Source organism: Melanerpes formicivorus, unplaced genomic scaffold (genome assembly GCF_026170545.1).
Source record: "Melanerpes formicivorus ecotype bairdi unplaced genomic scaffold, bMelFor1.0.p_v2 SCAF_4, whole genome shotgun sequence".
Taxonomy (NCBI): domain Eukaryota; kingdom Metazoa; phylum Chordata; class Aves; order Piciformes; family Picidae; genus Melanerpes; species Melanerpes formicivorus.
Genome location: NW_027142356.1, coordinates 15,793,328 through 15,865,416, shown reverse-complemented (window position 1 = coordinate 15,865,416; position 72,089 = coordinate 15,793,328). Strand labels below are relative to the sequence as shown.

At 37.2% G+C, this 72,089-nt stretch overlaps 1 protein-coding gene across 2 annotated transcripts; it reads right to left on the bottom strand.

The window, feature by feature from the left end:
• Window positions 1-42,127: 42,127 nt before the first annotated feature.
• On the bottom strand, window positions 42,128-65,941 carry HPGD (15-hydroxyprostaglandin dehydrogenase). 2 transcript variants are annotated; one of them, XM_068137057.1, is made up of 7 exons: window positions 65,697-65,936; window positions 65,410-65,533; window positions 61,265-61,371; window positions 51,256-51,352; window positions 45,935-46,011; window positions 44,233-44,396; window positions 42,128-42,934 (listed from the first exon to the last, which is right to left on the bottom strand). In XM_068137057.1, exons 1-7 carry the CDS (start codon window positions 65,787-65,789, stop codon window positions 42,796-42,798), a joined length of 801 nt encoding a protein of 266 aa, XP_067993158.1. In that variant the 5' UTR covers window positions 65,790-65,936; the 3' UTR covers window positions 42,128-42,795. The 2 variants fall into 2 exon arrangements, with proteins under 2 accessions (XP_067993158.1, XP_067993159.1); XM_068137058.1 differs by lacking the exons at window positions 42,128-42,934; window positions 45,935-46,011 and having other exon boundaries at window positions 44,304-44,396; window positions 65,697-65,941.
• Between the last annotated feature and the right edge of the window lie 6,148 nt (window positions 65,942-72,089).

Genomic DNA, 72,089 nt, shown 5'->3' with positions numbered 1-72,089 from the left:
GTTTTTTAAAAAAGAAGGAAGAGGCAATAAATTTAAATATTTGATCTTTAATGAAGGAAATTACTTTTTCTCCCTCTGCAAAAACACCCCAAACCAACAAAACAGTCAATTTTTAAGTCATCTGAGGGACATTATAGTGATATGAACAGTGCTTGCTTGCTTCTTTATTTTCTGTTGATCTGGTATTGAAAATAATGACCTCAAGTCCTCCTTAAAATTATTTCACTGGAATAAATATGTGCAGATTTTAAATCCTCACAGGTTACGTACACCACTCAGAGGTGTGGAAAAATATTTATTTCTCAAAGAATTGAAATATCTCATTCTTATTGAAAGTTATCTTGGTTTTAGCTTTTTATTGTAGCAGAGAGAGTCAGGCCTAGTATGTTGGAAACCTAGGTATCAAGTTACAAGGATTTGAAAACCTCTAACTTAAGTGCTTTTGTATGGTAATGCTATATCAATTGGAAGATTTGTGTCTGCATAAAGGTATTTTGATGTTTAAATCCTTCTCCAGCGATGATGAAAATTACACTCTGTGTGGCCTCAGGCCCTGTAATCTATAGTGTGTAATTCCCTTCTTTAAAGTAGGTAGAACCACTGGTTAGACATTCTTGCAGGTTTCATCAGTCCAGGCCACTTTTCTAAACTAAAATAGTGTAATGATGGCATCTTTTGCATTCTTTATTAAATTTCAATTATCTGGAATTGTTGTTCATCACTGACAGCACTTCATTCAATACCAGTTCACTTGAGTTAGGGTGATTAATCATGCTATGTAATTTCTCTGAAGAATATATAACCATTCCAACACTACATCTGTTAGGAGTATAATACTGGTCTTTCCATGCAGCAGAATGTTAAAGATTGAATCATAATGGCACCACTTATAGGTGTCTGTTCACGTGTTTTGGTACTTTAACTAAGATGAGTTACTTCCTGAGTAAGAAACAAATATGTCTTAGGATAAGCTCTTCCATCCAAGTGATTCTCTTTATGAAATGGCATTTTGATATACACATGTTTAAAATAACTTCAGGGACTTGAAAGCAGCAAGCATTTCTAGTATTTCTACAGCTATTGGAAATGTTTTGCGTACGAAAATGAAGGTGCTCAATTATGGTTTCACAAATAGGCAAGCAAAATCCATTAAGACTCTCAGGAAAAGTTGTTTTTGTAACTTTCCTGATGAGGTAAGCCTTTTTCTGTTTAAAATCTACAAAATAAAATAATGGTGGGTTTTTTGTTTATTTATTTTTATGATGACATTGTGATACATTGGTTTTTTTTTTGTTCTATCTCCCTAAAAAGGTTTTCTGGAGCATTGGAGGAAACTGACAAAAGCTGAAAAGTCTGTCTCTAAATAGAACATACTCTCTTCTGTTGTCTAAATCCCCAGGACTAGTTTCTACATTCTGCTGTCTTTCATCTCTGTATCCTTTTCTCCACTTAGTCTAATTTGTCTTATTCTTTTGCAGCCAGTGCAACGTTAGGTCTCTTTCCGGACTAAAGAACTGGTAATACATGCTAAGGTTTATTCACTGAAGAAATAATTTTTTACATGCTTTTTGTAATATCGAAGTCTTCAAGTACTGTTATGTTTAAAAAGCCCCAAGCCCTCAGTGCTCAGTTTTACCTCCCTCAGGGCATTGATTCAAAGCCAGTTTGAAAGCTTTATTTGGTCACAGTTCAGAGAAGTGTGGGGTTTTTTTCCTACTCAGTTTTTTTCTGTCGTTCTTTCTGAATGTGCAACTGTCACACAGTAGTACTATTTTTATGAATGATTTCATGCTCAATTTTGTATAACTACTGAATGCTGGATTGAAGGATGATAAATGAACGTGTTTTGTAGTGGCTTTTACCTGGTCATTTGGCCTAGAATTGGAACATATAAGATAAGTATAATGAAAAGAGGAGAGCAATTGCCAAGAAAATAAACATCAATGGATTCCTGAAAATATGTTGCAGCAAAAATGAAGTCTTGTGATGAGGGGAAAGACAATTTTTCTAAGGGTATTTCTATCTTGGTAAGCATTTGAGCACCAAGAGACTGTCTTCAAGGTGAAACAATTTGTAATGTGGACTTGGTGTCCCCTGTGGTGTATACTTCACATTTTGATTTGGGGTTTTGGTCTAGCTCCGTAGACTGAATATTCATAAACAGTTTGAATGTTTTAGCTGCCACAACAGTTGGCAAGCCTGTTTTTGTTAAATCTGACTAACTTAAAAGTTCCAGAGGTATCTGTAAATATGCCAAATGTGACAAAAATTGAAAACAATCTAGTTGTTCTTGTGAGGCTAGGATGCAGTTAGTGGCAAATTAATTTCATACGTATGTATATTCCATCATCTTGTCATGGATTGTACTTTTAATTTCACACCATGACTGTGGGTTGGATAAGCATTGGCCTGGTTCTCAAAATTGCAGATTGCTATAGAAGATTTTGGGAAAGAAATATTTTCTGCTGTTTTTCACAATTCTGCATTTGCTCTTTTCTGCTGTTTCTCACAATTCTACACTTGCTTTTCTTGGCATATGTGTTTAGTATTCATATATCTTTCAAGACTTGAACTGTTTTCACTGATTAAATTGTCATGATATGTTCTCTTCCATATGATGATTATTTTTAAGAGAACAGCCACCTACTTTTTTTTAGTAACATCAGATGTGTTTTTCCTTTTTGGCATGTGCCAAATATATTGCCGTATAAATTAGAATAACAGCAGGATTCAAAGCTGTTAAACTAAATGTAAAGAATGCTGTAATCAAATTATGATGCTTAAGTACAAAACTGTCTCTCAAAGGCCACCAGAATTCAAGAGAAACATTAAAAATTCACATGGTCCAGGGCTTCACAGAACTGTTCATCTATTTGCACTCACTCCTAATTAGTTCTGAGAAGCATTTCACCCAATCAGTATCCAAAATTAACTAGCTCATTTACAGTAATTTTCTTGGAGTTTTGTCTGGTAGATGTCTTTGGAGCCCACTTACTGCTCCAATCTGCATGTAGGGTTGTTCACAGGACTTACCTTTTGTATTGTGAATTAGGACATGTATTTTCCTCAGCGGTGGGAATGCAAATATGTGTTTCCACTTTAAGGGATTGTCCTAACTGCCAATCTGTAGAATAGCTCACTTAAGGAGTGTGGGCTCTGGTTTGATGGGATTTTTTTTTTGTGGGTTTTTTGATGGGTAGACCAGAGTTTCATGTTTTTTATGTTATTGTGGCCCAGACAATTTCCTCTGTACTACTTTAAACATCATCACCATGTGTGCTTTAAAAGGGAAAATGTCTCCTGTAATATATAAGTACTTGTAATTTGGAGAGCGTTTTTTTCTGTGAACCCAAATAGGGAGAGGTATCTTACTGTAAGCAAAATACATAAGGCCCAAATATATATTTTTTTCTCCTTCTAAGAGTTTTCTATAGTTGGCTTATTTCAGGGAGTAGCTTAAAGGGATGAAAGAGTGGCTGAGGTCAGGGAAGGAAGGCATGGGAACGTGTTAAACTGGCTTTACTGATGGAACACATGTTTGTATCATGTAACTATGTTTTAATACAGGTACTTGGATTTTTTGTGTTCCTTTAAGGGAGGAGCTGCTCAAGTACTTAAGCATTTCTGCAGCACCTCTAAACTTTCTAGACATGAAATTGTAATTTATTGGAGTTCGTCACAGTTCTTGTCAGAATTAAGTACACTCAGCAGTATAAAAGTAATTAATTTTTATCATTTATTCTAATATTTTTTTGCATATAGCCCTAAGCATAAGGCTGCCTAGTGTCCTAACTAACAATTAAGGTATTAAGATTATATGTAAAAATAAATAAATACAAACCCCCAGACACTTCACATATAATCCAAAAGATTAATTTGTATTTATTTTTTTAATCTCTTTGCTCCAAGAATAGCTTTAAAAGAAAAGCATAAATTCATCACAACTGGCAAAAGAATTTCCATTTGAGAAAGGTGTTTCGTGGGTAATTATCTTGTCTCCCCGCACTTGATTCTCAAGTGCATACCAGGTGCTTTCCTGACTTGGGATCTCCATCAAAAATGCCACAGAGGAAAACAGAAGAGATTATAAAGTGAGTTTTAAATAGTATCTTAAAGTAGAAGAATGGGAAGATAGGGGGAAAGCTGCGTAAGGAAGATATGACAGATACTTGTGTGCTGTGTGTATGTATATTTGCTGTTACCATCTTGGACAGTCTTTGCCAAGGTTATTTGCACTAAACTACGTTCCCCTGATTTAAAATTAAATTGTGTTTATTTATTGTGTCTCCATTCACATGGCATAGACCAAATTAAAATATGGATGCCTTTATTTGCAGAGAGCATGCTTTGTTAATCTGTTAATCTGCTTTTCTCTGAATAGTTTCATGTTTTCTTTTTAGCTTCTCATGTTTTTTTAGTGAGCATGTCTTTTCAACACATGCTCACCTGCTTCAATGGATCCAAAGCTACTAATAAAAACCCTCCTCAATATGTAACAGATGGAGAAGTGAATATAAGTGGAAACAGTTGAATAAAGGAAGCAGACCCAGAGCTGTCATCAAGTTCTTCACAGTCACTAGATTTTTTTTTTTTTGATTTTTTTTTTCACCTGTTCATGGAGTGCTTGCTCAAGATCTGTTGGCAATGACAATGTATTTCATCTCTCACTGTGTTTTTTTCCCCTCTACCTTATGGACTTTTAATGAAAGTTTGCTGCTCTATTAGACTAATATTTAGATTGTGCTTAATATGCTAAACAATATGAAGTGATTGCCATTAAAAAGACAAATGTATGTGTTGCCATTATTTTAACTAGGGCTTCTTTTTAAAGTTTGTCCTTGGAGACTCTCTGGAATCCTCCTAGTTTGTGAGAACTTGGTGTGGAAAGGTCCATGTCAGCTTGGTGAGGAGCGCACTGAAGTGCTAGGAGTTTGTTGGTTTGTTTTTCTATACAAGCAAAAGGCGTTTTTGGAAGAAGGGAGTAAATGCCATCTGGCAAACATTCTCTGCAGCCTTTTGTGCCTGAGAAACACCACTGGAAAATACCATGATCCTATCTGGAAACTTGAGGACAAAATAAATGTCATTTAGCTTTCTTCAAAAATGTTTTTGAAAGCAATTGATGCTTGCTCTTCTCTGACACATTCCATATATGAGGCTTGTGTTCACAGAGATTTTTCTGGATGTTTGAAGACCTCTCTGGTCAAGATGACTGGAAACAGGGTGCAGAGTAGTTTTGATTTTCTTATTTTTTTAAATTTTTTTTTTTAAAGCATTCCATCCAGGAATGTTCTCATATCCTATTAAATGCACCAAGCTTTTTTTGCCTTGTATACTTTGTAGGTACAAAAGAAAAAGAGTGAGTGCTATGAGAACAATCTAACAGGTGATTTGAGATACTAAAATAATTTACATTCTTTTTTCTGATTTTTATCTTCATTTGTTGATTGTAATGGTGTAGCTGGACAATAAACTCATGGTAGAAGGACCATCTAAGTGTTACACCAGCATGATTCTATTAAGTCAAAACACAGCACAAGTGAAACCAAACTGACAAATCTCTTTCAAGTTTTGTCTTTATGTCCTAGAGTGCCTTCCATTACTATGCTGGATAGTGAAATAAGATATAAACACAAGCATCTTTTTAGAAGCTTTTTCAAGGACATGTGATCTTACTGTCTCTGTCAGCAACACAGAGAACAAATTCCCAGTTACCAACCAGAGAGTATAGATAGAAAAATTACTTTGGTCTCTGTTCTTTTTTTTTTCTCTCCACATCTACACAAAGTGAAAACCAGCGCTTCAGACAATACTTCTTCTTTATTTCTTTTCCCCCCCCAGCTAAATTACACAATAGCATTTCTGTAGTTGATTGGTGCGTGTTCAAAGGGGGTTCTGGTGTTGATTGAATTGGTCTATCTGTGTTCAATATGACTGTTTCCTTTTCTTTCTGGACGTGAGCTACAAGGTCCTCTGCTCTTCTCCCAGGCAACCATCAACAGAACGAGAGGACACAGTGTCAAGCTGCACCAGGGAAGGTTTAGGCTGGATGCTAGGAAGAAGTTCTTCACAGAAAGAGTGATTGGCCAGTGGAATGGACTGCCCAGGGAGGTGGTGGAGTCACCATCACTGGAGATGTTTAGGAAGAGACTGGATGAGGCAATTGGTGCTATGGTTTAGTTGATAGATGGTGTTGGGTGATGGGCTGGGTCTCTTCCAACCTGATTAATTCTATTCTATTCTACAGACTTACTGAAGCTACACATCTTTGTTGTCACACAGGCCTAGTGATGGCTTGCCTGTACAGAGACAGAATAGGACAGTGAAAAGTTGACTTGATGGTGGCTTGTGAAACTTACTGTGCCTTTCATTTCCTCCTGGTGAATATATGCCTAGTTCTGGTGCTCTCTGTTGGGAATACAGATAAATTATAAGTAGAACTTTTCTCTCATCTATTTGCAACCTTAATAGTTTTATATGTTTCCAAAGTTTTAAATATACATAGAAATAACTGTGCACTAAAACATATGGATCCAAGTGCTGACCTCCATTACATCACTGTAAATCTGGACAGTAACTGTTATCATTGGGATTTATGCTAGTGCTATTACAATAAAGGGAGTGATTTATTAGTGATGAACAGAGTTTTTATGGCCATGTCAGTCTTGTGCAGGTTTATGAGATTGTTTAAGTACCAATACTCACAAGTTTGACTCTTTCTTTTATTATCTGTAAAGGAGTCCATGGCAGGTCATTCATTGCAAAGTAAGTGGATGCAATATTCCAGGTGAGCACTGGAACAGGCTGCCCATGGAGGTTGTGGAGTGTCCTCCTCTGGAGACTTTCAAGACCCATCTGGATGTGTTCCTGTGCAATCTGTGCTAGGTTCTATGGTCCTGCTCTGGCAGGGGGGTTGGACTTGATGACCTTTGGAGGTCCCTTCCAACCCCTAATATCCTGTGCTCCTGTAAAGTCAAGGCCCTAAAGCAGCCCAGAAATACTTAGATCTTTTGATATCTACAGTTTTTCAGAACAACTACTTTTACTTACCTGAAAGTGGTTATTCTCAACTTGGTACAGATACATAAAACTTTTATGAGTTCCCATGAATCTGTGAGAAATTATGCAAGTATACTGTGGGGCAGAGGGGTGCAAATTCCCCTAAAGGTGGCTAATCCCCTAAGGCTGCCTAGTCTGGTAGAGTCCTCTGATTACTATCCCTTGATAGTTATGCGGGGGGGGGTGGGGTGGGGGTGGGGGGGGGGAAGATGAGGTTGAAACCAGAGGTCCAAAGGCAATCAAAAAGGACTTCAAGGCTCTGGGAAAGCTGGCTGAAGGGTCAGGGGCACAGGTAATGTTTTCATCAATAGTCTTAGTTGCAGGAAGGAATACTGAAAGGAACAGGAAAGCAGGTCTAATTAACAAGTGGCTCAGAGGCTGGTGCCACCAACAGAATTTTGGGTTTTTTCATCTTGGGAAGCTTTCTATGGCACCAGGTTCACTAGCAGCAGATGGAGCATATCTGTCCCAGAGGGGGAGAAAGATCCTAGCACATGAGAATAGCCTATCCCACAGTGGGGAAAAGGTTCTAGGAAGGGAGTTGGCAGGACTCATTGACAGGACTTTAAACTAGATTTGAAGGGGGAAGGGTCTGAAACCAGTACCCCCAGACAGGAGTCTGGGGGTGGTAAGCTGGAGTCAGGGGTGAAACCAGCAGCCCAGCTAAAGTGCATGTACACTAATGCATGCAGTATGGGTAACAAACAAAAAGAGCTGGAAGCCTTGTTACTGCGGGAAAGTTATGATGTAGTTGCCATCACAGAAACGTGTTGGGATGACTCACATGACTGAAGCACTGTAATTGATGGCTACAGGCTCTTCAGGAGAGACAGGTAAGGGTGGAGGGGTGGCCCTGTACATCAGGGAGGGTCTAGAAACCATGGAACTAGAGATTTAGGATGATCAAGTTGAGTGTCTGAGGGTGAGGATTAGAGGGAAGGCCAACTGACATTCTGGTTGGAGTCTGTTGTAGACCACCCAACCAGGATGAAGAGGTTGATGAATTGTTCTATAGGCGGGTAGAGGATCCATCCTAGGGTACTGAGAGAGCTGGCAGATGAGCTCACCAAAGCCACTCTCCATCATTTACCACCACTCCTGGCCCACTGGAGAGGTCCCAGATGACTGGAAGCTGGCCAATGTGATACCCATCCACAAGAAAGGCCAGAAGGAGGACCCAGAGAATTCCAGGCCTGTCAGTCTGACCTCAGTGCCAGACAAGACTATGGAACAGGTCATCTTGAGTGCAATCACACAGCACTTACAGGATGGCCAAGGGATCAGGCCCAGCCAGCATGGATTTAGGAGGGGCAGGTCCTGCCTGACCAACCTGATCTCCTTCTATGATCAGGTGACTACCTGGTGAATGTGGGGAAGGCTGTGGATGTAGTCTACCTGGACTTCAGCAAGGCCTTTGACACTGTCCCCCACCGCAAAATCATGGCTAAGCTGGCAGCCTGTGGCTTGGACAGCAGCACTCTGTGCTGGGTCAGGAACTGGCTGGAGGGCTGAGCCCAGAGAGTGGTGGTGAATGGTGCCACATCCAGCTGGCAGCCAGTCACTAGTCGTGTCCCCCAGGGATCGATGTTGGGCTCAGTCATGTTCAGTGTCTTTACTGATGATCTGGATGAGGGGATTGAGTCCATCACCAGTAAATTTGCAGATGACACCAAGCTGGGGGCAGGTGTTGATCTGTTAGTGGGTAGGAGGGCTCTGCAGAGGGAGCTTGACAGACTGGACAGATGGGCAGAGTCCAATGGCATGTGATTTAACACATCTAAGTGCCAGGTTTTACACATTGGCCACAACAACCCAATGCAGTGCTACAGGCTGGGGACAGAGTGGCTGGAGAGTTGCCAGGCAGAAAGGGACCCAGGGATACTGGTTGACAGCTGGCTGAACATGAGCCAGTAGTGTGCCCAGGTGACCAAGAAGGCCAATGGCACCCTGGCCAGCATAAGCAATAGTGTGGCTAGCAGGAGCAGGGAAGTCATTGTGCCCCTGTACTCAGCACTGGTTAGGCCACACCTTGAGTACTGTGTCCTGTTCTGGGCCCCTCAGTTTAGGAAAAATGCTGAGTTGCTTGAACATGTCCAGAGAAGGGCAGTAAAGCTGGTGAGGGGTTTGGGTCACAAGCCCTATGAGGAGAGGCTGAGGGAGCAGGGAATTCTTCACAGAAAGAGTGATTGGCCATTGGAATGGGCTGCCCAGGGACGTGGTGGAGTCACTGTCAGTGTTTAAGACAAGACTGGATGAGGCACTTAGTGCCATGGTTTAGTTGATGAGATCGTGTTGGTTGATAGGTTGGACTTGATGATCTTGAAGGTCTTTTCTAATCTGGTTAATTTTGTATTCTGTATGTTTAAATGATACAGAGAAATTGTGAACTAGTATTAACTCCTTATAGAGCAGCATATGGCGCCATAATCTTCAAACACATTGAGTTGATAGCTCTAAAATATTAAAGGGATTTCTGGTGTCCAGCGCTAAGGCAATAAAAATAGATCTTCAAAATTTTATGTATGAAAACTGGGCTTAGAGAATAAAAAGGAGGATGCTGCACATTTGCAGACCTGCCATTTCCAGTGCTGATATGCTACCCATATGTTTCTATCTGCAGTTTTGAGGCCACTGAGGCTGCATTAACAAAAGCTTTTGTTCATGCGGTCTCTTAAGTAGCTTCCTTTAGTGCTGAGTTACAAAAATGGCAGCCAGGACTTGTCTTGTGGGATTGCATTGCAATTAGCTGTTGGTATTTGCTCTTTGTGACACAGCAACTTAATTCTGCTCTGGAAAGGAAAGCATTAAAGATGTCCTGAAGTAGTTCTAAACATATAAACCAGAAAGACCAGGTGGCATTATGCTTAGATATTCAGTTCTTGGCTTATACGTCTTTGGAAGAAGGACAGGTAACATAGTAATCTAGATAGAGCTGCTCTTTTAAAAAAGTATTTCTTGAATAATTTGTTCCATGGAATACCTACTGGGTTAACACAGCCCACTCTCTCAAGCCCCTCTGCCCCCCACCCCCAGAGAGGAGGGAAAGTAATATGAAAAAAACAAACCTCTGGGCTGAGATCAAAAGTTTTACTGGAAATGATACAATGTACGAACACATTAGTCTGTTTGCTGAGAAGTGCAGCAAAAAGCAGTAGCAGCAGAAGCTGTTTCCCTGCACCCAAGTGCTTGTAAGTCAGCCCAGTGGAAAAGACCAACACCCTAAACCCTGCAAACCAGAAGCAGCAATTGCAACAGGAAGCCTCTCATGATAAAATCTGAACTTCAGTTTCCGTGATACTTTGGTCCAGCCAGCACTTTCATTTTAAAGCTGGCATGGCAGCAGGTATTGAATATCAGCAGCAGGTTCAACTCAACCTGTGACAAATACCCACGTTGTTCTTATCTCTGCAGGAATGAATGATGAATGAATGAAAAATAGCACGAGAGTGTGGAAGAGTTCTTTGAATCCAAAGCAGTTTTGACAAAATCTTGAAAGGTACAGTTTGGTTTTACTTCTAGCTTGATTTTTCTTTGTTTTTAATTATTTTTTTTCCATCTAAAAAAGACAGGAAAGAAGTCTTGCATTCATTACATGATAGCAGCAAAAGTAGGAACATGGAACCTCTCTCTTTTTCACATTAAATAAATTCTTGTAGGCAACTACAGGGGAGTGCAATCCCTGGAAACCTGTGTTAATTCTGTTCTGTTCTATTCTGTTCTGTTTCTTTGGTTCCAATTCTCTACAGTCAACAAGTCTAAGTTGAAGCTATTCAATACATCACTGTTGATATGGTATTTGTACACAATGGAAAACTTCTAGGGAGAGTTCAGTGCAGTCAATTTCAGTGCTCTAGTCTTGCAGGATGCTGATTTCCTGGAATCTGGGAGTTCCAAATCGAAGCATCTAGGATATTTGGCTTTGGCATGTACAGAAAATTTTTATAAAAGTAAAAGGAAAGGCAAGTCTATCAGCAAATGAGTGATGAGATATGGGATTGTACTAAACAGAAAGGAGTACTCAAAAACAGATAGTCAAGTTTATATACAATATGTGGTCATCTACAGATCAGAGTATCTTTTTCCTAATGACTGCTGGTAATTTGTGTTAAATTAGTGTGGCACCTATAATAATGATTTCTGCAGTACTCTGTAGAGTTATACATACACCCTGAGAAACAGAGATCCAGCAGTAAAACCAATTAATTAGTATACTGGAAAAGACCAGAAAATAATTAATTTGATTATATGTAAGAAAGTTTTAACTGAATTCTGAGAACAAGTTTTGTTATTCTTTGAGCCATTTTCATTGCAACACCTTTCACAGTAGCATTATATAGTTCTAATTTGCTTTCAGCCCAGTTGGTGAGGTACAGTTGGTATTTGGTCTGCTGCCAGGATATGCCAGGTGATAACTACCATGCAGTATATTTACCATCAACACACTGAATTATTTAAAAATATTTCTGTATATTCAACAGCACTGAAAGAAATTGCCAAATGGTCCTAAAGCATATGAAATATCACAAAATCAGACATCCATTACTCTGATTTGATAGGTTCTGAGAATTAATATAAAATGTTTGGCAAGAATATTAATTCCATACATTTATTAGGTATCTATCTCTTCATCACTACAGTAATACAGGCACGCATGGGCATATTTGGCTCTCCTTAGATAATCACATCTTATAAAGAAAATTAATTCAAAGAATGAGTCATTAAGTACAAGTAGTTAAATCTAAGTTTCTTGCTATGAGTCTAGTCTGGTTGAGAATTGAGTTGGTTTCCTTCTATATTTAATAGAGATAATGCATTTTATATTTTGGTTGTTTGTCCTTGAATTGCACCCAAATGGTTCTTGTTGTTCTGAGTACTTTAATCCAGTCCTCCTCATGATAGATACCTGTTTTGCTGACAATTGAAACTGACAAGAATATTTCCACAGTATTTTATAATTTCATCATTAGTTTTTGGGGCACCCTTCAAATGTAATCTATTTTGTGATAACATAATGTGAAAGTATTACATATGACAATGTATATTTGTGTCATTTATATCATAGAAATTAAATTAGTTCATGACATTTTGCAAGTGCCTGAGGTATCCCAGGCTGTCCATACAGGCATGATGTGCTTGCTAGAGTTACTTGACAGGTGAGTGTGTCCAGGAAATAACAGTGTCTATCTTTGTTCCAGCCTCACTTATACTGTGACAAGTTCTGTGCTTGAAACAGAAATGATATTCTGAATATTTATGGCATGAAGATATGAAGGCATGTTATGCATTGGTCAAGGCAGATATAGAGGTAGCTAGCACATTAAGGTAGAGAATGTGTATCTGATCTTAGACCTGCCACCCTTAATGTGTGCATGTGTATATTTGTGCCCGTTTGAAAATATTGAATGTTTTTATTAAGTAATTAATGATTATTATAAATTACTGAAATTTAATCAAGACTTTCTCACAGTTTTGTCTGTATTTATTCTATTTAAAACTCCTCTAAACTCTGTTCCACCTTCTCTTTCCTCTCTTGCACCAAAATTTACAGGCTGTTGTGAGGATTAACCTAACCTGGACAACAGTATATTTTCTATAAGGTCTCTAAGGGGAAAAAAAATCAAGATCTCTTTATCTCCAATAATGTCTCTGTAAATATATTTTATAAACTACTATCTTATGGCAGCTAATTGTTATGTTATGTGCATACTCTTGGATCACCCACATCTAGTTTCTCTATGCTCTTTCAGTGGTAACTGCTACTTACGGTCTGGGGATAGAAATAGTGGTTCTCTCTCTTTCTTACTAGCTCATTATAAATGAAGAGGACCTTATTGTTGCAATTTTCACTCAAATAAAACATTCTACTGTTGGTCTCCCACCTGCCTTTGCCCAGTAATGCCCTCTACTCCATACATGATGGACTAAGTTTGGCTCATTTGTGTTTTGTTGGTCAACAATTCACAAACGGCCGCTTCTGTGGCATTCAGGATCTTACAATCCTGTAGTCAGTAATGTTGTCCTAAGAAAACACTGTATAATCTTTATTGCCTCAAGAATGCTAAAGTATTTCCTGACAGCTGTTTGGGGGATATAGCATGGACCAAGATAGATTTATACTTGTATGCCAAGATATATTTATACTTTACACCTGTGGAAGTGTGGTAGAGAGCGATAAGGGAGAAGAATTAGGGACATAAATGAGAAGACAGAGTAGGTCTAGGTGAAAGTGTGGAACCCTTGATGACATGTTTGCTAAACACATGAAACTGACAGCCTATAAAAGTGGCATTAGGGCATGTTTGCAAAACTGCAGACTTGATCCCAACTGTACTTTTGCTGCAAAGTTTTTCATCCTGCATTGTGGTATTTTGCTTTTTAACTTTTATTGGAAGTTCTTTCAACATTGTCTGTCTCAATATAATGAAAATCAGGTAAACAGAAAATTAGAAAAGTTCCTAGCTTTTTGTAGAGTCTACCTGATAAAACACTAATTATAAATGAGTAATAGTTATCAACCCTGACTGAAAAATACATATGTTCTGATTCTTAGAGCTTATAGTGGGGTGGAAGTGTTCTTTAATGTCAAAAGGGTGATGGAGAGCTTCCTACACAGCTGCTTCCTTCATATTCACTGTGTAGCTGGTCCCAGTCTGGCCATGAAGTCTGCTCAGTGACAGCTCCTCTGAGAATGAGAAATGCTGTACAGGTGTTATTTGGGGCCTTACTGGAGCTGCTGAGCATGTAAAGGTTAAATTGTAAGGGGGAGAATGTGTTTGAAAGGGGAATTTTATCAAGCCAGTTCAGAAAAATGAGAACATTCAACAAGTTGGTCACTGAGGTGCGTTCTGAGCTATGCATTCTGCATAGCTGAGTTTTCTTTAAACTGCAATTTTGGTGCATCCTTTTTATGTTGTAGAGTGGGAAAAAGAGTTCAAATTGAACTGGCACTGTCCTATGAAGAAAATGTTTACATGTGTAATAGGGAAGCCAAATATATTAAAAGAAAAGGAAATTTCCTTTTGAAATAGTATTTGATCCAGCAAAATGCAATCAATGCAAAATGGATATTTTCCAGAAGATGGCGGTGTAGGTGCGTTTTTAAACGTAGAGCTAAATTGTTCTGCAAACCCCACCAAGTGCTATGATAATCTGGCCATGTAGAACTGTGAGATAATTAGTGAGTAAATGTTTAGTTATTGTGGTTAGTCCTATCCTGAGTGATACAGAACTTCAGTAACTTCCATTACCACTGTGTTTTGGAATCCTTTATTCAAAATGTATATAACTGCTTTCTTGCCCTTTGTTTTGTGGTTAGAAGGCATAAGCACCCTAAGTAATGTGGTGCCTGTGTTGATAATGTAAAATAAGAAAACAGCAAAGCTGATGAGCCCAAAGGTAAAATCAGTGCCAAGGTTTGTCATAAAAATGTACAGAGCAGAAGTTTCTGTGAGGAAAAGGTATTTTGGTTTGATGTGAAAAAATAAGACGTCCCCTACCCTAATTAATATTGGCATTAAATTGCCCTACAAGTTTTTAAGATGCGGCTGATAGCTATTTTGCCTCTACTTAATTTTGCAAGATGCCTTTCACTAAGTATTTATATCGCTACAAATTTTGCTGCAGTAGATTTAATTCAGCAGGACTGATCACTTCCTCATCAGGGGCTGGAATTTCATGTGCACCCACAAATATTCTGATTTTTAAAACTCAATCATCAAGACAGAGCACAAGTCTCATAAGGAAATGCTGTATTTCATATAACAGTGTGTCTTGGATAATACCAAAATGACACACCTATATTTTAACACGCCCCCCCTCATCTTTTTGTACCTGTTGTTTCAGAGATTCTCCAGCAGATGTCCCTCGAGAATGTCAAGCTTCATAGCGGCACAACCGCTGCATTGCCAAAGGACTGGAAAGTGTAGCTGGGAGGCTTTCTGAAGATGGCTGTTAGGAGGAGTGCTTTCCGAAAAAGAGTTAGGCAGAATGTCTGCCAGATTCTTTAATCTAGGAATTGTGAAAAGGTGCATTCACAACACGGATAGGTTTTGTTTTCAACAGAGATGAGAGGCATTCAAAGACTATTTTTCAGACCTATCTGCATGTATCCTTTTTGATATTGTAACATGTTACTTTGTGTTCCATGCTGTATTTTTAGGACTATCCAGTAGGATAAATTAGAAATAACCTGGGTTTAAGATAAATAATCTATCTACGGACTTTTTATGTAATAAACACTCTGTAGGTTGACCCTGGCCCAGCTGCCCACCAAAGCTGATCTATCACTCCCCGGCTCAACTGGACAGGGGAAAAAAAAAATACAACAAAAAGTTTGTGGGTCAAGATAAGGGCAGGGAGAAATCGTTCACCAGTTTACCATCACAGACAAAACAGAGTTGACTTGGGGGAATTAGTTTAATTCCATGCATGTTGTTTTGGTATTTTTAAAATAACATTGGTGGAATTAACTTGGTTCTGCCTGTGCTAATTGTATCATTATAAAATAAATAATGAAATTACTTTAAAATAAGGAAGCTGTAGAGGCAAAGAGACTGGAGATTGAACACTTGTTGAGAAATATTTGTAGAATGTGTTTTGGAAGTGGAACTATAAATGCTCTTCTATACACATTAGGGATCAATAAATGGCAGGAAAGATTTCCAAAAGTAAGCTGGATTTGCTGATTTTTTTTTTGTTTGTTTCTCCCAGAAAAGGAGAAAAATGTCATTTCCTTACAGCAATGAGCTCTTGTGACATCTAAGAATTTCTGCATACTGCATTTAGTGATATCTTGCTCTAGTCAGTATAAATGATCTAATCCGTGTAATAAAAATTGTCCACATATATGTGCTCCAGCTGACTTTTGCACACTGTTCTTGAAAGTCTTCTATTAATGTAAGTGATCTTATTTGTAAAATGTGAATGATTTAATAGAATTTTTTTAATGTAATGTGAGTTATTTCTCAGATGGTTAAAATATGATCGCCCCCCTCCCTCATGTTCCCAAGTACCTGAAAAGGCAAGTGCAAAATGAAAATCAATATGCCTTGCCCAGATAGGGCATTAAGAGTATATTGAATCTCTAGTGTATAATTTCTATTGATTTCAGTTTGTAGAATTATTATTGAAGTAGAAGTGATAGAAAGCTTTTTTTTTTTGGTTGGGTTTTTGATGGTTAGTTTTTGTGGTTTGTTTTTTGTTTGTTTTATTTCTCCACTTCCTCCCCCAGGAATGGATGGGAACCAGGTGATGGCTGCAGAACACAATCTGACAGGGGAACAGAAACTCAGCTGTACTTCAAAATTCCATTAATTTGTTTGTAAGCTCTATTGCTCCAGGCTGAATGTAGCTGTAATGAAAATCCAGAATATGAAACACCAAGCTTCCTACAACTTGATTTGACTGCAACCATGGGAAAGTCAAAAACATTGAGGGAAGCTTCAATAAGAAGGACCCATCTATCATCACCATGTAAAATGTGATGGTGTTTATCTGTATGGAATACCTTGTCATGTTGTAGCAGTGCACAATAAGGCTTAACAAGTTTATCTTTGTCCTTTTGACCTCTGTCTTATCTGGTTGGCACAGCCAAACCTGTATGGGTTTCAGGGAAGTGTTGAGACTTTGTGCTTTACACAGGTATTTTACTGATAAGCAATACAGCTGTTTTGTGTGTGATAGTGTGTGATATGTCTCCGTAAGTGTATTGAGATATGATGGAAAGAACTTCTTGCCAGTATATGGAAGACATCCAGCAAAGAATGTGTGTTTGATCCCAACAACCAGTGATTTGGTGCAAGTATGTTTACTATTTTGGTGCCCAGTAGGATTTGTGTTATGTCACTTACATTATCAAACTCTTTCAATATGTTTAAATTTATATCAGCTTCTGAAGCTGCTACAGTGTTCAGAAACTTCCCTAATTGGCTGGCAGTTATTGGTCATCAGTGAAGTCATGGAAACTTACTGTACAGGTTAAGTACTCATGTTTGTTTAGTAGATTTCAGTACTTTGTTGAGGTCTCAGTAACTGCCCTGGGGAATTTATAATCAAAGATACACATAGATAACAAACCCACACTGAGTTTACTTGACTGAAAATTGATAGCCAAGCCAAACATGACACATCAGGCATACAAAATACCATGTACCTTGCATTCCAGTAGTAGTGAGCCTGTGAAAATGATACTAATATTTAAATTAAATACAGGAAGAATTAAATTGGAATTGGAACTAGGGGAATACAGTGGAAAATGAGGTTACTTGTACTGGCCAGTATAACTTTTTAAAGGATGGATTTTTACGTTCAAAAACCATATGAAAGTTGTAGACAGGATTATTTTACCCTTCACAGCAAACTGTTTGCAAAGAAAAGTGGCCTAGAAAAGACTAAGCTTCCATATTGTATATAAAAGACATGGTGCGAAAAATATGATTTAATCCTGGAAAATTTTCAGTTATTTCTCAGCATTATGACGATGACAGGACAAGTATGAACTTTGTGTGAGAAATTACTTATCTGACTGCCTTCAGAATTATTTTTATTTTTTCTCTTGGAAGCAGTCTGTCTCTTTTGGGTCAGTGACAGCTCGGTCTCCAGGCCGAGTCATAAAATGTGTCAATTGCTTGTCAAGTTCAGTGCCAGCCTGCTCTATTCTCAGTCTTCTCTATTTCAAACCCACTACTTCATCATTTTAGTGTCAGGTATTGATGGAGCATTCAAGTGCAAGTCTCACATAGTTGTGTGCTAAAATAGGCCAATGAATTTTAATCAGAGCTGTCCATTCATATCTGTTTTAACAGTGATAGTGATGTGTTTTATCACTTACAAGAGAGTTGCTGTACATAAATTGAATGTCTTGTCAGTAAAACAATAGTTATCTATATTACACAATCATTGTAGATCCATCATCAAGGCCACTACAATTCTTGCTCAATTTTACTGAATAGATTTTTCTTGGCTTTGTGCTGTTAGATGGAAAAGATAAAACATAAGAAATAATTTATTGTTTTAATTTTTAATTTGAAGATGGGTAAGGTGGATTAATTTGCCATATTCAACTTCTGTGTAGTCTGGATTCTCACAACTTTTTTACATCAGCTTTGAGTTTTCTTGCTTAATTTTTCATTTGAACTGTATTGACATTTATGTACTATATTATTGCAAGACTTGTCGGAATTTGCATTATGTTGGCTGTTATTTTGTTGTTGTTGGGTCCTTTTAATTTTTCTTTGACAGCTTTGTATATGTTCTTGTTTTTTTTTCAGATGGCAAAAGCCTCATCAGAAAATAGAGGAAAAAAAATTAAGGGAGAAGCTGTATGCTGTAAGGAGAGAAGCAGTAATTTTCCCAGCCCCAAGACCTTGCAAAAAGAATTTTGGATTAAAAAAAACAGAGTTTTGAAGGTGTGAACTTAGAGGGTGAAAGGAAACAACTTAAAAATTGATAAGAGGAAAGAAGAGCTATCAAAATAGTTAACAGAACTAGGCACTGTAGCAAAATGAGAAGGAAGACTTTGAAAGACTTTTCTGAAAAAAGCAGCTATGTTGTATGGGAAGGGGCAAGGTTAGGACAAAAAGCATGTTAGAACTGTCAGAAAGGTGGATGCATTTATGCATAATTTATAGGAAGTGAAAAGGGTTTAAAAGCTATAAAAAAGTCAAGGTCCTGAGATTTCATGAGCAACACTTCTTTAGAGTACTCTCTGTACTCTGTTTTGAACAGAATTTTATCTTGGTTAATTATTGTGTGGATTACTAACTTGGCAAAGCAACTTAAACCTTCCTATATTGTAGCTTCTCTCTGACATGCTTTCCAAGGTGAAATTTTCTATGCAAGTATGCATAAACAATTCTCCTGGCTGGATTAGCCTTTGACAGGGTGTCAAGAACATTGAAAATAAATGATTATTGAGTGATCCAGAGCATGAGAGGGTATGCATATGGTCTTCAGAGAGCAGGACATCAGACTCAAGATTATTTCTTAGAATATAAAAAAGGCAGATGGCTACTAGTAATTAGCTTTATCACAGAATGTTAGGGGCTGGAAGGGACCTCAAAAAATCATCTAGTCCAACGCCCCTGCCAGAGCAGGATCACCCATACCTATCGGATAACTATATTTGTGACTATGGAGTGTAATAATGCAGGTAATCACACTTTGTGTTAAATCCAGTAGCAGATTTTTGACTTGTCATTTCCTAAAGGGATGTATTAGAATTAGAGAAAAGTATCATTTTTGTAATTAGGAATTAGAAGTTATTTCTTCTGTTATCCAAACATCATGTCCAATAATAATAGAATGAGTTGGTTTGGTTTACTTTTCAGGTTCAGATTTTTTCAGTTAGAATAACATTTCCAAAGGGTCTGTGCATTACAGTCTGAGCAAACGCTGGTGTATGTTTTAATTCTGACTTTCCTAGCTTCTATACTGATGAACCTGTGGATTATTCTCCTGCTCAGTTTTCTAGCAGCAAAATCTAGTGGGAGGAAAAGGAAAGGGAAACATCACCTGAAGAAAAACAAATAACAAATCAGAAAAACAATTCTGCAGGAGTGGGAGGCTGCTTTAGAGTGGAAGCAATAGATCACATATTTGATTTGCTGTTGAACTGCATAGGAGTTGTGGCAGAATTCTATATGATCTGGATGCAAACTTTGTAGCAATGGCAGTCACAGCAGGGTATTTGTAACCTCAGTCTAAATAGTCCATTAAGGGACTGTGCTACTGCCTGATCTCTCTCTGAAGCCTTAACAAATTAGTGCTTAACTAATAGGTTTAGGGAATAGCACCTTTTATTTCATATAATCCTTGTAAGGTAGTTCTGGAGTTGTAAAGGCTATGGTAGACTGATAGCAACATCCTTTAATGGAGAGATCACCAGGTATGCACACATTTACTATAGGTCATTCAAGATCCTGCAGATGCTTGAATACTGAAAATGGTCCCTAGGGGCCAGAGTGCATTTACTATTTTTTTATTTTATTTTTTTTTTTTTTTTTAAGGCAAGAGTGTGACTGAGGAAGCTCCCAGTTGATGATGCACTGCCTGCAAGTCAATTGTTTCCTACTCTGTTTCCTTAGGGCTTCATAGGGCTCTTGTACCTTCTAATTAGATCTGAATCACTAAAGCAGCAATGTGTTGTTGAGAGCTGTCAAGTGCTTTGTTCAGGCTCTGATCCTTTAATGAAAATGTTTCAGATTTCTGATTTTATATTTCTCCTGCCATGTACATCCTGGAATCATACTGTGCTCACTGGCAACATGCAGTTTGGGATGAATCAGATATATGTTATGGCACTAGTAATGTGGACTGGAGTACCTCGTTGGAGTCCTCATAGTAAAAATAATAGTGAGTATGACTCAGTGCAGGAGTGGCTAAGATTAACTCAGAGTTTCAGGGAGCCAAGAAATGATTCACCCTTTGATATGAAAAGAAGCTGCTAATAAACATTAATAGATATTTTCAGTTTTGTTTGCAGCATACCAGCACTTGTGGATATTGAGGAAGCAACAGGAGGAACTGAGAACATCATACTAACAGCAGCTTCGTAAGCAATGACTTAGTAGACGCACGTTGACTTGTCACTGCTGTAGATATTGGCACTCCAGTGCCAAGACACGGCAACAAACTTTACGGGTTTTGTTACTGCAACAGCTGACTTGTTTTCCCAGGCCTTAGTGCAGTTATTTTACACTTGAGATTTACTGGGCATTTCCTTCACTTACTTTAAGTGAATTTTGTCAACAGCAAATATGTTTTATTTATGCTATATAAAGTGGCAAATGATTCAGATAAGAGGAAAGGAGAATGAATTTGCTCTCCACAGAACAGACACATTTGCTCCTCCAACTTGCAGTATTTGCATATCTGCCAAATAATTTTAACTGGGACCTCGTGCTACTCTGCCTGCTATGACAGTCAACCTGAATCCCTGCTGCCTTGAAGCCAATTTTACAATGCAGTGCTGAAATGTACTGGGCTGTTGCCCCACATGCTTCCAGTTCCATGGAGAACTTGCTTGCTTTAGATGCACAACAGTGTGGAGCATATTTTGCTCATCTGTCAGACTGTATCTTGGAGTTCCTTGCTGGTGTGTCCATATGAAAGAGAGTTTTTATGTTTTCTGTTTGCTGCAGATGTTTTTATCTCTTAAAAGAAGATAGAGAGGTCAGAGTCAGAATCACGAGTATCATGATAAATTCCAATTGATATCCGGTGTGATACAATCCAAATGGTATCTGGTGTGATAGAGAGTTTTCTGCCCTGGGGGATTTTGTTCCTCCCTACTCATTGCTCAAAGTGGAAGCTAGCCTGTTGTGTCACAAACTGTCTTCTTTTCCTGGTATATTTAACGCACATACAACTGCTGCTTTTATTGTCTCTGCAGTGCCTCAGACCATGTCAACCATAGCCCTTCCTTTGTTCAGCCAGAATAGTTTAATTTTGTGAATTAATAATTGACATTTTTTTAGAAGCAGAGAAACATTGCCAATGTCTGTTTGTATCCTTGATGTAAAAATATTAGGCGTTTAAGTGAGGCAAGAGCTGCTTCCAAACATTTGCAGAAAAAAAAAGCTGTCAGGCACTTTTCTTAACAGCAATACACTGCTTTCATCTGGGCTACTGTAAAATTAATGTTTCCAATACATGCGCTTAAGCTGTGTTTTTCATTCTTCTTTTTTTTTTTTTTTTATTTTTTTTTATTGAGAAGAAAAAGTGCTACAGCAATTCATCTTCTGTGTTATTGGTTTATGACAGACCTTGTACCTGCTTTGAGGTCACCATTCACACTAGCAACCATCCAACATTTTTGTCAGCTTTCCTATTTCTGTTTTGGAGCAGAATTCTCCTGTACCATGGGGAGAACACCTTTGTATTTGTAGACTTAGAAGAACTTTTGCAATTTGTCACTTCTATCAGTGCTCAAGAATCTCAGATTTAATGTCTGCACCATTAAATGTTCAGTAAATTCCTGCTCTCCCAAAAATGATTGGCTTAAAACTTTCAGACAGTTGTTTGGTTTGTGTCTGTATGTATCTTGTTTTCATAGGAGAAATTAACTTCAGAAGAAAGACCATAAAGTATATACCTTCCCTTAGCATTTGGTAATGTTTTACTTTCTGAAGCGGAAAATGTTGAGTAGATTGTGATTTCAGAGGTACTGCGTCCATCCCTTCTTCCTGAGTATTTTCTCACAACAACCTGTCTTATCAACTGCGGAAAACTGACCCTGATTACATGTTTAACCTATATCTTAAAATACTTTGTTTGCTCTGATTATTTCTCTTCCTCCTCCCCCGTGAGTGTACTCATTTTGGCAGGGATAATTTTCTTCATAGCAGCTGCTATGGTGCTGTGTCGTGTATTTGTGAGTGAAACAGTGTTGATAATGTAGAGGTGTTTTAATTATTGCTGAGCAGTGCTTACACAATATTAAAGGTTTTTCTATTTTTCCCACTGTTCCTCCAGTGAGTAGGTTCTGGGTACACAAAAAATTGGGAGGGGACACAGCTGAGACAGCTGTCCCCAAGGGCAAGGGAAGTGTAAAGGGGAACATTTGGATTTCTGGTGAAATTACAAGTGATGAAGCCCTGCTTTTCTGGAAATAGCTGAACAGCTTCCTGCCAGTAGGAAGCAGTGAATGAATCCCTCTGTTTTGCTTGTGCATGCAGCTTTTGTTTTACCTACTAAACTGTTTTTATCCCAGCTAGTCAGTTTTCTCTATTTTACCCTTCCAGTTTTCTCCCCCATCCCACCAGGACTGGGAGTGAGCAAGTGGCTGCCTTTATTAGAATAAACCTTTATTAGAATAAACCTTTATTAGAATAAACCAAACCAGGTTGGAAGAGACCTTCAGGATCATCGTGTCCAACCCATCAACCAATCCAACCCACCCAAACAGCTAACCCATGGCACCAAGTACCCCATCAAGTCTCCTTCTGAACACCTTCAATGACGGCGACTCCACCACCTCCTCAGGCAACGCATTCCATAGTGCAATCACTTTTTCTGTATAGAACTTCTTCCTAACATCCAACCTGAACCTCCCCTGGAGCAGCCTGAGACTGTGTCCTCTCGTTCTGGTACTGGGTGCCTGGGAGAAGAGACCATCATCCGCCTGTCTACAACCTCCCTTCAGGTAGTTGTAGAGAGTGATAAGGTCACCCCTGAGTCTCCTCTTCTCCAGGCTGAGCAACCCCAGCTCCCTCAGTCTTTCCTCATAGGGCTTGTGTTCCAAACCCCTCACCAACTTTGTTGCTCTTCTCTGGACTCGTTCCAGCAAGTCAACATCCTTCCTAAACTGAGGTGCCCAGAACTGGACACAGTACTTGAGGTGTGGCCTAACCAGTGCTGAGTACAGGGGCAGAATGACCTCCCTGCTCCTGCTGGCCACACTGTTCTTGATGCAGGCCAGGATGCCATTGGCCCTCTTGGCTGCCTGGGCACACTGCAGGCTCATGTTCAGCCTACCATCAACCAGTACCCCCAGGTACCTCTCTGCCTGGCTGCTCTCCAGCCACTCTGACCCCAGCCTGTAGCACTGCATGGGGTTGTTGTGGCCAATGTTGTGGCCTAATGGGGCTAAACCATGACAGTTGTCTAGCTCCAAACTTTTCTTATCCTAATGATCTTGGGAGTATTGCACTGTATGCAGATAGTTTATTGATATGTTCTTCTTACCTATTCAAAAGTGGATAATCCTTGATTTATCCTTGAATAATCTCCTCGTATAAAAAATACTTAGATTATGCTGCATGTGTAGCTACCACATAAAATAGCACAATGGAATTATCTAAACAGCAGCTGTAGTTAAGAGCAAATAACTATTCAGTTTAGAGCAAACATTTTTGTGATCAGTGAAGTGATTACCCTTTTTATATGCATTTGCACTGCAGATTTTAATAAATCAGGCACCTGATTAATTATATCCCATCTAGCAACACTTCTGAGTTGTATTATTGTGAAAAACTGTCTAATCTTAGTGAATTTCTGTATACCACAGGTACCAGGAAGCTGATTACTTTGTACTTTCTATCTCACATTACCCATTTATTACATGCTATTTCGTGGCACTCAAGCAGATTAAGTTACATTTCTTTTCAGATCTGAGTACACACACATAATATTTGTCTCTTTCCAAGGCAGAACTGGTATGCATTATATAAATCAGATTTTTGCTAAAACCAAATGTTACTCAAGAAAACCGTACATGTTCTTCCAAGTTGAGACATCTTTCTCCGTACCTTCTTATGAAAGTTGTGTCAACTTTATTTGACGTGGAATCAACTGATGATTGCACAGGCTGTTCAGAGACATTTGTGTTGCAATGTGATGTTCCTTTTTGTTATGGAATTACCAGATTGCTTTGCAGTACTGGACATAGCGCATCAAAATTTAACCCATTCATATTCTGGATTTGCCAACTAACACTGCACTTCTGTGTAATGCTAGAAATCCTTTGTAGAAAGCTTGCAGCTTGAATAAGCTGGGGAAAAATGTAATCTTTTTAGGGTTCCTGGCTAAGTATTTCTTAGACAATAGTTGGAAACACACACATATATATATATACGTGCATACACACTCATGTAACAAAATTCACCTTGTTGAACATGGAGTGAAAAGAGAAGGAAAAGATAAACAGAAAGGAGATGTAGAAATACGGGTTTTTTTTTATGTCTTTCAGGTTGTTAGTAAGGTCATGAAATAATCTAAAACTTAAAAACCTGTATAATATTCAGGCAAATATCCTAAATAGTAGTAGGGTCTCAAGCAGGTGGAGTCTGTTGTGGTGTTGGTTGATTCAATTAAATTAATGTTTAAGAGATATGCCTGAACAGTTTTGTTCATGTTCCATGTACATAGTCTGCTATTAATATGCATGAATTCTGAATGCATACTGTATATAAAATGATTTTGCTATGTGGAAAGAATGTAAACATCATACTTCCCCTCTTTAAACTGTGTAATAAGTCCTCACATTGTTGTTATTTTGGAAAATTAAAGTAGATTATTCAGTTACTAATTATTTATTAAATAGAATAGTTGGCAGTGTAAGTTATTTTGGAAGTTTGACTCTCTGTGATGGCTCTCGATGTATCTCATACTGACCATGAAGCTCTTTTCTCTTACCTTAAGAGTACATTGTGGCCTCTTTCTTTACTGTCATTCTTATTTCATACTCAGCTGTGACATGGCCTTCATATCTGTTCTAATATTTATTATTAGTTCAGAAAAAAAGCTGTGACAAAAAGAAAAGCAAAAATCAACTTGTAATGTTTGTTTGTTTGTTTGTTTTATTTTCCATATACAGATACAAAGAACGAGAGGAATTATTTAGCCTACTCCACTGAGCTAAAAGCTAATATAACAGGATGATTAATGTTTTGAATATATGGAAGCTTCTTAAGAGTGAAATCTATGAAGAAGGGGTCATTTGATAGAAGTTTTGGAAATACCAACATGGTGGATTTTTATAGAAAAAAACTACACTAAATCCTGTCTGTAAAGAGCAGTCTGTATTGAGGTATGATGGATGATATAATCCAGCAGATCTGTAAGGCTTTTTATTTTTTAATAGCACACAAGGACCAAATGCCAAAGATAAAGGTTGACATTGAAATTCTATTTTAATGTTCTAATTATCTGATGAAATAATACTCAGTAACAACAGGAACAGAAGCTAGCAATAAGGTCAACTGCAAAATAAAAACTCTACTAGGTCACTTATTTTCCACTCAATACAAGAACATATTTTCATTTTAACTTTTATTATCTTCTTTAAAAGTATGATTTTCCACAAGAAATTTGATTTATGTGACCTCAGATATCAGAGGAAAACATTTGTAAAGCATTTGATGGAGAAAGTCAAATGAGTTTACAAAGGACAAAATTATTATAAAGCGCATTCAAGCTTATTTTATGCCATATTTCCTTTGCAGTTTGCCCAGTGGGAACATTCAACGCTCGCATTGAAACACCTCACCTCCTTCTTAAATTTTCTTTTTCAATTCGCTTTTGGGATCACTTTGAAGACGACTTGACATCTTACAGGTAATCAGAATAACAAGGCTTTGGGGGGGAAAAAAGAAATTGCTCTTTTTATTGGTTTTGCAGCATGCCTTAAAATTAAAGATATTTTATGAAAGTTAGGGTGACTTTTCCAAGTTATGTTGTCTGATGCTGAAAAGCAGAAGTAGCTTCACTGAAGGCCTGTAAATAGTCACTGACAAAGTAGAGAATATAAGAAACTACTTTGATATTGTATGTTTTTGTAGGAAGTTGCATAATAATTTCTTCATAATTTTAATGATGACCAAACAATGCATAATCTGAACCTCACTGATGTATCTTGAGGGTGATTGTAGAGTAGAAATTTTGTACAGTTTGTTTCTGTTTACTGCCATTGGCAATCCTGCACTAAAATTGTGTGTGTTTCAGCTGGGATCATTAGGCAATAGAATTGAGCAAGAGATGGGATCTTGTGCTGTGATGGAGAAATGACACGTTCTTTTTGGACATATACCAAAAGGTCAGGAATTTTCACGTAACATCAAACCCAAAGGACTAAAGAACAGGCTGCTTCTTTGTAGGGCTATGAAGGTTATTTGTATTTTTTATAGTTCTTTTGATGAAGGATATCTTCTAGACATTAATCAGTTTCAGATGGTGGAAACAGCTTTCCATGTTGATAGGGATATCTTCTTACTGTTGCCTATTTTTTTCTGACAGTGATAGTGACAGCTATCAGAGGCAGGATATGGAAGTTTGACGATTCCTGTGTACTCTGATACAGAGGGAAATACCTTCACTCCTCATGGCTTTTTGTTTCAATGGAGCAAACAGATCCAAAAAAAGACTAAATGAAAACTCTGTGTGCCAGAGAAGTAGTTCATAAAACATGTAGGAGAAGCTGCATGTATTTCAGATGTAACTTTTCAACTACTTTTTCTTTCCTCGCCTTATAGGTGAAAGGAACAGAAAAGACTGTGCTGTCCCATTTTGGGGGCTTTCATAACAATATTGATTGCTTTTTTTCCTTTTCTGTTCAACCCCCCCCAAACACTGTAAACCAGCTACCTAATATTCCCACTTATGTCATCTGCCTGACTGTAGTCAGTTCTGGTGTTCAGGATGTGTTTTGTCTAAAGTGTCTGAAGGTGATAGATTTTCCTAGTAATTTGATTTGTTTCTTACAGTGTAAATTGGTTATCCTGTATGACAATCCAATTTTATTTTGATGTGGAAGTGTTTTAGGAAAAAGAACGAGATTAGAATAATTACTATACAAAGTGTTCTCAAAAAGCACAGCCAACACAGGGAAGCCAAGATTGCCATAGATAAGGAATATCATTATGAACATAGCTCAGGGCTATTGTGCCTTGTAGCCATAAACGCAGGAAGTAATTTTCCTCCTGGATCCTTTTAAAATATAGGAACAAAAATAGGAGCCTGATGATTTCAGATATGGTGCTTAAGAGAGACTGAAAGGCCATATAAATGTCTGAGCAGTAGGATGGAGGTATCCCTATATTTGTGCAGAACAGAACCTTTTGAAAGGATGAATGATTTTTGTTTGTGTGTACATGAATTCATAACTTCTCCTCACTGTTAATTATTCTTTTTCTTTAAAGATGTTACCACTGAAACACCAGCATCTGAGACAGAATTGCATAACTTTGTAACAGCACTTCCTTTCTTAACAGTCAAGTAATGTGGTAGGATGTCCTTGTTCTTATGCTCTGAACAGTATGTTCACAGAATTGCTTAGAAAAAAATCTTCACTTCTGTTTTCATTATGTCAGCTATGAGAAGTACATGCAGAAGCTTTAGGCATTTTAATATTTGCTAGAGAACTATCTAGATTGATTAAAAAACCCAGACAAACACCATATATAAGAAACAAATTAGCCCCGCTGAGATAAGTAAATAAAAACAATTTCATCTCAAGTTTACCACTTTCTTCAGTACAGCTCAAATGGTGTAAATGTTTATCTGCGATGTTTTATATGTTTAATAGGTAATTTTCTGCTTTTATTTACAGTTCAGCCAACAGTACTTTCACTGCTTGCTCAGAAGAGTTTATTAACATTTATATTTGTGTATCATGCACATGCTTTTTAATCCATCGGTAAGTATGTTCTTTGTAAGTACATTTTTGATGCTAAAGTTTAGCTAAAGTATCTTGCTATTGGGTTTTTAACTTCACAACATGTTATTCTTGTTATATTTCACAGTGAATTCTTGTAAATTCAAACCGGTATTGTGTTCAGAAATGTTTAGTGGTTATCTGGCCATCTTATTTTCCAGTTCCATATTTTCTGCAGTTCACTGACTTTTCCTAAATGTTTTAAAAAATGAAATTTTAGCTGTAAATATTCTTCATTTATCAATTATTCTGCATTGCAATAAATTCTTCCCTAACTCATTATTTTTCCTGAGCCCTGAGGGCAAAGCAATTGCTTTCATTTTAGATTCAGAACATCCGCCTCCTGAACAAACAGAAAAGACATTTTGGTGAGGCAAACAGTGTTTGCACATTACAGGAACTCTTTAAAATGAAATCTGCAAAGCAAAGCTCCTAGCATATTAAATTGCAACACTTGGAGTGAAATTTTCTTCTGTATGGTGGTAATCTTTGCTTTATTTCCAAGTGTTTTGCTTTCCTCCACTAGTTAATTCTTATTAGATGCAAATGGCAGCATTGGTTTGCATAAAGAGAATAGTTCAAGTGGTTAAGTAACTACTCAGAAGATTTTTTTTAGTGCTCCATGGCTGTCTAGTGTCCATATGAATTTTGTCATATGTAATAAAGAAAACTGTAAAAGCCCATAGACTTCATAAAGGTAGTGTTTAATCTTAATACCTTCCTGTTTCAGGTCATCCCCTGCAGTTCATAGTCATTCTTTACAGCACAATCAAGCATACTAATAAAGAATATGCTTCATTAGTGTGAGAATAGGAATTGTGCTTAAACAGGAGATAGTAGTGCAATATGTGATTACAAGACTTTACTTGGATTTCTCTTTCTCTGGAGGTCCAGCAGGATTATGGATAGTGCAGAGAAAAATTATGAAGTAATCATCATTCCAGGAATTATACAAGGGACTCTGTAGGAAATCATGCAAACAAATAATGCATATTTTATTTCATTAGTGGTTAGAAATTACATTGCTCAGAATACAAACTCAAACTGACATTTGACAATTTTTGTCTCAACGGTTTAGGTTGAAGAATTAATTTTATTAAAAAATACCCAAACAAACAAAACAAAGCCAAACCAACCAAGTTTAATTTGTTGAAAGGGAAAGTTAGACTGAGTGTTTACAACATTTAATTTCAATATAAACAAAAAGTTATAAACATTTCCAAAGAAAAAAAGAAACCTGACAAAATTTATGCACATTTTCTAAGCATTTTAATGACACTATCGTGGCATATTACCGCTATCAAGTTCTGTGGGGAAAATGTTATTGACATCTCGATATTGAAAGGGGATAAGGTAATTTATGACACAACCTTAAGTCAAGATAAAGTAATTAAGACTAGTTAAGATGTTCAAAGTCTTGTGGAAGTGTTGGAGAGTTTTCTAAAAACTAACTCAAGATGCTACTCTTTGGTAAACTTGCCACAAGACTGTAAAATCATGACTTCCAGTTTTCATCACAGTTCTCATGAAAAGGCTTGAGGGGTTTTTTTGTCTACTCTTCTTAGAAGAGGCTCTCCTACATAAACCATATTCAGCAAAAATCGTATTTCTGAGAGAGAGCTTTTGGTAAATGTTTTGAGAAAAACTTTTGGTTCTGCTATGGCATTAGTCATGTAAATGTTTAGGGGGCTGTGTCAAAACGAAAGCCAAGTGAGAGAGAAATAAGTTGTGTAATTTTTCTGTTGTATCTTTTTCTGTTATTTGGAATTTAATTCTTTGTTTTCTATCTTGATTTATAAATAACTTTGTCAATCCCGGCCAAAAGCCAGTGGCTATTTTTAACTTTTGAAAGTTCTCCTCTTCAGTATGGGAAATTTCAGAACAAGGCTTAGAATCAAGATAATTGGTCTGGTAGACCCAAGAACAGAGTATGAGGCTCCTCAGAGTGCCCTCTGTGGTGTGGAAATTAAATATTGTTAGAAGTTAATCCAGTAGGCTTTTTTTTTTTTTTCCTCAAGCCAAGTGTAAGAAAACAAAAGCCTGGTCACATAGTTACAAACATCTTTTGTGCAGTCAGGATGTGGGCTTGCTAGTCATCCTTCTTTCTCCCTGATCCTACAGCAGAGCTGTTGTGAATACTCCCTAGTGACATGAATTTGCTCAGCCTTCTGAAATCTGAGTCACATATACTGTGAGATATATCATCCATAGTACTGCAATGTAACCTTCAGAATCCTGCCTGGGTATTTTAAGTGTTTACAGAGGAGTAAGCAAGCTATGGTGTGCTCTGTTTTGCAGGTGTTTTTAAATATTAATAGACAGAAACGATCTTTTTAAATCTTTCCCCAATCAGTTTTTTCCTTCTAAAATATATTATAGGTTGAAGCCTAAACTGTTGTGATGTGGCATGAGAGACGCGTGACAACTAGTGCTCGTGCGAAAGCAGAAATCATATTTGAATTTCAGCTAGTAGTTAAAACCCTAAACTGTTACCTCTGCCCACTAGGGTATGAGCACTCAGTTGTGCAGAGTCAAAAGGAGTTTCAGTTCCACACATTATGCTTTCTGGAGAATAAATGGTATGAGCTCAGGCCAGTAATACTGGAAATACTTTCTACAATATAACGGCATGCATGATCTTTGGAATAGGAGTGTTTTGCCCTGAACTTCCTATCTGCCAAGGAAAATAACACAAGTGCATCTAATACTCCTAGTCTCAAACAGACCAAACAAATTCAGGATTGTGTCTATCACTGACAACAAAATGTTCATATGGAGCATATTTTATCTTTTGGATAAAAAAATCTTTCTTCATTTCATTTTAATGTTAAAAGCCTATATAACGTGATGCTGGCACACCCAACAATATCTTCTGAAATATAGGAGTTTACAGGGAAAACAGAGAAAAAAAGTAGATATTGTTATATGATGAAGCCTTACTAAAGTAATCCAATTTAATTTGCCATCCATCTTGAAAATAGTCTGCTTTTGCAAAGACAAAAAATACTGTCACTTATTAAATGCTGTAGCGGGGGGGGTGGGGGGGGTGGGGAGGGGGCTATGAATGTAAGTACCTTCCTTAGCCTTTCAGTCCATTTTTTCATCTTGCTTCCTAAATTTGCAGCTGTGTTTCTGCCATGATTTTCAAGCTGTAGGATAATGTGTTTATTGCATACTCTAGATCAGCTGATCAATTCCTGTTGGCACATGGACCAAAGAAGGGAGCAGAAGGCACGTACACTAATGTCCCAAGACTTCCTCCTGGGCAATGTTGAATTTGGAAGGATATATAGGTATTGAGATTATCCTGCTCCATTCCAGTTTTTCAAGTCTAATGTTTCCTTAATGCAGCAGCATATTGCTGCCTGGGAGGACCTTTGAAATTTTAGAAACCTCCTCCTCACAGTTGATTTGAGGCCAGCTTTGGAAAAACCCCACTCCTTTTTGCAGGTCAGATTAGATGCGAATTAGATTTCTGTTGATCAAGGATAACTTAGAAACAATGAAGGTATTATATATGGTGTCTTCATCCTGCTGGCAGCGCTGGTTTTTTCTCTGTCATAAATAGAAGTTTCCCTTCCTTCATCAGGATATGCACATGGCAGAAGAACCTCTGGTGTTTCAGGCAATGGCCAGCTTCATGACTGGTTTCTGGGTTTTGTGTTGTGCTTTTTGTTATTAAGGGGTATTGTGTGTCTGGAGGTATGTGGGGTTTTTTCATTTTTTGGGCGGGGGATTGTTGATTTGTTTTTTGTATGTGGACTTTTCTGTGGTTGTTATACTACTTAGCACTTCTATTATCAATATCTCATAACAGAATAGAATCATAGAATGCTCTGGGTTGGAAGGGACCTTTAAAGGTCATCTAGTACTTCATACTTCCTCTGTGTATAATTTCTAAATTCTTCTAAACTTTTGTATCTAGGTTGGGAAGTGGAAATTTGCAGCCATTCCCACACACTGCAAGACAAACAAAGAACCTTTATCCAAAAGGGTGTTTTGCCCTTCTCTTCCTTCTGACCCAGAGCCTAGGACTTTCTTTTAGGAAGGAAATCCCTAGCCATCTGATATACAGTGAATATGCCATTGTTTTCTACCATCTATCAAGAGTAATTTGTAAACAGATTAGAGTTCCTGCTGATTGTGGGATGCTATGGTGGTCCACAAATGAGTAGTTATAGAAGCACCATAGTATGTCCTATATAGAGGATGTTAAATCAGTAACGTGCAAAATCATGCCAGGTTGGAAGAGATCTGGAAAGGGAGCTTAGATGAGATTATCTAGATTATTTAGAGCACCATGGAGTTTTGTGTTACAGAGAAGATGTCTCTAATAAGGCTTTCCTGCAGCTGGGGTGGATTCTTGTCTCTTTACTCTATTTTCTTCAATGGAACTGGTTCATATTCTTCCCCTTAGGAATTCTGACATGTCAACTCTCAGGCTTTAGAGTGATCTACAGTCAATGGATGACAAATTCCTCTTCAAGTTCTTCTCTATCTAGTCATCTGGTTGATGTGTTTCACTGCAATTCAAGTTAAACTAGCCCAGTATCAGCCTGGTCTTAAATATGCTGGGGAAACACTTCTATTCTGTGTCTGCTAAAGTGATCTCAGATTCAATAGATTCACTTCCTTAATGACTACCTTTCCTTCACCTTCTTATCCTTGACCATTGGACACTCTACCTCAGAGTGTAAAAATGTGAAGTCATAGGTGTGGAAAGGTCAAATATGAAAAATAAGGTAATTTCAGTCTGGCACTAACAGAACATGAAATTAAAAACAATGCTTTACTAGATAAGGAAGAACTGATTCTTAAGCCCCAGTCCTCAACTATCAAATGTTCTGTGGACTCTAACCCACACCATTTAAAACAGGAAACCCAGAAAAATCTGTTTCCTACAGATCATGTTGACGTAATAGTATATAAGGTAATTAATATTCTGGATTTCAACCTGACCCATTGGAATCCTCAAAGGCAAACGGAGACAAGAAAGCAAACAAAACATTTCCTTTCTTTTCTCGTGAAAGATAAATAGGAGAAGCCAAGCAAGCTCTGACAAGCTTTGAAACTTAATATGAAATTGGATTGTATTATACCACCTAAAGAGGATGCCAGAGTCATCAAATTGATAACCATTGCTTGTTCCACTAAATAAATCTCTTTTTCAGGAAAAAGGTAACAACTGGTGACTAGAAACTCTTTTAATCTGGAACTGAATTGTTGTCTATGATTCTAAAAGCTGATGGGTTAAAAAGCTTAACCACTTGCTACATACTAGGGCAAATAATATCTCAAAATACTTTTTACTGCTGTTGTTGTTGTTCTCAAGATATTTAGTTAGGAAAAAACTCCTGGATGTATGAAATCTGCAGGAGAATAGTGGTACAGACCTCTGAATGGTTGAGACCAGTCGTTTCAGTAATACATCCAACCTCAGCATAACAAGAAGAATGTGCTTGAAGTTTGCTACCCTTTCCTCTGACCTTTCCCAAATTCAGTGATATAAATGGAGAGAGATAGTGAGACAGACAGAATGTACTTTCTCTGCATAGAGGTGGCTGTCAGTATGGAGTAGTCTAAAGCTATTGGTACTTGTGATGAATTGATTGAGTTTAATCTTTTGATACATCTTCCATATTCTGCTACTGGAGAAATTATAGTATCCTGATGTATTTTAAAGCTGTTATTTGTTTTTTACCAGCTTCTAGTTTTTCTCCTTTCTCCTGCCACAAGGTAAGAGGGTGGTGCAGGAAGTTTAAAAAATACACTGATTTAATGATTACAGTTTTAAAACAATTTCATACAAATTTATCACTCCATTTAATTTTTTTCATGTGTGAGTAGAATTATGTATCCAACAACAGATTTGTAAACCCCTCAAGTGCTGCCAAAAAATACAAGTTATACAAGCAGGCATGTCACAGGCTGACAGTGACTCAAGTCTTGGCAGCTGCCCTATAAACAAAGCTACTGAATTGGTATGAATCTGTCTAATCATGGAACTTCTTATGCAGCTCGCTTTCAAAATGATGCTTTAAAGGATTACTAGAGAGTGAAAATTGTATCAAAATGCATGAACTACTAATGAGCTGAAAAATTAGAGTGGGCTTTAAAAATCCAATTATAACAGCTGTATTTCAGTCTCTGAGTTTTAATCAGACATGAATACATGCTAATTGTAAAGCAAAGGTTTGCAAATCAAAATGCATTCTCTTTCTCTAATACTATAATTTGCATTTCTGCTTTGGGATTTAGACTCTTAATTCCTGTGCCAAATACCACTTGCAGAACTGCTCATCACCTACAAAACCTGATTTTGAATATTAGGCAAATATTGAAGATCAAGTAGTGTAGGTTACATTACAGATGATCAGAGGCCACTTCATGCATTCTGTTGTAAATATAAAAAATTAACAGCATGCAAGGGGGAAAAATATTAATTAGAAAGAAATAACTGTGATTTTGCAGGCCAGATCTTTGCTCAAAATTCTAGAGATAGATGAGTTCCAAGAGAGGCTGGTTATGCTACTCATTAACTGTATTTGACACTTTATAAAGGTGTAAAATGTATTTATACTCCAGAGTTCAATAGCTGTGAGAGTTAAGTAGGAATATTTGTTGAGAATGTCTTTGCTACCATAAAATTTCCTACTTGATTGATAGCAAACTTTCCTTAGAAAATCTCCATAAATATTGAAAATACATACCAGAAATATATACTGGAATGCTAGAGCCTTTATGGGTATGTTTGTGCTAATCTGCACTGTAGCTATAGTCTTGTCTTGTGACAAGTCTGTCTTTTCTGTCTTTCTTTTTTCATCTCTTCTATAATATTACTTGTTGAACTCCAGAACTGGGGACCTGTTCACCTCTACCTGGACAGGAGGCAGAGTATTTGTAGTTCAACTGGTTTGACATTGGCATTCCATTTAAAAATTGACATGAGATTCTGTCAGTTTATACATATTTTCAGCTAACATTAGCAAATCTTTGTGGTTTGCCACATTCTCTAGGGGAGCATTTGCTATTGATTAGAGCCTGAGTACATGTAAGTTAACACTTTCTTCTGCCTTTCCTCTGTGCAAGTTAGAAGCTGTGACCCAATACATTTGGAGGTAACTTCAGTTTTCTGCAATACGGCAAAAAATTCCTCATAACTGAAAGTTTATCTGAATATCCAGAAAATAAGGAATGCTGCAGGCAAATAGCTGATTAAGACTAGGATAGGTAATGAAGCTGTTGTGCAGGAGGTGTTGAAGTTAGGCAGAAAATTCCAAACTCTTTGGTGAATCATTGCGTAGATGTTGCCTTCCCTGGCTACAAGTGCTATCCAAAATGCTTAGTTTTCAGGAAGATTTGGAAAAGAAGGAAAACTCCACACTTTCAGGACCTGTATGCTGTTAATGCCTCAGTGATATATGCCATCTCATGACTTCTTGTCTGTAGCACAGAGCAAGGCTGATGCAGTCGACTTGTGCATTGGTATCAGCCTCACTGTTGATGGTACCGAGGCTTTTCCCTGAAGCTGAGCATGCATTTTCAAATATTGCTTTACACACAGATATTTCTGCATAATAACTACTGTTTCAATGCCCAGGTTTCATTTCTCTTGAGAACAAAAAAATTTTGCTTTAAATTGTAGAATCACAGAATGTATCTAGTTGGAAGAGACATCAAAGGTCATTCAGTCCAACCTTTGACCCAACACTGAAGGATCAACACTAAACCATGTCCCTAAGCACCACATCCACATGCCACCTGAACAATCCCAAGGTGAAATTAAGCACATGTAGTTTATTTAAACAACTATGATTACTTTTCAAGCTAATGCTAATTGAAAGTGGTATTAACAAAGTCTAATATGTTTTTAGTCCCCATGTGTGTTGAACGGACATCACAGATATTTGCTGGCACCCTGCAATATTTTAATTTATGCTGCCAATGTGTTTCATGGTCAAATGTTCTAAGAAACTGTCCTTGGAAATGAAGTTTGAATCTCATTCCAGCTTGTAGTGATTACAGAATCATTTTTCTTCCTTAAGCTGTATAAATATTTTCTTCCAGCAATACAGTATGATGAAAATTTAAGTGAAAATTAGCAGCCAGAAACAGCCTTACTATTCATATTGATGCATGTACAGACTCTGCTGCTTGTACAAATGAATCTCATTTTTTCAGCCACAGAGTTTGCAACACGTGTCATAGACAAATATCTGTGCTGGAAGAAATAGCCACATATCTTCAGTCCAGCTTAGCAGTACAAATGTTGTACTTTCTAGAAAAAAATACTTCTGTTTCTTTTCAGTGGTTCATATAGTGGACATATAATGAAGAATGACAAAGAATAGTGAGGCTACTCCAGTGATACAAGTGAAAAATAATAATACTAGCAGCTCAAACAACAACAGGAAGAAAACATGTAGTGAAAAAAAAGTAAATTTTTTTCTGCCACAAAAGTGGGCTCAATGATCTTAAAGGTCTTTTACAACCTAAATGATTCCATGAATCTATGGACTCTGTCATGAAGTATTTAGGAAGTGTCCAGAACATAGAATAGCAAACATTTCAGTGTGTGTGGAATTTATTAATCTGTGAAAATATATAAATTAATGTATAAAGAATTTTCACAGGTAAAGAGTAGATTTGCCTCAGTAGGTGGAATTTTAGGGATGCAAAGATTATGCATCACTTGACACGCAAGTGTTTAAATGAAAGCGCAAATCTAGTTTATGGTGTACACCAGGAAATGACAAGGAAAAACAGATTGCAAATTAGACTTGCACTAGTTAAGACCTGATCAATTTAATGTAGTTTGTACAGTTTAAAGCATATTCCATGAGGTTTACAGAAAATATTCAACAGATGAACATCATTGAAAAATAATGCTTTGCAACTTTTCTAAAGTTTACTAGCTTCAGGTATATGCACAGATAGATGACATTGAAGTGAAAGGGTTAGTAGTCTGTGTATGAAGTCAACATATACTGTTCTTTCTTTAGGAAAACCTATTAGATGAAGTACCGATGTAGCATTGGGCATGTGTGAATAGCTAGCTGCATCCTCTCTAGCCTTGCGTTATAACATACCAGGGAAAGTAAATCAAAATAACAGCAATAGTTTCTCTAAGTGTCAGCTAATTTGTAAGCATTGCTGAGGGCAGTGTATTTAGAAAACCTTACAAATGCAGAGAAGAAAAAAGCTCCATAAAAGAATGCTATATCTGTTTGAAGTGAAATTGCCAGAAGGATTTTGTAAAAGGAGGATGATTCACTTTTGTACCAGCTGTTCCAGAATAAGTGGCAGAGATTTCAGTATTCTCTACCCATCTGTGGGTGTTTCTTGAGAATTGCAGTGTTCATGTATATGTGAAGTTAACTTCTTCAATGTTCACTGCAGAAATTCATCTTCAAGGTCAAATGCTTTCTGAGACTGTAAAGTATTACTCATGTATGTAAATAGGAATGGTTAGATGAGCTAAAATGCAACTATTTTTTTTTAAGAGTTTAACAGTCTTACATCCCCAAAATATCTTTATTTCCTCCTCTGTGAATTTTGTTTGTGGCTGTGGGAAAATGAACTCAAATATGTCTCTGTGAATTTTTTTTTTTATGCAAGTGAACAGAAATGTGCTCATTCTCATGTTCTATAGTAAAGAGTTAAAAGCTGTGTAACCAAGAATCTTAATCCTCCTCTTACGTCTTTAGTTTCTCAAGATTGTGGCTGCAAGAAAAGCTTGCAGTGTGAAGAGAAAACTGCTGCTGAGAACTGTCTTGATCCATTTCTGTAGGGTGGAGCATCAAGTGAGCTAATAAAGTGTCCTTACAGTTTGTCTGAAATAAGTGAACGAGTGGTATCTTAAGGCATTATGTTCTTGGCAACTACTGAAGAGGGACAGTTGTGTTTTGGTGTAGCTCGAGTGGTTTGTTGAAATACTTGTATTTAAGGTAGTGCAATGGAAAGAAGCAGAGAAGGAGGATGAGAGGTCAGAGTGATAGATAAGGGATTAGACAGATCTTTTGCATTCTTCCTGGAATGCTACAATAAATATTTACTTCATGAGGCTATATCTAGAGCTTTAAACTATCCAGAAATCCTGGACCTGATGGCAGGCCTGTCACTATATGATAATCCTTTCCTGTGTGGCCTCTCTTCCGGGTGAAAGTAAGAGGGCTAGGAACCCTCTGATGAAAGGTAAAGCTGAAAAAAAAAAGTAATTCTGTAGCAAGGAACCAGTTCTGTCCTGGCAGTGGTAATAATCTCTGTAATGTTTTCCCAGCAGATGCCAGCAGTGAATTAGCACAGGGCTTGTCAAAAAGTAAAAGGAACTGAATATTTAACTGTTGTGAATGCCTCACTGCTTAGAGAATGATTGTTTAAAACAGAGCTTTTATATTTGTTTTGGTTTTGTTAAGATTAATCTTTACTGTGAAGTCCTGATTTTATCCTCTAAATGCCTGGGAATAGCATGTTAGACTTTATAAAAATCAGAAAATATTCAGGTTTAAATTTGATCCACAGTTCATAATGGCCTTCCACGCAAACAATGAAGTTAAATTACTTATTTTAAAGATGTTTTAGATTTAACATTTTTGTATCTTACATGTTTTTACCTCACCTGTTCTCTTCCTTTTTATTGTCCCCTTCAGAGTAACAGCATAACTCTTCTTGTTTACTATCCCTCTCAGTTTGAATCACGAATTTGACCTGACATGAAGCTGTTCCTTTCTGTACTGGAGGAAAAAAAAAAAATCTAAGTCATATGGTATTATCTTTTACTTTCATTGAACCATCTGGACTTCTGGAGCTAGAGCTGAAAACTGTCAACATCTCTTGATTCAAAACAAATAGACTTAACTAAATGGGGATTTCAAGCTGGGGAATCATCCTGTAGAATGTTTAGAGCAGTTCAGCACTGAAGGAAGGAAATCATAATCCGTCAGAAGAGCCCCATCCTGCTCAAAAACCATAGCATAGATATGTAATGCTGTTTCTTTAAATATTAAGCTCATACTCAAGATTTCAGAGGAAACTAGGTTTCAGTTTTGCTGAAGTTTATTTTGGTTTACTCTTTGCAAAGATTATATTCCAAGCTAGAGGAAGATGTCTAGTCTCATATCAGAACTTCCTTAATTAAAGGACTTGCTGCTGCATGGATTGTCTTCTCAAAAATGAAACTGAGGCACATATGATTTTGTGATACACACAATAAAAGTCAATTCCAGGTCCTTCTGAACCATACAGAATATATTATCCATAAAATTATCATGATGACTGTGATTATATAGAGTTTCAAAAATATTTCCTTGAATCAAGGTGTTAAATAATACAAATAAAGGAACATTGTCATGTAACAAAGTGGTTGAAATGCAGTATGATTGTCCAAATTAGCATTAGCATTTTAAAAATGGAGTTCACTACTAGTATTTTTTCTTTACCCATTAAAGGTTCTTATTTGAAACTGTAAGGACCCACTGAAAATTAAACTGATGTCACATGGGATTGTTCATTACAAACAGAGATCTTTATATGTCTAGGTTATTACTTGTCATTTTATGTTCTTGGCAATTAGTGTATCTCATTTAAAATATTTATTTTTTTCTTTTGGCTGAGCTTCCCTACAAAACTGGAATGGTTGTCTTAAAAAGTATGATCACCCAGGCAAAATAAATTAAGTCTTGGAATTATATCGAGACTATTAACTAAATATGAAATTTCAAATCAATCTTTGTCCAAAAATGAAATTCAATTTCTCCATTTTACTCATCTTTCTATCTACTTCTTCTCTGGGTGTTTCTGTCTGTAAATCAAACATGTGCTCTTTCTCTTGCTTTCTGGATGACTTCCAAAGGTTGGGGGGAAGTCTTACAGGAAACCTTTCCAAAACATATTTAGGACTTGCTCTTCCTGTGGCGATAAACCACTCAGATGTGTTTTAATACAGACTAAATGAATCTGGAAAAAGACTATTTGGTTTGGGGCATTTTTGGTTTTAATTAAAAGGTAGAAATTCAATGATTGTTTTTTCTATTAGAATTTGCATCAGGAATATTAGCTCATTGTTACTTCCTTGTTTCTTTCAGTGAGTTCCAGATGTGCTAATAATTTGAGAGTTATCTTACTATAAATGTTTATTTGCTGAAATGATCATGTATTGCATTCTGAGACATGCTTATCAGATGATCAGAATAAACAGAATAAACCAAACCAGGTTGGAAGAGACCTTCAAGATCATCGCGTCCAATCCATCAACCAATCCAACCCACCTAAACAACTAACCCATGGCACCAAGCACCCCATCAAGTCTCCTGAAAACCTCCAATGATGGTGACTCCACCACCTCCTTGGGCAGTCCATTCCAATGGGCAATCACTCTTTCTGTATAGAACTTCTTGCTAACATCCAACCTGAACCTCCCCTAGTGCAGCCTGAGACTGTGATCATTAGGAAGTGAATCCAATATCTGCCTTTCATAATGTTTTCTGTATGGCTTTTATTTGAAAATGTCTATCTTTGAGTTACAAAATTAATCCAGAAGAAAAGACATGGAAGTACAAGAAAGATAATGGATTTCTTTCCCAAATAGAGGTTTAGGTTTCCAAGTGTCCTGGAATCTAACTGCATGTTCTATCTAATTTTTGTTTGTGCGAGTGTGGACAATATCACATAAATGTGATCCACTCTTAGAATACTGTCCTCTCAGAGAATTAGAACTCCGTACTAGTTCAATACCACAAGTTAATTGTGCAATGTCTAAAGTGGTTGAGTCTAATTAACTTTACATTTCTTTCTGTTTTAATTCCTCCAGGGAACATATATTAGATTTTATTACTAAAATTCTTAAATTATGTGTTCTTTCATCAGTCCCTTGGACAACTCAACCCTTCCTGTTTAACAGCTGTTTCTTCTGGGGCAGCAAGGAGTGGAGATGTACAAAGGCAGTCAAGGTAACTACATATCATCAACATATATATTGACATTTACAATGTTCTCATTGTTATTTGCAGTAAGTTATTAAGAATAGCTACTGAGTTACTGTCTAACTGATCATATTGTTAGCTAGCTACATAGTTTACATACAGTATCATTATTAAACCTTCCCAGGTTTATAAGGTACCTTGAAATACTGTTTAACAAAGAAAGAAGCAGAGGTAGATGATTATCATTGTTAGGATCTAATTAAGAAGCAAGCTGACTTTAAGTTTACATCACATAATTTGCTCAACTCAGTCATGTATTAGGAAATACTCTGATTTTAATGATACAAAAGTAGAAATCAATACAATAAAATCAGATAGTGTTTGTTAGTCCTGAGGGCTATACAAATGTGTTCAGGGATGTTGATGCCAATCATGTGTTCATTCTAAATAGGCTTTAATAATAATATTAACATAGCTAAGAATGAAGGCAGGGGAGAATGAGGAATAATTTAAGGTACATGTGTCTGCTTCTTTTCTTTTCCCCACAGTCTTCTTATTCCCTGCCTTCCACAGAAGGGAAATATTAGTGCTTCCACTCCTTCAGTTATAATGATGAAAAAAAAACAATCAGTGCAATTAAAGTCAGTACTTCTAAGGAGGGTAAATACTAAATTTCTCAGCTTTCCCATCATCTTATACTAGGAGTCTAAATAAATTACCATATAAAAATGTATTTTTGTCAGGCACGTAACTCATGGAGTATGAAGATGTGGTTCATAAAAGTAGCTGGAGAATGACTTGGATTCAGAAGGTCCAGTGTTGCTCAGGAGGCAAGAAGCTCATTTTTGACTATTTGTTGCAACTATGTCATATGGTATCACAATCCATCGAAGAACATGTATTGTGATACCAAAATGGATTAGTATTAAACATGGAAAAAAAAAATCCAGATTATTCAGGATTTACTTGAAGTTTTAAACAAACTAGGCAAGAAATTCAATTCAAAGATTTAGAAAATAAGATTTAATAAGCAGACCTTTCAATCAATAGCAAAGTATTCATCCTTATATATACAGATAGAAAACTCATATATATATAAAAGAAAACAAAAATGTATCTGAAGCATTTTATAAATAGCTAAAATACAAGATAAAAACCCTCTGTCCTGTGTGATATGCCACATATTCAGTTGCATCTATAAATGAAGAAAGAATTTTTCTTCTTGATCTATTTTACATTTCAGGAGAAGTGAATTCTTAACTCCTTATTTGTGTTCTGGATTCTTGAACTGAATTCAAGAAGTAAATAAGTAGACTCTTATGACAGTGAAAAGAATTATACAAAATAATTCAGGTCCACCAAAATACACTTGGAGTACATAGATCAGACTATCAGAAAGAAAAAAAGCCTGGCCCATATTACTGTGTAATCAAAAACTTTCAGAGGATTGTGTTTATTCTACCGAACAAATACTATTATTAGTGCTTATAGAATAAAAATAGGATGGTAAGATCCTCCCATAACAGATTTTCTTGTCCATTTCTGTTATTAGTACAGAAATAATTGAACCTGGTCACTGCTCTAGATGCAGTGCTAACCCTTTTTTTCCCAGAAATTACTCTTTTTTTATATTTATGAAAACCCAGAACAATATCATAGAGAAATTATTTATCTCTGTGATGATGTGAAAGGTGTTTGACTGTATTGTTGGAAATGAATCCCTTGGGATGCTGTAATCTTCATAACCTCTCCATTTAGAGTATCGTCTTCAATTATTGTTATCAGTCCCTCAGCAATTATTGATGGGCTGGAACGAAAAAAAAGTTATTTTAGAGTCATGATGTAATAGAACATGTGAAAAGGACAAGTAAGGAAACTCAATGTAAATCTATGTACCTTGAAAATTTAACACATTCTTAGTTGAGCAAAATTATTTTCAAGAAAAGGAGAAGTGGTATGAGCTTTTCAGAACAGAAATTCAGTCTCCTCAATCAGGGTATACAATGTAAAGTGGAAATTTTGCAAATCATCATTCGTTTGCTCTAGTCTGTTCTAAATCCCTCTGGACATCCAGCTGCCACTGGGCTTCCTATCAAAGTTTTCTCTGTCAGGGAGATGGACAGAAGTAAATCCTACATAATGCTCTGCAGCTCTTCACTGTTCATTTATCCTGCTTCTGTAGCATGAATGACATACAAAATAGCATGAGGAGACTTTCATCACACAATGTTAGCTGTGGCAAATAGGTGCAAGATACTTCATATATCACAGAATCACCAAAGTTAGAAGAGACCTCAAAGACCATCAAGTCCAACCCATCACCACAGACCTCATGACTAAACATAGCACCAAATGCCATGTCCAATCCCCTCTTGAATACCTCCAGGGATGGTGACTCCACCACCTCCCTGGGCAGCCCATTCCAATGGCAAATGACTCTCTCAGTGAAGAGCTTTCTCCTCACCTTGAGCCTAAACTTCCCCTGACGCAGAGTGTGTTGCTCTGTGTGAGTGAAACAACACAGTCATACAATTTCCTTTATACAGAAGTATCTGAGCAACTAATTGTTAAAGGCTTAGTAAGTGTTTAAAAATTGTCACATAATGCTTGACTTGTTCTAACACTCTTGCCTTGATGTGTGCTTTTGGCTTTTATTGGCAATATTGTAAAAGGTTAGGTTACTCTTGGATTTGATCCACCACCATCACTACTATGCTTCTGGGAAAGTAGTCCAGTCTTCTCAGTTCTTGGTCTAATTCCTGTCTTGGTTCAGTTATAAATGTTATGGAATTTCAATGCAAATTGTATGCCCTGTATCTCAAAATAAGTGTGATTGAACTAGTATATGAAAGAACAACAAATGCCATTAAAACCCAAATCCATGGGCTTTACTTTGGGAATTTGATTTGCAGTTTGCTGTGAAATGGGAATGCCTAAAGGAAAATATTGCTATGTAGGTGATACTCTTAACCTCAGGTATCTGCCATTTGTTCCTTGTATGTGGAATAACACATTTGATAGACTTTTATCTGGGGCAACATTTCCCTTTATGATGAAAGTTCCATGTTCTTCATTGGCAAAGGACAAAAGAAACACTTGACTTACTCCATCACGCCATAGAACTGCATCATATTTTTTATCTCATCCTTATATGAATAATATTGTCCCATATTCTCTTCTTTATCTATTGACTGAAGAATTGGTGTGTTGACAAATCCTGGACAAATTGTGTTGAGTCTCACACCATAGTTTTCCATATTAGCAGCTAACTAGGAAAGAGAAAAAGACATGTGTCAACATTTTAAAACAGTATTGTGTAAGCAGTTTTTCAAAGAATGAGATTTACCATTGAGCACTTTTCAGCCTTGCCTAGCAAGCAATTATTTTTTTTACTATTGGTTGTTTAAACAATCAAGTTTGAAGCATGCTTTCTCTTGTAATCAAACTAGATTACTAGGAAAATAAAAAATCTCTTTTGTTAGGAGACCAATTCTAAAGAAATCATCCTTTCCATTAAGCTGTTTTTTTGTTTCCTAGGGTTTTTTTTTTGTTGTTGTTGCTGTGTCATTAACAGTATTCTAAGGGGGAATCCTCATAAGCAAAACCAAGCAAAAAAAAAAATTTTAAAAATCTACTACGTATATGCTTCCAATATCATAAGATCTTATTAAAAAATAACAATCTGATATCAAATCCAGATTTATCTCCCTCATGTCAACAGGAATAAAGTTTGGTCTCTACCCCTAGAACAGTGATGCTAAAGCTTTCCAGCTGCTCTATTGTCCATGACAAGAAAAGAATCCGAAGTGCCTGTGAATCCCAGGAAACAGGCAGGAGTTTTTCAGGACACAGTTCAGAAACATGAAGCAAGCAAGCAGCACAGATTGTTCTGGGAATGGTAGGAGCCTTCATTTTTGGTGCTACTAATGCATGTGTGTAGCAAAGAAGTCTGGTCACCCTCTAGGATGTATGAACTTTCTTAGCGATGACAAAAGAGCTTATGAACTATACATGATATTATCCAAGAATAACCATAGCTGTTCAACACTGAGTTCTATCTATGTATATCACATGTGATTTTCACAATACAGAAACATACCCTTTTTGTCTGGGGAAGAAAAGAAGCTAAATCATTTCAGATGCTTTTTTTTTGGTGGATATTAGATTGGACATCTTTTACGAGTATAAGATCTCTAAGCTTACCCTTTGAAAGTGTAATCATATATGCTCCCTCTAACTTACTTTATCATACTGATGGTTCAATTTAACTAGAAAGTTTTGGAGTTGGAGGATATCACCTACTCCATGATAGTATAACGCCTAACCTTCCCATCCCAAAATGTGTTGGTTTGCATTTTCAGCATATTAAGAGCTAATAAGTTCAGATAATAGTAAACATTTTTGTTCAAGTTACTTTTTTAGACTGTAGTATCTATTTATCATTAAAAGAGCCATCAACCTGACATCATAAGGAAATAAAATGTTAAATGACTGTGATGGAGCCATGAAAAATATTTTTGAAGCTTGGATAAGATTTTGATTTTTGGGCTCCTCACACTGTCCTTAAGTTACTTTGCAACATCTTTCTTCCAGGATCCCAAAACCTCAAATCAGTCACCAACACACACATGCCTTGCTTATTCCATTTTTTGGATTCACTTTGTGAAAAGAATGAACCTTCCCTGTTTCAGACATTTTGTTTCTTTAAGAAAATTAGTTCCAGTTTTGTGATAATAGAGAGGGAATGTAAGAAACTTAGCATGTTCCCAAGTAGCTGCTGATACTGTTTTCAAAAACACATACTTACTGCTATTGACCGTGTAAATCCAATTACACCATGCTTTGTAGCACAGTACACAGGTTGGAATGCAGCAGGCATGAGTCCTTTAAAATAAAAAGGTAGCTGAATAAAAAGATGTTGGGTACTCCTATTTATGGTTACCTTAAACACACATATAGGTCTATAAAGTAAAAAATAAGTGATGGATTTACAGAGATGTGATGAAATATTTTAGTAAAATTGGCAAATGATATTTTGTAATCTGAGGAAGGCTGGGAAAAGATGAGATGGATTAAAAACATGAGAAGGTGACAGAATATCAATAAAAGAAGAATGATTTTTAAGAGGAAAAGTTGGATCTATAAAGTATGACTTAAGATGGAGGACAGCATCTGGAAGAAAACCCTCAAGGATGACATTTTTTGGTGTTCTCTTGCGTGTTGTGATTGCAGTGCTGGCTTTATATTCCTGTGGTGAGTAATGATGATCATCATTTTATCCTCTAAATCCCTAAGAATAGTGTGTTAGACTTTATACAATTCAGATAATAATTATCACATTAGAAATATTCTTATGCTTTTATTTTATTTTATTTTTTCTTCAAACTTGTGAGTAGTTTTGTGTACTTTAAAGGAATAAACAATCCCAGTGAGGCTGCAGCTAGCAGCCATACAGAAGCAAAATCTACTGGGGGACATAGGGATGAATTTAAAGGCCATTTTATTTGTTTATTTATTTAAAATCAGGAAGACAAATTACTTCTTACTTGAGAAGAGAAACAAAGTCAAGAAATAAACAGAGGAAGGGCAAAACTCACAGTAACGAAGTAGAATAAGGTTAAAAGATTTAAATGTCAAAAGACAGGACAGATAATTAGGCAGGAAGGGAGGAACAAATAATTTTTTTGCTGTTATTTTTAAATCAAAGCATTTAAACCATTTCTTTCCCAACCAAAATTATTACTTTTGCTAAAAAAGAAATCAGTTGACTCACTTTCAGCCAAAACAGACAATGAAAAGTAGTCCTAGCATCCCTCCCCAAAACAATGACAGTCCTGACTCACTTTTTGTCTTGAGTTCAGCACTCAGAAATGTGGTATGGAATTTCCAGCTGTAAGTCAGTTTCCTGACCTGGGGAGAGCTGAACCTGTCTGTTAGTGATGTGTCCTATGGACTCTGCTAGCAAGTGTTTTGGAATGAACTGCTGTGTGATGTTGAGCCTGCTCTGCCTGAGTATTTATTTAACCCGCGAGCAAAGGTGAGTTCATAGCATATTAATTAGGGCATTCGTTTGTTGAAAAATCTGAATTCTATTTGCTGCTCCCATGAATATTTAGTTATTTTGTGCAAAGTGGAGCAGTGAAAAAGACTGGAGAACATTATACAGAAAATAATGGAAGAAGACAGGGAGGGTGTAGAAATGGATGACAATGGGGTGGTATACTCTTGGAAAATGATACAAGTGGTTTTCTGTTCTCTTAGAAAGGGCACCTATGCTTCCCTTTGGCTGTTGCTGCATCACAGAACTGTTACATGAAAGTGGATAGTGAACATCCTTCTGCACTCAGTGTTCATTGAGAATTAGTTGGTAAATTTCAAATGACTTCATGATGCCTGAAGGTGCACTTTGGTTTACCAAAACCAATTCAAGCATACTAGCAGCAATCCTGTGCACCATTGTCAACTGTGCTGGTTTTTGTTTTCCTCAGTTTCTGGCAAGTTCCTGTGCTTTGCAATACTCTACTCCCTCTGTTTAGAGTGCCAAGACCACTCTACAATTTGAGACAGTGTCATGCTTCTTACTACAACTGCTTATTTATCATGGTCAATAGCTGCAGTATCCAGATCTTCAGAAATTAGGGTGTGGAGGTTGTATCAATAAGCTTTGTTGAAACCAGTATTTCCTTTCAGTCCACTGAAGAGCTTTGAGGAATACAGAATTAAGCATTTTTCCCCAAGTATGCTATTCCACTGAAGATGCTGCTCTCAGAGATTAGAAGAAATTTCTTTCTTTAAATAAGATTTATTGGCTTTTAGATTACCTTTCTGCCCCATTTGCTTCATGGGTACACTTTTGCACAGCTCAAGACAAATGTAATTTCTCTTTGATAGTTTAAGTTTCATTAATTTTTGGAAGAAAGTATTTCATGTTTGATGAGTATGGAACAGAGAACCATAGTCTGTTTTCTGATGCAGCTCATGGAGGCGTTGGGTTTATCAGAAGCACTACTTCTACAGTATGATTATGCAGTGATTAAGCTTTGTTCCCTGTTATACCTTAGACAAATATATTCCTGTTAACACATTCAAATATTCCATGAAATTATTTTTTTAATCTCACTAATGCAGTAACAACAGCATCGTGTGGCATCCTAAAATTCTGATTTTTTCATTGTTTATGAAAGAGGTATGTGCAAATGCTGAAAGGTGAGTTTTGGCAAACTGACAGAACCTATCTAAGAGCAAACCAAATGTGTGCATTCTTATGTGCTGGAAAAGTAGTTGGTTTTCTTTTCTATATTAGGTTTTAAAAATATACTTGCCAAATCCTATTGCAAAACTTAGAATACTTATACATAAATGGAATCATAAGATTTAAAGTCTTTCCAAACCACATTATGGAAATTGATATTGCTGCACTTAGGCAAAAGTCTGGGTAAAGACTACAGAATATGCTCACAATGTTTTCTGAGAAAGTCAAAGCCACTTTAGAAGAAGTGGATAGCTAACCATCAGCAATTTCTAGCAATTTCTAAACAGTGCACTCAAGTCTCAAGGAAACAGTTTCTAAATTTTCTAGCATAATTCCTTTGGACTCTGCTCAGTATCGTCCTTTATATGAAGGAGACAGACCAGAAGCTCATGATGCTGAACATCCCAGCTGTGCAGCCATTTATACTTTTGCTTTACTCTGTCACTATGATACATTCTTGCCTTTACTCAATGATCAGGTCCTAAAGAAGGTTGTCTGCTGTGAGGGGTACTTTAAGGACAAATAGGCTGCTTGTGGAGCTTGCGTACTTGAAGTGCAGTGCAATCAACCAACTGAAATATCTGTACAACAGAAAGGTATCCAGATACCCTACACATTGAATAGTTTCTCAAAAAGCTACCATGATCACATGCCAAACATCATACCTGTTTATGGCCTCTATGCATACAAATTAAGTTTTCCGTAATACCTTCTAGAAAGTATGAAAGCTATCAAAACTGAGTGCATACATACACGTGAATTCCTTTTCCCTTTTACTTACTAAATTGTACAGGTACCAGCCACCAAAATATAAGTTTAATCATGTAAATAATCTCAGGAGTTGAATTTAGGTTTGTATTTTTTTTTTTTTTCTGTTCTTGTCATTATTCTGTGAAAATTAAAATGAAGAAATCTAAGAACACTTTACTCTTTGAATTTGAAATGAAGTTTCTTAGAATGCAAAAACCTGTAGTCATTGGCATTATTTTTTATGGGGCCATGTTGGCAGTAAAATACGTTTCCCATTATCCCAGTTGTTTAGTGGCATTACTTCCTCTTAATGTGAAAGTATAAACTAAGAAAGTTTTATAGTTTTGAGATGCTGTGAGTAGGAGGTGGGTGCTTGCATATTTCTCTCTCTCTTTCTTAGTATGAAGACAGGGAAGACACTCTGGCTTTCACTTATCTGAATGAATATTTAAGCATCCACTTCAAAAAGCATTTAAGTAGTTCCATGGTGTTTGGAAATATAAAACAGTGAGGCTTGATTCTGTCTTTAGTTCAAATCATTGACAAAATTCCCATGGTGAAGAACTGGAAACTTATTAATGTGTAAACCAAATATTATTGAATGTTACGTAAGCACTAAATATAACTCTTCTTGCTCACAAGACGCAAGAACATTTGCTGATTGCAGAGGGTATCTGATAAAATATTTTAGAGAACTTGGACAGGGTGAGGGGGAATCAAAACTACTCAAATGTTTAATGATCAACAGAGGCCAGCTCTGAGAAAACAAAACACCCAAAGGGAATGATAAGCAAGCCAATGACAGTTTGCCTCTTACGTACGGAATAAACTGAAGTACTTAGACCTTCAGGCCAGAAAGGAGAATTAGAATAAAAAAGTACACAAATAATAGTAAATAAAAAAATTAGATCAAATGTCAGCTTTTATAATGTGTTTTTCCTTTTGTCCTTGGAAAGAATCGCTAAATACCACCCATGTAAAAATCAAATAAAGTAAAAAGTACTTTTTTTTTTTTTTATGGATACCCACAATTCTTATGACCACAATGTTAAAAAAGTGCAATTTTTTATTAAAACACTAAACCAGCACTTACAATCTATTAATAAATCAAGATCATGCATGCTGTTAGGTCTTAAAATAATTTATTGTTTGAGAGTAGTTAGAAAAAGAAAGTACTTGCTACCTCTGCCTTTCTTAAGCATTGCATGGGTATGAACACTTCTGTGAAAATGTTTAATCTTTTACTTGTGTTGATGGACTCTTGTACTGCAATAGCAATTTCATTCAGGTTAATTTGGTCCCAAAACAATCTTCATTTGAGCCAACAGACATAAACTTACTGGCATCATTCGACAACATGTTAGCCAGAATTGCAGGTGCTGACTTTTAAGAAAGAGCTCATCTGTATGAGATATCTGTTAAGTCAAATCCTCAGGATCCACATGCATTATATCAGTAAGGTGAATTTGACCTCTCATCACAGAAGCCAATCTCTATAGGAGAATTTAATGGTATTAAGAATATTTACACCTGTCCATAATCAGGAACTAGGGCCACTGCTGTCTTAGTATCATAGTAGTATCACAGTATCAGTCAGGGTTGGAAGGGACCACAAAGATCATCTAGTTCCAACGCCCCTGCCATGGGCAGGGACACCCCACACTAGATCAGCCTGGCTGGCCAGAGCCTCATCCAGCCCGCTCTTAAACACCTCCAGGGAAGGGTCCTCAACCACCTCCCTGGACAGCCCATTCCAGGGCTTCACAACTCTCATGGTGAAGAACTTTCTCCTCACATCCAGTCTGAATCTCCCCACCTCCAGCTTCATTCCATTCCCCCTAGTCCTATCACTACCTGATATCCTGAGAAGTCCCTCCCCAGCCTTCTAGTAGGCCCCCTTCAGATACTGGAAGTCTTACTGACTTGTTAACTGTTAAAACACAGAGGAATACCCTGGAATAAAATTGCTAACATTCTGTATTCTGCATGGATACCAAAGAAAGCACTGACAGCTCAAGTGTAAACTAGCATGTGTCTTTTTTTCTCCCACACAGTATGTCAGTAGCAAGAGAGAACAAACTCTCCAAACAAACATTCAAACTTTTCCCCACAGAAAATACTCTCACCTGCCAAAGATGAGATATTAATGATTACTCCTCCGTCACCTCCATTTCCTTTTCTCATGTATTCTAGGCCAAGGTAGGTTCCTCTAATCACAGATGTCTGATACAGGAGGGAACAGGAAAATGTTATTCAAAAAATCTTCCTTTTTTTCCTTTTAAAACCTAAAATTTGCTTCTATTCTGTCTAGAACCTGTATTACTCTACCAGTGATTGTACTTGTACTTCAAAGTTTATAAACACAAAAGACAGATGCAGATCAATAACTTCACGAGCACAAGAAAAATACTAGCAGGTTGGTTGTTTTTTTCTTATTAAGAAATCAATAATAAACCAAAAATGTTATAATGTGAAGAAAAAAAAAAAAAGCTGTGAAGGAAGCAAAATAAAGAATAAGTAAATAATTAATAGACAAAACACATACTTTATCTATGGACATAAACGGTGGATGAACAGATCCAAAGTCCAGCATTTTGTTGAGAAACAGAACTCAATGTGATGGACAATGTACAGACTAAATCTGAAGATAACACTAACATTTACAACTCCACGTGGCTCAAGGCATGATGGATTAACACTTTTTAGAATTAAGTTATGTGACATATTTCTGATCCCAGGATATTAAAAGTTACTGGAATTTCCCCATTATTCTCAATTGAAAGTTAGCCCAAAGAGACAAGTACAGATAAGGTAAAAAAGCATTGTAAGAATTATGAACTATTGTTAGCATAATATTAGAGGCAGTATATGATATTTTTTAAATTTTTTTCTTTTTAAGGACAGAATTCTGAAGAGGACTTTTTTTTCCTGAAATCTGCATAATCCTGATTCCTTAATTTATTTTTCTTTTAAAATCCTACTTCAGTGAGAAATTCTGATGGGATTCCTCTCGCTGAACTTCAGACATTTAAACTGAGATGCCTGGGGTAATCAACTTGCTGAAGGAACTGAGGGTGTCTCCCAGAGAGTAAGTCACTTCACCTGCGATTTTACCAACGTACAATAGGCAGGCAGCAAACGGTGCGCCTAGTGGAAGATACTAACTTTAGTACAGTGTTGCAAATATTATTTCATAATTATTTACTGTTTGGCTGTGGTTGATTTTTTTTTTTTTTTTTTTAATTTTTTTGTAAGAATTCCTTGTAATGGGAGGTGGTGGAGTTGCCATCACTGGAGGTGTTTAGGAGGAGACTTGATGAAGTGCTGGGTGCCATGGTTTAGTTGATTAGATGGTGTTGGATGATGGGTTGGATGCGATGATCTTGAAGGTCTCTTCCAATCTGGTTTATTCTAGTCTAGTCTAGTCTAATCAGTTCACAATTTTATTTCCCCCCTCTTTTTTTCACTGTTTCTACTCTAAAATGAACACATGTACTGATTCACTTTTATTCTAATGGAAATATTATTTCAGCTTTTAAACAAGAACTCCATTTATATTTTATTACTGCTTAGTGCTATTTATTTGACCCATATAAAATAAGATGTTCAAAGATGAAGTGGCCCAAAAATATTTTCACATCTGCTCCTAATTATTTCGCTGAGATTTTTGGCAAGGGAAGGTCTACTGAATTGTGAATCATGGAGACAGAAAGTAAGAATAATAGAAATCACAGTGAAAAATCTGTCCATGCTTAAAATCTAGCAGATTGTGGCTACTTGTACTGGAAGGGAAAAAAAATAAAATTAAAATCAGAACACAAAGTGATTGTCTGTCATTCTATAAATTCCCCAATCAAAAATATTCTAATTTTAAGATGGGTATTACATTTCATTTTTATTAGCTGATATTTTTAGACATACAAATAACTTGTTATAAAATGAAATAAAACTTCTAATTCAATTTTAGTTACCCTTCATGCTTCTTGGTTTCAACAGGACTGCATGTCCTACTTTATTAATATCACTTGGTTGTTTTCTAAATAACATGAAGTGAAGCTGCTCATTGACAGGGATAAAGCAACCTGCAGACTCACTACTAAACTCGCTTTGGAATTTTGATAGTGAATTGACTATGAATGTGATTCTATGCTGATATTTAAAAAATTCTGAAAGAACATTTAAAATTTTTCTTTTTAAAAATTTGTATGAAAAGCTATATTTTGTTTCTATCCTGGCAAGTTCTGTTTCAGGTAACATTCTTTTAAAAAATGTTTTGGTTAATGACAAAAAGTGTTTTCACAGTATAACTAAGGTTGGAAGAGACCTCAAGTATCATTGAGTCCAACCTATCAACACAGACCCCATGACTAGACCATGGCACCAAGTGCCACATCCAATCCCCTCTTCAACACCTCCAGGGATGGTGACTCCACCACCTCCCTGGGCAGCCCATTCCAATGACGAACGATTCGCTCGGTGAAGAACTTTCTCCTCACCTCGAGTCTAAACCTCCGCTGGCACAGCTTGAGACTGTGTCCCCTTGTTCTGGTGCTGGTTGCCTGGGAGAAGAGACCAACCCCTTCCTGGCTACAACCACCTTTCAGGTAGTTGTAGAGTTGTTCTGTTCTAACAGAACCTTTCCAAAGAACTATCTTTGGTGGCTTGAAAAATGTTTCATTACGTTTAATTTTTCTTACATGTCCTCAAAACTAATCTAATGCTGTTTAATGCTGATTGTCACATGTAAATATTAAAGGAATTATTGGAATAAAAAAAAAAAAATAAAAGATTGTTAATGCCTGGGAGCGCTGCTGTAACTATACTTATACTAGTCACAAACTCATTGTCAGCTCAACAAATTAAATTCAGACTTACAGGTAGATAGGTTTTTTAATACAGATGTATGATAGATTGTAGATGAGACATTTTAGAGAGAAAGGGGTTAATGCTATCTGTGGAAGGCAGGTGCAGGTCCTATCATGCCCTGGGGTAGCGGCTCAGCCTGCTGAACTGAAAAAGATAATTCCCCTTAGGATGATTAAAGGAAATAAATGAGTTCGAGAAGGATGGAACTCCTTCAAAGAGATAATCAAGCTAGATGAGTCCTTGGCTGAACCACAATTACAAGATAAGGAAAAATGGTTAGTTTGGCTCTTCTATCAAAATCACTGTATTGTTCTTTTTTCTTCAAGTGGCTGGGGAAGACTTTTCCTTTATTTGGGTATTGTGAGAGGTTGTCTTCAGATAAATATAGATTTTTGTTTGGTTATTGTCTTTACACCTGCTGTTATCCTTACAAAAAAACTTCAGTGTGGCTGCTCTTGGGTGATATGGCTATTTTTGATCTTTGGAATGATAACAAAGGATTGTTCTGGAGTTAAACTCCAGGTTGAGAAGAACCTAGCTGTCTACATACTCAGTGTATGGCACTTTGGAAGAAAGGCATAATGTGATAGGTCTCCTATTCTCTTGCCAGAATTCCTTTGTCTCCCAGAAAGTTTTCTCAATAGCTCTCCAAAGAAGAACAGCAGCAGCTGAACTTAACAGAAGTCATTCAATGTGTGCTGCTGCTTTCCAGTTGATCTTGTTGATCCATCTGAATTGATGAAGTGAAGCTGGCTCTTGTAGCTAGTAACAGACACTCAGATGGGAAAGAACAAGACCATATTGGTTTTGGGGTTCTGTTAGGAAATCCATCTTTGCAAGTACATAATTTGCAGCATCAAGCCTCCTTTCACATGAAATGTAACTTTGATTCTTATTTGTTGAAGTCAGAGTAGTCAGTCTGAATTCTAGAAGAAAGGTTATCAGCTAGCTATTTCTTTATGATACCATGAAATGCACAAGAAAGCAAGACAGGGAAAGAATGATGTAGCTTGTGCAGCCCAGTTTCCTGTTTTTGGAATATGGTGAAACATGTCTGTAATTTGTCTTTCAATAGAAAGAAAAATTAAAGTTTTCTTCAGATTGTGTAACTCCCTATGTATACTTCTAAGAATAATAATTTAATCCTGTGCTCTTAACCAAAAAATAATCCAGTTGTCTATTGTACATAGAAATTCTGGGAAAGTTAAATTTAAAATTGCCCAATTCAAAAAAGAGGAAAGTCTGACTTAAGTGAAAAATATGCTGGGAGGTTTATCTTTGTCCAGGAAAGTGTGTTGCATTTTAGAGTTGAATTTTTTACAATTCCTCTGTTTATAGCTGCATTTATCTGCAAGGATGTTGTCCATAAACAAGTCAAAAAACAAGAGGAGGAACACAGTCAAATTTACAATTAAGTACAGGGAAATTGAAAATTGGGACAGCTGACTCACACTTTGTTTATTTGCTTCTGGCTACAGAAAATTATTGTCATTCAAATCATAAAATTATCTAAATGGCTGTCCTCCTTGCCACTGAAAAAAATGTGATCTTAGTGATACTGCTGTTTGGTTTTATACCAAAATATGCTGCTCTACTGTAGCACATAATGAAGATGAATCATTGGGGTGCATGGCAAGTCTAACTGTGCTCCTAATTGTACTCCTCAGCTACCAATAGAAAATTTAGGATTTTATCCAATGACGTTATAATGGTGAGCATGTGAATATCTCTTAGTATTAGCTTCCATAAATTAAGATTTAATTTGGAAGAGTTCAGACATTCTGAAGACCCATAGAATAATAAATCTAAAATTTAGTTTCTGACAGAATGGTAAACTTTGCAAAATAATGGTGCAAATACTCAAAACAGTTGCAGTTGATTTGGGAAATGTGACACCAGTAATCAGTAATTTATTTAGCAAATCATGAAATGACAAATTGTATCAGCATCAAAATATGAAACAAAACTTAGATCTACTATTGTTGACAATTCGCTATATCTCACAGCTGTATAGTTTTAATTGTGTTGGTCTAGAAGAAATCATATATTGAAACTGATTATAAGAAGATTGCAGGTCTTCAATAGAGACCTAATTAATATTTTTCTAGCATTAGGATACAATATCAGGCAGTGTTGTGCAACATTATAGTACTCTTACATTATGCTCTTAATACAATTGTCATACTCTCTAGTTCATTTTAGCTTCTTCTATCAAGCAAAAAATTCTTCACCCATGGTGCCTAGAACAGCACTCCTTTTTATTTTTTTCTTTTTAAAGTGACAATTGCTTTGAAAGGAATTTAGTACACAGTGCTTTTTTTCTAGTGTTTCAAGGGAGGTGTTCTGACAGACATGGTTTCTTTTTCCCATTTAATAAGGTTTCCCTTGCCACCTCTTGACTGATACTTTTGCTGTCTCCTTATGCATGCTAATATTTTATGCTTGAGAAACTATGTCTGCTTTCCTTCACTGCTGAAGATGATTAAGTTTTTGTTGTCAAGGTGATAAGGCACCATGATTTCAATTGAGAGAATAAAATAGCAATTGTTAATCAGTCCTAACATTTTACATTGGTTTCCAAGCCAATCTAGTTCAGTGCTAGGGATACTGAATGAAAAAACCCAAAACAACCAAAAAAACCCACCCCAACACCAAAAAAAACCCACCCTCAACATCCCCCCTCCAAAAAAGAAAAAAACAACCCCAAACCCAAAAAACCAACAAACCAAATGAAAGAGACATTGACTTGTGGTTTCACAAAGCAGGTTAGCACAGAGCTGGAATTTGACCCAAGATTATTTGACGTTCATACTGTGATGTTGTAAATTGATGGTTATCTATAAGGAAACATTTCAAAGTACTTTACGAACTGCGTAAGATGAACTTCAGAAGTCTTGAAACTAAGTGTTGCTAGTGATATCCATGGAAAATTTTAGCATTTTGCTCTTGGACAGGAAGGTGGGACTGATTTTGCTTTAACATAGATTTCCTGGGAAGCAGGCAGGTTGGAGCAAGCATGCAAGTCTCTTGGCATTCCTATGCATAAGTTAGTTTCCTTGCTATATGAAACGAAATCACAGACTCTGGAATTCAAATTTCCAATTTAAAGTGTAGAAAACAAGAAGGAAGGAAGAAGCAGCAAACAGAAAGGAACATGCAGTAGGATTAGATCATTTGCTAGAAACCAGGATCTGTTTTTCAGTGTGGGAGTGAAACATTATAGCTTTTTACTGTGCTGTTTTCTTTACTTCCTTCAACTCCTATTCCTGAAGGACATAGTAATAGTACTGCATTTTAAGTAGCTTGAATAGTTCTTAGTTCAAAGAAATGTGCTTTTCATTTTTCTTCAACATTGGTTACTGTAAATATACAAAATGTAAGCTGTTTGTTGACTTGCTGTGCAATTAAGTTAGGACTTAGTCCTCCCTAGTGCAACATGAACAAAAAATGTAATTATACTTACAGGCTTCCTTATGCACTTACAATATTGACCCTCATGCCACTGACTTCAAGGGTAAGACTTTCTGGTACTTTTTGATGGTTGCATCTCTCCCTGGGCACTTAGTCCTCTTTCTGACATGAAGTTCTGCTGAGGAGTAAGCAACTAAGCCATTGAAGAGAGTTAATGCATTTCTGGTTGTCTTAGAATGCAAATTTAGTAAACTACCTACCTATACCATTTTGGCTTCTACAGATAGTACTTTTTGGTTTGTTTTGTTTCTGTATTGGTAGCATAAGAAAGAGTGCTTGCCTTTGTCTGTAGTGTGGGACCTGGTAGCAATTACCAGCTGCCGAATCCAGCTATGTGTTCTGATCACACGATTTTGGAATGAAAGTTCCTTGTCATTTCTCCCAGTACACTGGGAAAGAACAACAAGGTGAATGAACCACAAGAAGACTGCAGCATGCTCCCAAGGTATCCCTTTTATGGCACAGTGGAACAGCCTTGTGAAAATCATTGTCTTTCTTCCCCACAATGAAATTAATTCTTTCTGAAATTTGCCTACTTTCCTTTTTCTGTTTTTGCTGAGACATTGATTGGCCTTTTTTGAAGTGTAGAATTTGATTTTGTGAGGTTTGCTCATTGTGGAAACCTTTATTTCAATTCTAAATGCATCACACTTCCTTGGACAAAGTTAAGTCTCTGAGCAATCTAAACATTTTGTAGGGACAGGCTCAAAGTTAGGTAGATTTCATCTTAGAAAAGGACTTTTCTAAATTCACAGAAAGTTGTTTCCTTTGTCATTATGGAAATGCAATTAAACTCATGAAAAATGTAAAAACTTGTAAATATTGGGTACTGCCACATTTTGCCTGATAATGAAGAATGAAACTGTCATGCACCTGAAAAAATTTTACGTATCTCTTTGAATTCTACTTCTCCCAACAGCTCTTAAATAATTGGATGCCATATGGCTGGATTCTTTTGGTATACCTGAGTTACGACAAGCAGTTTAAAGTTTTGCCATGATAATGTGTTAAAATGTGCTAACCCATCAAATAAATAGGCAATAATTGTGACTTTGCTGTCAAATCCTGTCATGTTTCTGGTTATTTTCATTTGTGGAATTGGTTTAAATATACCTATAAAATAATTAATTTGTTGGCATAAGAAAACAATAAGGTAGTCAAAACGTTATGAAAAATGCTTCTATACTTTTGGTTTAGGTAATATTCAAAATGTAAGCATATTTAATATCGGAACTGCTACATGTGACTGTACACTGCAGCCTATGATAGTTAAACCTCTGATACGAGCCTAACAGAAACCTCCAAGAAAATGTTGGGGTTGTTTTAAAAAAAAACTTAATAAAGAGAGAAGATGCTGTGATTGTAACAGCCACTATAATTCCAGAAAGCCTACATCATCAATAAAAGATCAAATTAGGGGAACATCTTAGTCAAACACAATTTGATATTCTAACATATGTTTCAGATTCATAAAAATGTAGGCCCTTTTCTTACCTTAAGGACTTAAAGTGTGGGGGGAAAAAAGTAATATTATAAAATTTCTGGATTCTTAGGCATAAGTTCTTGTAAAAGTTGAAGCTGAATGCAAGAAACACTGTTCTCATCAAGCTGGAGGACAGCAGACAGAACTCTTGATAAGAATGTATGTATCGTATGTTCTTACACTATTCTTTCCATGGGTTATGTTTGTGGAATGATCTGTTGAAACTACATGGCTAATACCCATTTAAAATGGAATTCCTATATGGTTTCAAAGATATTTTATTTACATACCATAATAAGAGTTTACCACAAGTTGTATGGGTGTGAGCGATTGAAGCTGCTATTGATCAAGCTGACATTAATCGGATCAACCTCTCAGCTTTGGAGTTATAAAGTGAGGAATGGATGGCATAGCTTGAGTACTTAAGTAAAAAAAGTTAAAAGAAATATAATAGGGCACTGAAAATGTGGATGTTCTTTAGCACAAAAGGTAGCAAAAGGGAGGAAAGCATTGCAACAGAAACCTCTTTTTTAGGAATTGTTACTCTTTCCTCTCCATTTTTACAAAGCTGTCTTAACAGCTCTTAGGAAGCTGTAATGGATACAAGCAGGAATTGTAGTGTTTTCCCTCTCCTTTTCCTTCTAAATCAAATCCCCTTTGTTCAACTTGCTTGTTCTTTCCTGTTCCTTCTTTCTCGTGCAGTGCTATCAGGGACCTTCTTTGCAATCCTTTAAAAACATTCCTGAAGACCAACCAGTTCTGTGAACTGTTTTAGCCATAAAGAACACACCCCATACATATTTGCTCTGATTTATCTTGCTCTGTACTGCTCTACTTTTGTACTTTGTACTTTAAAGTGGGGCAGGGAATATTTGTTGTATCAATATATTAATGCTATCACTAACACAAAGATTAGCACGAGGAGATTGTTTTCCCTTTTTCTGAAATAGAAAATACATGCATAATGTATGACCGTAGAAGTTATTCCTGTTCTTAGGGGTAATATAAAAGGTACTTAAAATTGCCTGTGTTGGAAAAATAGAGACATTTTAAAATCATGTGTTCATATATGTTTTGCTCCTTTCTCTACAGGAAGGAAAAAAAAAACCAAAAACCACAACACTTTTACCCTGTGCTAAGTTATCTTCACATTTGTGCCTGGTTAAGTCTTCCAGAACACAGGTAAAGTCTTCTTTCCATTTCAAGGGATTGGTACTAATAGAAATTGATATTGCCTAGCATCAAGAAATCTCTGGTCTCAGTTAAGCACCTTCCAAGAATAAGCAAATTCGACCTTGGATAGATATAAAAACTTAAGAACAACTATTTTTAAAGCTAACTTCCTGCCCCAGTACATTTTTTCCCATTAATTGTATAATTTTTCTCATATACAACTTGTGTTACTCATCTTGGGGTTTTAGGCACTAGGGTTCAAAGACTTGGGTAACTGTCTGTCAAGACCTTTAATTTTCTTATTCTGAGCTTTCTTGTGGTGTTGACAAATTCCAAAAGACTGGTCAGAGAAAATGCCACATTTCACTCTTTCAAGCTTCCTTTTGCTACTTTCTTTGCAGATCTATATTATAACACTCTGTCACATTTGGTCATAGGGCAGACTTGCTGAATCACTGTTGAATTAGAACAGCACAGATTGTAGAATAAGATCTGGTCAGAATTTTACTAACTTAGAAAATCAATCTTACCTTTGGTGCTTAGATTTCCCAGCAGTTTAGTTGAGATTTAAAAATTTTCAAGTGACAAACAGATAATGTTGTCTTACATGATGAGACAGCAGGTAATATCAAAGAACTCCTAACAGTCTGTCTGAAAACCAATTTTACAGGTCTCTTGAATATACTGGGTTTTAACAAGGAAGTGCTCTGAAGAGGTGTGCTTCCATCAGTGACAATGGTTTAATGGCCTATATTAAAAGCTCAGATTGTACACTTGCTTCATTGGTGAAGAAAACATGGAGCTATTGGTTGAACAAATTTTCTTGTAATACCAGCAAATGGCAGCTTCTTCTCTAATGCAAGCTAGTTGTGTCTCACAAGTAACTGAAATGTTCTAAAATATTCATACAAACAGACTGGCCTCCTATGCAGTGCTGTACATCTTGGACAGATAGTTTGAAGGACACACCACACACACATTTATTGGTTAGTACACATGCAATTACATAGTTATTGTTTTAATAGCTGTACTTACCAATCCAATAATTAATGTTTTGTCACATGGCACAATCTGTATGTGCCAAGGGTTGTTAAGTGGATTCCAGCATTAAATAATGAAATATGAACAGAAATAGTTCTTACCAGATTAGTTTGTATAGTACTTTCCCAGTCCTTTTCATTGTTCACTCCAGCATTATTTACCACAATATCCAGCCTTCCAAAATGTTCAATTACTTTTTTGAAAGCACCTATAGTAAGACACAAGGGTGAAATTTCTTAGTGCTTAATAAAAGACCTAGAAATACAATAAATACATGCGAATTAAGGTGTCATTAGACTACCAAAATGTTTCACTGTTTTCTCAACCACTAATGAACAAGAGGCAAGTAAATTATTTATCTAACAGTCAATAACATTAAATACATTCATGAAAAAAGTGAAAGGATTAAGATATCACAGTTGTCTTTTCATTCAGTTTTATAATGCCTGATAGTAGGACCTAATGAAATCTCTTAGCACCCATACATTTTCCATTATGGAAGATGTTTGGCATCCTAAATATATAAATTCAGCATTTATAGTTTTATTTGTAGGAATTTTGTACAGCTAGTGAATTCAAGATTTGGCACCATCTATTTGAAATTAAAAATAAAAGCTTCATTTTTCACAAGAATTTTTATTTTTATTCTGAATTTAACCTAAGAATGTAATTCTTATTCAGTAAGACTTGTCTGAATACAAACAATTCATTGTTGCTCTTGTTATAATTTATCCATTTATGAATACATTTGTTTGCATTCTACTTGCCAGGTAACTTTTATAATGTGTTTCTGAAGTCAAACTTCTTCCTTCGGCTGATGAAAATAGTGACTTTTCGTCCAAAGAATTTCAAAATAAAGAACTGGGAAACTTCCACTATAGCATTGTGTTCTCCCAGGTGATAATGTTCAGGCTAAGGTAAAAGATGTGCAATGAAAAAACATGCTGATGCTATAGTGATGAGCAAACTCATCAAGGCTGACCCTGCTTGACAGGATAGTTGGATGAGATGACCTCATGCATATAGAGCTTGCTTGTTCTTCCCTTCAATTATTGTTCCTAATCACTAGATATTTATTATGTAAATCAAGACAGTAGAAGTCTGTATTATTTGGGGTTCTTTAGGCTTAACAGGCCTTAATGAAACCACTTCACTGAAAAGTCATCCCAGGACCATCTTAATTCTCCAAATTTTAGTCTTTGGCCATTAGGACCAATCAGCAGCATAGCAGCAGCTTTGAGACGTCCTCTTACAAAGGTATGTGGTAAATACTGTTACATCCTTTTCTTTGCTTGAATGATGCAGGTTCATCACAGTCATCATCTTGTCATCAGAATAAGAGCTGGGCAGCTGATGAGAATGGTGAGAATTGTCCAACTGCCTTTATTGTACATGTTTTTGTAAAGTTTGTACTCTGTACTAAGATATCACAGTATCACCAAGATTGGAAGAGACCTCAAAGATCATTGAGTCCATATGTTAGTGTTACTAAAGCCTCTGTTTTGGCTGTCTTTTTGGCTTTTGTTGTTTGCTTGTAATGCATTCTCTGGTTTCTCAATTCTTCGATCACTTACCTTTATAATCCCCTAGCAGCAAGGGGAAATTAATTCTTTGGCCTCATTAGGAGAGCTGATTATTTGATTTAGTTTTAATGTGTGAAATAAGTATTAACTTTTGTCTTCACTTAGCTTCCAAGTTTTTCAAACTGGCTCTTTTGACTTCTCTCAAGAGCCTCTTTTGTCAACCTCATTCTTAATGGAAGCTTTTGCCTTCAAGAAACACCACAGATAGTGGTTATTTATGAAATTCACAGAGTGGAGCAACATGGTTTTCAGTAGTTTGCATACCTATGTTCAAATAAAGAATAATTGCAGAATCACAAAATGTTAGGGGGTTGGAAGTGACCTCAGAAGATCATCTAGTTCATCCCCACTGCCAGGGCAAGATCACCTAGAGTAGGTCACAGAGGAAAGTGTCCAGGCAGGTTTTGAACTTCTCCAGAGAAGGAGACATTACTTGGACTATTTCTGGTAAAGGCTTATCTGCCTACAGTAATCCCATCTATCACCTCTCCATACAAAGAAGAATCACATTATAAATTCTTCTTATAGTTATCACCTACACATCAATGTAAACTGACTGTTTTTCCCTTTAAAAATGTAGAATAATTTTGTCTTTACATTGCACACTAGTTTCTGCTTATGGAATCATAAAAATTAAAAGCATACGATCATCTGAAATATTAAATGGAACAAAATGAAGAGGAGGATCCATTTTAAAGGTGAGGTGATAAAAACAGTGGAAAGCAAGCAGAAACACTGGTTATATGTGAGCTTTCTACATATTGATGTAAAGCAAAAGTAAATGTGTGATGAGCTTTCAAAGATGGGACAAACTAAAAAATTTTTTAGAAGACTATGTGAAAGAGCCACCAGAGGAAAAGCAGCACATCAAGCGGAATGTAGATGGAGCAGCTGATTTTTCTATCCATATAACAGATAGTATTTTGAGTACTGTAACTTGTTTCATAGTGGACTTAAAATATGAGGAACTTCATTCATGGACATGACCTTTAACCCAAAGAGCAAGTACAGAACTTGATGCATCCACTAAGAACTTTAAGCACTAGGAGGGAAATTAATCTGTTTAGCAATAGGTGGTTTGCAATTATAAGTGGGGAAAAAAAAATGTTAGGAAAATAAAGTAGTAAAAAAATCCTCCAAATCAACAACAAAAAAGCAAGCAAGCAAAAAACCCCACCCCCCTTGGTCTCCCTCCCCCTCCCCCCCCCCCCCCAAAAAAAAAATCCACCAAAACACACACAAACAGCACCCCCCCACCCCTCCCCCAACAGCTAGACACCTCAAAAGATTGTAAGACAAGATGGCACATTTATTCTAATATACCCATGCCAGGACAAATGCAACATGAGACATAGTTAAACAGATGCCACGTATTCCTTGTGACAGCCCATTCTTAGCCTACTTGGACTGCTATTTTACTATGGCTGGTTCCAAAACCTCCCTTGCTGACCCATGCTGCTTACTCCAGTTCCCAATGCACACCCTGTTGGTCCTGCACTCATCTGGCGCTAAAGAGTGGAGGAATCATAGGAAAGAAAGACCTCATGCAGCAGCAAATGCTGCTCCTGCCCCCAGGATGCTTTTTCTTGCTCTTAGGTTACTCCTCCCACTTGGATAAACCTACCACAATAATCAACCTAGCTGATCAAAACTTTATTTGCTGATTAGAACAGATCTCAACTTTAAAGTCCAGCATCTCTCTTATACACAGACAATGTAAACCTTTGGAATTAGATCTTATCACGCTTAACTTGGAGAGGTGAACATTATTACTGAATTCTGCACTAGCTGCAGTGTTTTGTGAAAGAGGAATAGAAATGCTCAGTCACCACTGCTGAGAAAGCAGATAGCAAAGTGTAATAGATAAGAGCAGAATTAGAAGTATTCACATCTAGCCTAACACAAATGAACCTGGGGAAAAGTCACTGAAAAAAAGTGTTGTCAAGATCTGAATCTGAGTCGCCATCTCTGAAGGTATCATTTAATAATGAAACTTTGATGAAGGGATGTGCCTGTTATTGAAATATTGTGAGGAGTACATCAACATTATGTGATACTTTAGGAACTTAGTAGGGAACAAGATTTATTCACTAAGTGAAAACATAAATGCAAATCATACATGAAGGAAGTTCCTGGCCATTCCTTGCACTGGCAAAATATTCGTGAAAAGTCACCAAACTATATTTAACATCATGATAAAGCGGTGTGCCACCTTTTGCCAATCCTACTTCAAGCTATATGTAAAGAGCACTGCAACCCAGAGCAGAACTTAATTACTCTTATGAGGGAATGCAGCTTGGGGTCTGCACTTAAGCCTCATAAAGAGCAAGTTCATACGTTTAAGTTTATGTGTATTACTCATAAAATAATGATCTTCTGTGGAGATTTTAATGCAAAAAACATCAAACACAACACTCAATGAAAATCATCTCTTTGGCTTTTGTTTACCATGCACCAAGTACATGGTTAAATGCATGCATGCTGGTAGTAACATTTTACATCTGCAGGTTCAGAAACAGATCCTTTTTGAGTCACTCTCAGAAAAGATTGGGAGTAGGCTGTCCTCCAGAAGCTTTAATTGCATACGTATTGGTGCAGCACACAGGCTCACTCAGGTTGCTGCATGTTGAGCCGGAGCCCGGCGCTGACAGTTTCCCTCTTACCTTTCAGCTGTTCCTGATCCGTAACGTCGCACTGTATGAACACCGTCCTCTGCGCTTCAAACTGCTCGTCCAGGGCCCCCTTGCTTTCCTGCCCGGCCTCGGAGTTGCGGTCCAGCAGGGCTACCTGAGCGGAGAGAGAGGGAGAGGCTGAAAGGATGGCCGGGTGGTCAGACGGACGGCTCCGCCGCCCAGCCAAGCCCAAGGGCTGCCGTCACCCCGCGCCCGCGGGCACGGGCTGCGGGGAAGAAGCAGGAGGCATGGGGGAGAGAGTGCTCCCTGGGGCTTACCTTCGCGCCCTTGCTCAGCAGTGCCTGAACGAAGGCCCTGCCAATGCCCTGCGCCCCGCCGGTGACCAGAGCCACCTTGCCATTGACGTGCATTGTCGCCGCGCTGCTGCCGTCGGCCCCGCGCCCGCCGAGCCGGAGTAACCTAGCGCGGTGTCACCTGCCCGCTTTCCTTCCTTCCTTCCTCCCTCCTTCGCTCGCTCACTCGCTCGTTCCCTCCCTCCCTTTCTTCCTCCCTCTTGCCCTCCCTCTTTCCTTCCCTCTCTCCTCCTCCTCCTGCCGCCGCTCGTTCTCCCCCTGACTCCCCCCGCTCCCCTCCTGTGTGACCAGGAGCCGCCCGGAGCTCACTGAGCAGGGGTGGAGCAGGTCATTAAATCTTTTTCCCGAGTGCCTGGGTAAACCCCAGAGATCGGGAGCTTTATCCTCTCTTCAGCCCTCTGGGTTTTCTGGCGAGGGACCGGCTCATGCCTATCGGTCCCCGGGGCAGGGATCCCGGGGCAGGGATCCCGGGGCAGCTCTATTTCCCCGCAGAGTGAAGGAAGAGCCTTAATGCCTTCACGTACCGCGTGAGAAATGGCTAAAACCTTTGATAAGGGTTCTTGGCAGCAACTAAGGCTGACTTGCCCAAGCTGTGTGAGCAGCAGAATGAAGAATTGAAAAGAAAGTTTAGTCTCGAAACACAGAACCTTTTTTTTCGCACTTCAAAATACCCACCAGCCTTCTCCCAGTCATTCTGCCAGCAAGTAGACTCTGTTTACATGACAAAGATGTCACTAAGCATTGCGGATGTTAGATGCATTAAGATAAGTGTATTCTAGAAATTGTCAGGTCTGTGGATAACAAAGATTGTACCTTTAAAAGTGTTTATCTACTTTTACTGTTTATTAGCCATATTCTGATACATAATGTGAACTAAAATGCAACTAAAATTTATTGTTACTGAGCTATATCACCGTACATCATAAATAAGAGATATCTTAAAGATCTGGAAGCTGAAATCAGTTTTCTTATTCATCAGCCGTTTCAAAAGATTCACAAATGTTGTCCCATAAAAAATAAAACGTGTGGAGAACTGGGTAGATGGGAAAATGCACTGCTCCAGTCCCAAACTTTTAAAATACACATATATAATGTCTGTGTATAATACACAGTTATCTTTCGGGTTCTTTGTTTTCTTTTGCCTGTTGTATCTTGTGTTTTTATGGCCCTGAAGTACTCTGAGTTCATGTGCATCTTTGTCATTAATGACTGTGGTAATTTTTCCTTTCTTAGCAACAGCATGCTTATTTTACCCCATCTGCTATTTTCTTTTAGGCTGTCTTGAAGTATGGAATTCACTCTTTGATACTACCTAGAAGAAACAGATTATACCTTCTCCCAGCATCACCAAAGTGTTACAGAACGCTTAAGGTAACTATGTTACCTAATTGAATAAACTGAGTAACACAAGATCTTGTTGTTATTATAACCTTTGTCCTTAAAAATGTGAACTAATATAATCCAGCCGCTAAATTGGATAGCAGCCATTTAGTTTTCCTAAAGATCATGATTCACAGTACTTTGTAAAAGCAGACAAAGCTGGCCTCTGGGATTAGTGATTTGTCTGAATAGTATACCTGTATGACTGGGAGGGCTCTAGATTGCTTAGGAGCTGTGAAATTTGTGCCACCTAAACTGTCATGCCTAATGAGCTCTTTCCCAACCAGCTGAGCTAGCTTCCCTAATTTGTTGAGAGACACATGCAGTGCCCAGGTCAGAGGCATATCATGAAAACAGTATTACCACACAGGGACCTAACAATACCATTACAGTGCAGTCTTTCACCCTCACCCTAACCCTGATAACTCCCCCTATGCCAAACTTTTGCCAACTCTTCATCAACATCTGCTACGGGCTTTATTTCCACGATATATTAGTGTGGTGGTTTGTTTGGGTGTGTTGGGTTTTTTTTTTTCTTCCTTTTTTTGTGCTATGCAAAAGAAAAGATCAATAAACCCCTCTGTGTTTCCAAGCAGCTGTATTTGGAATGACCTTTGGCAACTCTTTTCTAAATTGTTGATAACTTGGCATGAATATTAAGAACAATCTGGACTCTTCAGAGTTGCTGGAATGTTTTAACATCTGAGTGTACACTCTGTTTCTGTAAAACAAGTCTTATAATTTTGTACAAAAGATAGGCTTAGTTGAAAATAATCCTGCATAATATAGATTGCAATAATTTAGAAGTATTCTGATGAAACTGTTCTGTTTCCAGAACCATTAAATGACATGGCTTGCAAGTTGGAAAAAGAAAAAATAAAAAAAGAAAAAAAAGCTCAATACCTATAATCCTGGCAAATTACATTTGGAATTAGAGACAGTGTTCCTAGCGAGAACAGTATGTGCCAATCCTCCAAATCCAGGAGGAAGTTATAGAAGGATGTCTCTATGATTCACCCCTAGAGCCAACAGAAATCACTTGGCTGCGAGGGGATGCATGTACTCTGCTCCTTCAAACCACATTGGGTTTGCTATCAACTCACTACGAGCACTTTTAAGAGCTGTGTTGCAACACAGTCCTTTGCCAGTCCAGGTTTGTAATATGATCAGGTGCATAGAAGATGAAATATTGTTCATAGGAAAAAATTCTATGTAAACATTAAGCTTGTTAGAAATCCAGAGTTAACATCTTTGTCTTCTTACTGAAACTTGAGGGAGTAACATTGAAATATATTTTCCCTATGACTCATAAACTGACATATTTTGAACTTTGATTCAATAGCTTTCATAGAAACATAAGGAATTCCACTTTTTACTGTTTTAGTGGTCTACCTTTTCAGATAATGTATCCTTAAGAAAAAACAGTGGCTGACTTCCATAAAAAGTGGGAAGAGCAGTCACAATGGGCAGTAACATACTCTAAACAATCTATCTCCTTAAGTGGCCAGCTTACAGAAGACTGACTATATGCTTCAGGTACGTTATCCTATGTGTTTGAAACACTGATATGCTTATTTAAGAAAATGTGAGATAACTAAAAGTTATGTTGCATTATGCAATAGTAGAGTGAAACCAAATCATAACATACTTACTATTTTTTCCTCGAAAGCTGCACTAATACTTGCCTGAGGGACTTGTTATCCAATACTATACTGGAAAATATCATACACAACTATTATAGAAATCACAAGCATGGATATATGTTACATGACTCCATGAATGTTTGATTTGGATGCTGTGGGAGACAAGTAATTCCACATAGCTAATTTTTACTTCTGGTTCAAAATTTAAAATGAAAAATAGTAGTAATCAATTACTTACAAAGCTGATCACATGAAACCTTTCACACATGACCGCTGCTAACAGCATAGTGACAGATTCATACTAACATTTGCATGTGGTTTGCGTGTAGAATGTGATTTCACCTGCTGTTTTCTAGTAAACCTTCCAGTTAGCAACATCATGTCTTATTTTACTTTCCTTTTGTGGCTGTGGTGTGTCCTCTTCCCTTTCTCTCTATTTACTTATATTTACTTTTTTTGGTATGGCCCATGACTTCTGTTCCACACAGAAACAGTGGCATCAGAGCATGAGGAGACTTCAGGTGGTTTTAAGTTGTTTTTGAAAGGAGATAGGAATATGGTGGCTGTTAGACATATGTCACACTGTTCATTCAAAAATAATTTTTCAAAAAGCAACTCATGCCTTATTTTTCTTACCATCTCTTCATACTCCACCAGGTGCTGTTCAAGTTGCATTGAAAACTAAGTGATATAATGCTTGTGTATGAATTATCAGGCAATGCATCGGCTGGGCCCAGCTAGCAGTAGTAAACGGAGTTAAGCCCTGTTGGCAACAGGTGGTGTTCCCCAGGGCATGGTACTGAGGCCATTTCTCTTTATATCTTTATTAGTCATCTGGATGAGGCTGTTGAGTAAGTTTGCATATGACACTATGTTGGAAATGATAATTAATCTTCTCAAGGTTTAAAGGGACCTGGACAGGCTGGATTGATGGGCTGAGGTCAATTGGATAAGGTTCAATAGTGCCAAGTTCTGGGTTCTGCACTTGGATCACCACAACCCCAAGCAACGCTTGGAAAACAGTGGCTGGTAAGCTGCCCAGTAGAGAAAGACCTGTGGTTGTTGATTGACAGCTGGCTAAATGTGAGCCAGCAATGTGTTCAGGTGGCCAAGAGCATCTGTGGTGGTTTGGCCCTGGCTGGGGGCCAGATGTCCACCAAAGCCACTCTATTACTTCCCTTCTTAGATGAACAGGGGAGAGGTGAAAATGTAACAAAATACGTGTGCGTCAAGATAGAAACATTTTGCCAAAGTAAACAAAGATGTTATTCTCTACTTCCCATCAAGCAGGTGATGTTGGGTCACTCCCTGGGAAGCAGGGCTTCAGTACGAATAGCAATTACTCTGGAGGACAGACGCCATTAACAAATGCCTCCACTCTTCCTTTTTTCACTTAGCATTTTTTATGTCATATGGCTTGGAATACCGTTTTGGTCACTTTGGGTCATCTGGCCTGGCTGTGTCCCCTCCCAAGATCTTGTCCAACCCTCAGCTTACTGTTGAGGGGGGAAATGCTGGAAAACCACTGCCTTGGTGCTTGGCTCAGCATTAGCCAAAACACTGGTGTGTTATCTCACCCAGATGCCTCACTGCAAAACACAGCAGTAGAAAGATGCTCTGGGGAGAATTAACTCCAGCTCAGCCAATCCCAATGTAGCATCCTGGCCTGCATCAGAAATAATTTGACCAGCCTGACCAGGGAAGTGATTGTCCCCCAGTACTTAGCAGTGGTGAAGCTGCATCTTGTGTACTATGTTTGGTTTGGGGGCTTTTACTACAAGAAAGGCATTGAGGTGCTGGAATGGGTCAAGAGAAGATCAATGAAGTTTATGAAGTATCTGGAGAACAGACACTATGACAAGCAGCTGGGGGTTGTTTAGTGTAGATAAAAGGAGGCTCAGGGGACACCCTGCTGCCCCCTACAACTACCTGAAAGGAGGTTGTGATGAGGTGGGGTTTGGTCTCTTCATAGTAACAAATGATAGGACAAGTGGAGATGGCCTCAGATTTCAACAGGGGAGGTACAGAGTGGCTATTACAAGAAAATTCTTTACTGAAAGGATTAATCACACACTGGAAAAGGTTCACCAAGGAGGTGGCTGAAACCCCATCACTGGAGGTGTTTAAAAGATGCATAGGTGTGGTGCTAAGGGACGTGGTTTAGCACCAGACTGGGTAGAGTTAGAGAATGTCAGGACTCAATGATCTTAAAGGTCTTTTCCAACCAAAATGATTCTATTATTTAAGAGAGTATCCAAACACCATTATGCAGCATATGCACTTTGATTTGCAGTTTAGCATATTTCCCCAACTTCTACTAAGAAGAATGGGTGTCTAGCTTTGTATGGGGTAACTAAAAGACAGATTTCAGGTCATACACCTAATGTGATGTAACCAAACCTTCCTTAAGGAGTAACTTAAGTGTTCACAAGTATAACACAGTTTTCCTTGTCCAAGAGGTTTTTTCATTATGTAACTTCTCTCTGCATGCATTAAGTGAGAAAGGTAGCAATTACTGCTTAAAAAGATGAGGTTATGCAGCTATGCTTTATTTCAGATATTATACCTAGCTGTTTATGCAAACTATTTGAAGATAGATGGACTGACTGCCAGAAATGTCAAACAAATTTAGATGGTAAGAAACTGAATGAACTGCAGGCTCAGAGATTTGCTAAAATGCATTTTTACAACACAACATCATATCAGCTCATGCTAGGTCACTGGATAGATTATCCAAGAAAACTGGTTCATGCTCAAAAATGTCATGTACTTGGGGAAAATAGGAGAACACAGGATACAGCAAAATAGAATATAATAAAACAGTTATGAAAAATCTAGTGCCAGAGTTCATCCTATATGAGTTGCTCAAAATGTTAAATCTTCCACATGAGATTTGGAGGAAGACACTCAAAGTACCCCACACCTGTGGTTATCTACCTTTTCAAAAGAATCAGGCAGGATAGGAGAAAGCATAATGTGTTTTTGTTGTATGTTTGTTGGGGTTTTTGTAAATAAGAAAGTAGCAATTGAAGCTAGTAGTATTGTCACAGTAGAAATCCTTTAGCATTAGAAGGTTTGATTTAGTATCTTAAAGAAGATTGTAAAGTGAAGATTAAGTCTCTTTGCTTTGTAAAGTAGGAAAACAAAGTCACTAGAGATATTCAAAAGTTAAATGAGGGACTGGTAGAGTGCAACTTCCTGATTTGTAAGAATGTCTAAAAACCATGCAGTTTTTGTGAAAAGATTTGTCAGAGCATGTGGGAGAATGTTACAGTATATGAAAGATAAAAGAGGTGATGACTTGGTTTTAGATTGCCTTTAAATGGCATTAGAG

What these genes read in the sequence shown, in the direction of transcription:
- HPGD (XM_068137057.1), bottom strand. Translation starts at nt 65,789, where the DNA reads ATGCACGTCAATGGCAAGGTGGCTCTGGTCACCGGCGGGGCGCAGGGC. An exon ending in TGCTGAGCAAGGGCGCGAAG is followed by an intron (nt 65,534 to 65,696) that starts GTAAGCCCCAGG and finishes CTCTCCGCTCAG; the next exon opens with GTAGCCCTGCTGGACCGCAA. An exon ending in GATTTACACGGTCAATAGCA is followed by an intron (nt 44,397 to 45,934) that starts GTAAGTATGTGT and finishes TCTCTTTCCTAG; the next exon opens with TTAGCTGCTAATATGGAAAA.